Raw genomic sequence first — 71,113 nt, 5'->3', positions numbered from 1 at the left:
CAGTTACTTAAATTCGAAAAGCATTTATATATTTAATGGAAAAGAAAAGCTTTGGCATAAATTAAAATGGATGAAAAACAGTGCTAAGAAGATTAAAAGCCTAGAAGATAAATTGCATAAAAGAAAATTTAATGTATTGCATCAAAGAAGAATTAAAAGATTGCATAAAAAAAAAGAAATTAACTTGAACCCAGAACAAGGATTGCATGAAAAAGAAATGATAGATTTGATAAGAATAAATTGATTACAAAGGTAGAAATGAAGATTGGTAGCTTGATGCTGCTTTCTTCTGCAAATAAAATAAAGAAAAGAAATAACAAAAATCAAAAAGAAAACTTCTCCCTTTCTCTCCCACGGTGGAACAACAACATAAAATAATAATGTTTTTTTCTTCTTTCCAAGAACAGAGCATTGCTCTGTTTCTTCTTCTCCCCCCTTTGGGCCAGCCGACCACCTCCTTTTATAGCTCGCCCCCACCTTGAAGCTGGCGATTGATCCCAAAGCGGAAGGGCTGAGTCACGGGATGAGCTGGGAGCGTGAAGAGGGCAGACGCGCGTGGGATGCTGGGAGGAGGCGATCGCACGCGGATGAGGCGGAGGAGACGCAGACGGAGAAGGAATTGGATGGATCACGGCTTGCGGGGCGCTGATTCGGGAAGCTAGATCACGGTGCTGCTGATTTCCTCCTTCACGGGTGGCTGGATCATGGAACGCTTGCAGACACGGAGGAGACGGAATGGAGCTGGGGTCGTGGAAGAAGCGGACTCGGAGGCTTGAAGTGTGAGATGCTGAGAGGACCCGACGGACTCTTGGGCTGCTGGGAGGAGCCGATCACGGGATCACTTGGAGGCCGCCGCGGGATCGACGGGAGATTGCGGACGTGATGCTGCGATTTGGGGGAGAATCACGGCCGGCTGGAAATGGAAGAAGTTGCTGGGATGGATCGCAGAGGAGGGGCTGGCCGCTGGATCGATGCTTGGGCTCACTCGCGGAATCGCTGGGAGGAGGAAGAGGGTAGACGAGCGCGAGATCCGTGGATTTCCTTCACGGGATGCAGAGAGGAGTTGATCGTGGAAGAGATCCGATGCGGACTGGCTGGAACGGACGGACGTGGGAGGCTGGATCACGCTGGCAAATTTCTGTAATATCTGCACCACTAAATCCGTTAGTGTACTTGGCAAGAGCCCCCAAGTCAACATCTTTAGACACTGGGGACTTCCTCAGGCAAGCCTTGAATAATTGGTAGCGAGAGGCTTTATCAGGCAGAGGAATATAAATTAACTGGTCCAGACGACCTGGCCTAGTCAATGCTGGATCTATAATGTAGGCATGTTAGTTGCTCCAATAATAAATACAGTTTTCTTGGCACTCATGCCATCCATCTCTGTAAGGAGCTGATTAAGAATCCTGTCACTTGATGGTTTAGTGATGTTTTATTGAATGTAGGTTCGGATGAGACGTGGAAGGCCGGGATTTCATGCATGCATGGCAGCTGGGGAATTGTTGAGCTCAGGCTACCGGGCATTGGGCTCAAACCCAATATTATTGGGTTTTTTGGATTACTTGCACTCAAACACAAATACAACGTTAATTGGTTAATTTTATTATTAATGATTAGCTATAATACTAATTAAGATGTATGATGATTGCACTTTTGTGCTCTCATCAATATCCATGCACCCTAAAGTAAATGTCAGTCTTTCTTTCCATTCCGAGAAATTTGAATCATTAAGTATTGGGATGCATGATGTGGTTTGTGAAAAAACTGTCGGAAACAAAGCTGCAAAACATATGCTTACTATCAATATGCATACTATAATTACGCTAAAGCCTTATCTAAATCACTAACCCATATTAGCAATTTAGTGAGTAAATCAAAATTAACTTTATATGATTTACCCCTTTACGATAAAACTAATGCATTAAGTATGACATTTAATGAACTTTATATATCTAGTTGGAAAAATCCAAAGAATAACAGCCAGATCAGCTCCAGATCGGTGGTGGAGCACTAGGCTCACTTAAGTACTAGCCTTTCTTAGGCACGTATGCCTTTTTGACAAGCTTTTCTTAGACACCGTTATTCAATGGATAAAATTTTACTAGATATTGTTCAATATTAATGAAGAATTCAAGGCCTTTGGGCAACAAGATTTCATCATAAATATCATACTAATAACATTATTTCATCCCATCTTAACCTTGTATAATGACTTCCCTTTGGGGCTGGTTCCTTATATATGATGCAAGTATTCAATTTCATGAGATGGTGATAAAAGACTCTTTATTTTTAAATTAAATTAAAGCATTCTAAAATTTATGGGATGCTTTGGCTCGTCACCACAAATATGCAAAAATTTAATCATTTTTATGTCTTTTCCTACATAAGATGCTTTGGCTCGTCTCATGCATATATCACCCTTTTATCATGAAAATATGAATAATATAACAATCATGTATCATCATAAGAAAGCATATAAATTGATCATTTATGCAATCAATTTATTACTTGGAGTAATACATAATTGTTAAAGTACTGTTCTGTAATGAAACTTTAGCAAAGGGACCACATAAATATATTTTAGGACCCTTTTGATAATTCAACTTTCGGCTGGGGACCACATATGAATTTCTAAAGCCCCTTTTTCAGAATAACATATTGTCAAGGGTTTAACTGCAAAATGCATAGTTTAATCAAAAGGATTCGGGTTTCGGGTTGCGGGCCGATACCAATAACCCAAAACCTGTTAATCCCTTCACCCTTTTTTTATTATTATTTAAATGGATTCGGATTTCGGGTTGGATTCCATGCCCGAAACCCGAAACCCATCTCTTCATCTTTCCCAAATGAGGCTGATCGAAAGAGGAGGAGGAGGCGGCCAAAACCGGTGATCTCCTCCCATTCTTTTGGTGGCGCAACCGCTGCAGCCGGCCGTAGGCACGGCCGCAGGCCGCGGGGGCGGTCGTAGGGTGGGGCCGGAGGCTGGGGTCGGCCGCGGCGGCCACGGAGGCCGTGGGGTTCGGCCGCAGGGTGCGGCCGTAGCCCGCGGTCGCGGGCCGCAGGGGCGTCGGCCGCAGGCCTTGCTGCGGGCGCCGTGGGAGGCGCGGCCGGGGCCGCTTAGCGGCGGGCCGCAGGCCATGGCGGCCGAGTCCTCCTTTCCCCTTTCCACCTGCCTCGGCGATGGTGGCCACGGCAGTTTGCAGCCACGGCCGGCTCGCCGGGCCGGGTTGCAGCGGTAGCCGGGGAGGCGGCGGCCATGGCGGCTGTGGGCGGCGGTGGCCATGGTTGCCTCCTCTCCCTTCTTCTGTTCTTAAACAGGGGTGGAAAGAGGTGTGGCAAGGGTGAAGGGTTTTAGTCCCATATCGCCCAGACAAAGATATTTCATTGCTTTAAGTAATATGGGCAAAAACTTTCATCCCGAAAGAGACTTTTAGTCCCACATCGGGAAGCCAAAAATCTTTCCAATGTTTAAATAACATCGGGTTCTCCATCAGACTTAATCAACAGATCAAATAGGTATGATTTGTTTTAGACTCCATTTGCTCTGATACCATTGATGAAATGATTAACTTTAATGAATTATAAATCATACCTTGAGTCGCTAAATCCATCTTGAATTGAACTCTGAGATGCGTGCGCAGCCTCGATCAATCGAGATTGCTCTGATCTATATTGAAATTAGCGAGAGATCTTTTGGAGAGAGAGCTCTTAATGCGTGTTTTAGAGAAGGGGTCTAACAGGCTATTTATAGCCCTTTCCAGGGACCAAACGCTGCAGGTGGTTACACCCGTGAAGAGTCACCCCCCATCAAGGTAACCCTTCACTGCTGTGAAAATACTTCAATGCCCTTGTGATTATCAGAATTTACGAAATTCGAGGGGCACTTGTCAAATATGGGTTTTAATTAAATGGTATCAGGGTTTAGTTAAAACGGGATCCAACATGATCATCAATAATTAATAAAAAAATATTTTGTCTATCTTAATTTCTTATATCCTGTTTGCTGAATATTTGATTAAGACTATCATGCTTCGCATGTTCTCTAGACTCCAGGGTTATGCTCTCGGAAGGTATGCAGCTATATTACTTGGTCGATCCGAGTGTTATGTTTAACGCATGATAGCAAGTTGTCGCTATTGTCAACTTTTTTATTATTGTTCTTACTATTGTTGTTGGTGGTGGTGGTGGTGATGGTGTTATCGGCATTTTCAATAGAGCTAGCATGTGTGATAGTGTGAACTACCTTTGAGATTTTTCTTTTCATTGTCTTCCTTTCAGTTGTATGCAATAGATAGTTTTAATTTGCCATTTCATGTCTACTACTTTTATCCATTTGGTTATGACATTTCAGTGTATATATATGGTGCCCTTATAGTAAGTGCATTTGGAAAGACTGGCAAACTAACTATATGAAGGTGCAATTTTTCTAATTATATACTCGACCCTTAAATTTAAGATGGCAAGCTAACTAGGCACCTAGAATGCACATGTGAGAGAAGAGATAAGAGAAAGTAATGGAGTTCAATTTGTTAAAGAATTGAATCAAAGAGTTCAATCAGCATGGAAGTCAAATTAGAGAAACACAGTCTAATTTATTTGGAAGGGTTATAGAAGGATCTAATTTGAATAGAAAAAAGAAGAGAGAGAGTAGGTAATGTAGGTGGAGAAGCTAGTAGATAGAGCATTATGTTTGGTATTGTTTTTGCTTTTATCAAAAAAAAGAGAGCTAGAACCTACATTTTATAGATTTTCTAAGATCTTTTTTTTGAACTTTTCTTCTTGAAAAACATTTTTCATAAAATATTACTAAATATTTTTATATTTTTCAGAAAGTGCTTTTTTGCTTTAGAAGTTGTACGAGATCTTTTTTTTTTAAACCAATACCAAACGCACCCTAATTGACATACTTTTAGAAGGATAAGAAGATATATTCAATATAAAGAATGATAGAAAGAAAATTAAAAGCAACTATTTTTTGATTTGAAAATTGCATTTTATAAAACACAAATATAACATGCCAGCTGGTAATGTCCTTCATAGTTGGACTGAGTGGTCATCCTACAAAGAGATTATAAGATGATTCCTTAACCCTGAAGGCATAAACAAATGATTATTTGTATATTGCCCATTATGCGAGACTTCTATAAATATAATTTTGTCTGAATTTCATAGAACCTTCCAAATCCTAACCCTCCAAATCCTAAATCTTCTAGAGCAATTTAGACTATAGAAATTTTATCAACAACTTGTGTATTTTATTTAGGCTAGGAGTGCAAACGAACTGAGCCAAGTCAATCCAAGTGTTACCTTTAAGGCATGATAGAAAATTGTCGCTATTGTCATTTTTATCGATGGTAGCAGCAGTGGCATTGTTGTGATAGCGTTATCGGTATTTTCAATAGAGCTAGCATGCATGATAGTGTGAACCACCTTTGAAATTTTTCTTTCCCTTTTGTCTTTGTTGTCATGGCATCCTTGTCTTCCTTTTAGTTGTAAGCAATAGATAGTTTTAATTTGCCATTTCATGTCCGCTACTTTTATCCATTTGGTTATGACATTTCAGTGTATATATGGTGCCCTTATAGTAAGTGCATTTGGAAAGACAAGCAGACTAACTATATAAAGGTGCAAATTTTCTAATTATATACTCAACTCTTAAATTTAAGATGACAAGTAACTAGGCACCCGCAATGCACATGTGAGAGAAGCTAGTAATAGAGCATTATGATTTTGCTTTTATCAAAAAACAAAAATAGCTAGAACCTAGATTTTATAGATTTTCTAAGATCTGGTGCGGACACCGGTGCCAGGTCAGCCGGTCGCCACAGGTTCCAGCCAGCTCAGCGGGTCCTAGCCGATTCAGCCAGCTTGATTTTATTTTAGATTGATTTATTTTAGTTCGATTTATTTTATGTTGATTGGGTTTATTTGCATATTGTCATTTGGGTTTATTTGCATATTGTCATTTTAGGGCCTTTTCGGAATTATTTTATTTGTAGGGATCTATTTGTTATTTTGTGACCCTATTTATATAGGTCAACCCTCATGTTTAGTTTTTTGATGAATGATGAATCAAAATTAGCTTCCTTGTCTTCTTCTTTCCCCTCCTCTTCTCCCCCTTCTCTTCTTCCCCCTCCTCTTCTTCTCCCTTTCCTCTCCTTTCTGCAGTCGTTCTGCTTCAGCTTTGGTATCAGAGCATCTGGTTTTGCCTCTGTTGCCAAAACCCTTTCCTTCTCTTGGCTGCCTGTGAGTCAGGCTATGGACGGAAAAAAAAAAAAAGAATCCCTGTTCCCGTGGCCATCATCCTCCCTAGGGAAAAGTCCCTAAGATGATTCCCCCACCCCGCGCATGTCCAACGCCTCCAACGCCGTCGCGAGGTCTGCTACCGAGAGCACCGACCGCGCGCCCTGCGACCCGACGAAGAGGATCTCCCTGAGCCACCGGCCAGCCGTGGTCGTACCCGAGCACGTAAGAGAGGAGGACGCGCTCGGCTCCGCCCGCGTCCCCGTCGCCAACCGCCACGCTCCATTGCGTCCCGGTGTCGCCGTCCGTGGCCAGATCACTCATTGTCTCTCCGTCATATCCCGCTTCCACATGCTCTCGTGCGTCCCCGGTCGCCGATCTCATCCGAATCCGAGGAAAGGGGCACTGCCACTCTCGAGCGCCCATCGTCCCGATCGTCGCCGCTGCCTTCCCCTCTTTGCGATTCTCGACTCCTCGCAGCGGTCGCCCGCCTGTGCCCCCCATCTCCTTCAAGGCTTCAACCGCCACCGCACCCCATGCACCAGTCGCCGCGGAAGCAGGTAACCACCTACAACCTCCTCCCCTCAAAGCCCCACGATGGAGCCGAACCCGTAGTGGGTTCCTGGAGCGGGTGCGCCCGCTAACCCGAACCCAATCGGGTTAAAAAAAAAAGAAGGAAAAAAAAGAGAAGAGTACCTTTCATCTTCTTCCTCTGGTCGTCCGCAACTCCACCGCCGCCTCCGCCTCTCCTCCCCCGATCGCATGCCGCTTCCGCCTCCACCGCAGCACCGCCTCCGACGTCGCCGCTTCCCCTCCGCCCGCACGCAGCGCCGCCCTCTTCCTCTGCCGCCCACACGCAGCGCCACCCCCGTGCTGCGACCGCCTCCGCCTCCACCGCAGCGCCGCCCCCTTCCTCCGCCGCCCACACGCAGCACCGCCCCCGTGCCGCGACCGCCTCCACCTCCGAACTCCTTCCCCGAGCTCCACTCCTTCTCCCACCTCTCCTCTTCTCCACGATCCCCTTAACCCTTCCCTCCTCTTTCCTCCATTGATGGCACCCCCCTTCCCCTCTGTGGGATCAAGGGTAACCCCATCTCTCCTCCCCTTTCTTCTTCCTTCACGGCCGAACCCACCTCACTGTTGGAGACCTGCCCATGCCGCAGAAAAATTTCAAAAATTTCAGATGCAGTGGAAGAGGCATGCGCGGGATCAACCGTTCATCACATGAACGTTGTTTAAAACCATTCGTAGATAGATAAGGATTAAAAACTTTTTAAAAATATTAGAAGATCAGATCTTCACCTTGTGCGGATAGATGATCACCGCAAACTGATGATCGTGGTTTTGGATGAAGGTTCGCTTGAAGCCGTTCAAGTGCCTGGCCTCTATGGGTATCCACACGAAGCAGAAAATCGATCCAAGCTTTTTATCTCCCCAGGGTGCTAGCTCCCTTGCAGAGATAACTTTGATGGCTGATGTCCTCCCTTTCAATCAACCCTTGATTGTGCTTGGGAGGAGGAAGAAGAAGGATGAAGATCAGAGAAGGATCAAAGCCTCTGCAGCCTACTTTCTTTTCCCTGCGTTGGAAGGAGGAAAGGAGGAGGAGGAGGCCGCCAAGGCTTTCTTCTTTTCTTCTCCTTGCTGGCGGCTGAACTAAGGAAGAGGAAAGGGAGGCCACGACACAAGGAGGAAGAGGGCTTCAAAAATTCATTCCTAGGGTGCCGCCCCACCTCTCCTTTTAAAGGCATGAAGGGCTCCTACAAGTTAGGAGCCCTTGAGTTATTTCCAAGAGGGGGTGCCGGCCTCCTCTCTTCATGCCGCACCAATCAAGAGGAGAGGGGCTCATGCCCCTCTTACTTGGTTAACCTAATCCTCCTCCAAGGAGGATTAGTTGTCCTTCTCATGGTTTAGTCCTAATCTAATTAGGATTAACCAAATCATGAATCAATCGGGTTCAATTTATGCTAGTCCTAATCCAATTAGAACTTGAATGAACCATGACTCAATTGAATTCTTCAATCCTAACCCAATTAGGAGTCACGTTGATTCATTAGATTAATAATTAATTATGACTTAAGAAATCCTAATGCAATTAGGATTTGTTTAATTCTAGTCCTAATCCAATTAGGACTCTAATTTGAATTCGAAGTCCTAATCCGATTAGGACTCTAGAAATCCTAATCCAAGTAGGAATCCAAATTTAATTCAAAACTCCTAATCTAATTAGGATTATAGGAATCCTACTCCAAGTAGGAATCCTAGTCCTACTCCAAATAGGATTTTCAGTCCAAGTAGGAATCCCAGTCCAAGTAGGATTCCTAGTCCTAATCCAATTAGGACTCTAGGAATCCTACTCTAAGTAGGATTCTTGTTTTAAGTCCAATTAATTAATTCCCTTGGTTCCTTCTTATTATTAATCGAATTGATTACTTATGATTCCTAATCACGATTCAACCATCGGATCGGTCAATGCCTTTAGTGTGTGTGACCCCATAGGTTCTACTCTGACTGGTAGTGAGATATATTGTGATCTCTATCACAATATCATTGAAAACTCCTTTCAATGGGTCAGAACGATTCCAACTCTACTCATTAGGGTTTATCGATCATCAAGATAATCCCTATGAGTCCCACCATCCACCAGTGACACCTAGCAGCATGTAGTGGCTACCCAGCAGAATAGAATGATGAACCTCTAGGTGCAGTTATCATGTGATACAGTCCTACTATCGTGGATCCGTACAAGACGGAGGTCATGGATAACTCGTCAAACCCCTTCGTCTGTCATATGTCAAGATTTATTCGACTTAAGCTCGAGAGTGGAGAACTCTTTTTCCACTGTGCAATCTGCCCCGGCCGAGGTCTTACGAACTCAGTCTTATAAATCACATAGGATCTCTCCTTATCTATCAAGGTCGATAGATTCCTTGTAGATGCATACCCTACTCCTACAGTGAACCTACTGCAGCCAATCTACACTGCATGGACCCATATGGCTAGAGACCATGTATTTGTGCAGTCAAACTACAATAACCTTACTGTGAGTAGCCGAAGCATCGCAGGTCAAAGGACCAGTCACACTACTGCAACATCAAGCAAGTCACTGGACGAGTGGATAGACATCCAAGTGACTTCTTGTCTTGGTCACGCTCGGTACCCTTGTTCTCTAACAAACACCTGCACTATTACTTCAGTGTCTCCACACCGTGGATTCGAGTCTCGTCCATCCATAGAAAAAGTAATGTGTGCACTGATCTCATTGGATCGATGACCATCCTCGTAATGATCCATCGATCAGGAGCGTTTAGAAATTAATCACTAATGATACATGGCTCAAATTCTCAACTCTTGAGAATATGCATCATCATCTTATTAATTTCTTGGACGATTCATAGACACAATAACAATATGAATGAAAAAGATGCCTTTCATTTATTCAATAATAATAAAGTCAAGTACAAATTATGTCCTAGAATTAATAATGTGTCAGCCAGATTGACTTCTAGGGCATACATCTAACACTCACCTCCCACCCCACCTTCATTTTCTCTCTCGAGCCGGTTCTCTCATCGGGCCCGCGCCTGCACCCCCAAAGAACCCACCGGGTCCGACTCTCAGGCCCTAAACATCGGGGCCAATCCGATTTCCTCCTCACAGGCTCAAGCCCGTCGGCCTGCAACGCCATTGCAGAGCCCATTTCGACCTGCCGAGTTGCTGAGATCAGTGCCAATTGGAGCCGTTTGACGAGCCTACTTACTGTGCAGCGCTTCTGGTAGTGGCCCAACCCAGGTCAGATTTTTCTATTACTGAAAATTCTATTTGTTTATCTAAATTTAGAATCAATTAACTCTTAAATGCTCTATTGATATTGCTTCCTGAAAATTCAACACATCCACTCCAAACAACACCAAAATCCTAGTGGTGGCCTAAATTTGTTATTAATTGTAAGGCTACCTAATCTTTGGGAGTTCTTTGAGGCTTTGTGCAACCCTGCAACACACTGAAAACTAGTACTATTTGACTACAACTACTTACCTGAATTTATTACGTAATTCAAAGCTAATTTCAATTACTAGAGTTAGCTTCCGATTATTTTGAGCATATACCTTGCTATTTTAAATTATTTTCATGCATTAGGTCTACTTAGGAACCTCTATAGTTGGTAGGATCATACATTTTGTCATTCATTTTATGCATCTACGTAGTGGTCGTGTCGCATCTCATCCTGAGTCCTAATTAGGCATGGATTTCAAAATCGAAGCTCTATTAAAAGCTATTCAAGACACTAATGCTCAAGTCCAAAACAACAATGCCCAAATTCATAACCTAACCACAATGTCCACCCAACTTAATGCTCGATTTGATTCAATTGAGGCTTCACTTCAGAGGGTTATTAAACCCAAGAAAGCTGGTACCTTCCATATACCGGGTCTTAAAGGAGACGAAACCCTAGAACATATCCTAGAACAACAAGGCTCTGTTCGGCAGGGCAATTTTAGTAATAGGTCTGTTCCAGGTCATCATCATGCCTACCCTCGCCCTAGAGGACCTGGTCCCTTCCCTAATATTGATAGAGGTTACCGACATAACGTAGAGCCCAGAGAACCTCGTGACCATGTTGAAGATGTGATGAAAGGCATCCGGGTTGAAGTCCCTACCTTTGATGGTCGCAATGACCCAAAGATCTTTTCAGACTGGTTGCATGAAATGGACCACTTCTTTGAGTGGTATAGTTTGTCTGAAGAGAAGAAGGCTCGGTTCGCCATAATGAAGCTCATCGATCGAGCTAAACTTTTCTGGCAAAGTACCGAATATCTGTTAGCTAGGAGACATCAACATGAAGTAACTGATTGGGTAGAGATGAAAGAGAGACTTAAAGAAAAATACCTGCCCCTTAACTACCAAGACGATCTCCTTAACCGATGGAACACTAAGTCCACATTTGTAAGGCGCCCTGACACACGGAGCACTCCCATGGGCCTTAACTCCTTAGGGTCCAAACCTTCTCTAGGGTCCACTACTCATAAGCCCCCTCCTACTGCCTATGTCCCAAGCCGAGACACTAATGGCAAGGGAATGCTTGGTAAGCCTCCCAAACTACATTCCAAAATTCGGTGTTACAAATGCCAAGGTTTTGGTTACGTTACCTCCTAATGTGCTAACAAATTTTTCGTTATTGCTCAGCAAGAGCAGGGAGGTGACATAGATGACTTAGAGGAGCAAATCTATGAACCAAACCTCGATAACATTCAGGACATTGAGGAAGAGTGTGATGACAAACCTGAAACCCTAGGATGCACCCACATTCCACCTAGCTCACTTGCACAGTCAGATAACGAGTCTGACCAGTCTACCATGAGTGTAGTTGGATATGCCCTCGCACAACCCATTGAAACCGATGTTAGGATTTCTGAGCCTGCATATACATTTACACAACATATTCATAAGTTGTATCAGGAAATCCATAAGGGCATTCATGCATGTACTGCTCAGTATAAGATGCAAGCTGATTTCCGTGCTAAAGAATTTCAAACTTGGGGTTACGTAATAATCTGTCTTAAGGAATTGCAGTCTCTTAGTATTGGACCGTTCAGGGTGTTGCACAAGGATGGCATTGACGCCTATGCCATTGACTTTCCATTTGATTTTGGTCATAGCCTTACTATTAATATTAAAGATTTGGTTGCAATCCCTGATGACTCTTTTGCTGCACACTCTCCTGCGCCCATTGTTTATCCTATTATTGATTCCATGCCATCTTCGTTTCCTTTTACCCTTCATCGAGCACAAAAAGAGTATATTGATTCTATTTTAGCCGAGCAAATAGTTTTTACCAGTGATGGAGGCATCCAGCATTTCCTGGTTTGTTGGCGAGGACGACCAAGGTCCGGCTACACTTGGATCCAGCGCGAGAAGATACCACCGATTGACCCGAACTTGTTGGAGTACTACTGGGGCTTTACCGAGCCGCTTTTGTCGAGGTCGACTTCTTTCCACCCGAGGAGAGTTGGAGCGGACACCAGTGCCAGGTCAGCCGGTCGCCACAGGATCCAGCCAGCTCAGCGGGTCCCAGCCGATTCAGCCAGCCTGATTTTATTTTAGATTGATTTATTTTAGTTCGATTTATTTTATGTTGATTGGGTTTATTTGCATATTGTCATTTGGGTTTATTTGCATATTGTCATTTTAGGGCCTTTTCGGGATTGTTTTATTTGTAGGGATCTATTTGTTATTTTGTGACCCTATTTATATGGGTCAACCCTCATGTTTAGTTTTTTGATGAATGATGAATCAAAATTAGCTTCCTTGTCCTCTTCTTCCCCCTCCTCTTCTCCCCCTTCTCTTCTTCCCCCTCCTCTTCTTCTCCCTTTCCTCTCCTTTTTGCAGTCGTTCTGCATCAAGATCTTTTTTCTTAACTTTTCTTCTTGAAAAACATTTTTCATAAAATATTATTAATTTTTTTTATATTTTTTAGAAAGTGCTTTTTTGCTTTAGAAGTTGTATGAAATTTTTTTTTAACCAATACCAAACACACCCTAATTGACATACTTTTGAACGGATAAGAAGAGATATTCAATATAAAGAATGATAGAAAAAATTAAAAGCAATTTTTTTTTTGATTTGAAAATTGTCATTTTATATAACAAAAATATAACATGCCACTGGTAATGTCCTTTATAGTTGGACCGAGTGGACATCCTACAAAGAGATTATAAGATGATTCCTTAACCTCGAAGGCATAAACAAATGATGATTTGCATATTGCCTATTATGTGAGACTTCTATAAATATAATTTTGTCTGAATTTCATAGAACCTTCCAAATCCTAAATCTTCTAGAGTAATCTAAACCATAGAAATTTTACCAACAACTTGTGTATTTTATTTAGTTTAGGGGTGCAAAAGAACTGAACTAAATCGAGAAGTTAAAGGCTCGAGCTCGACTCGAAATTGATCACGCCCTAATACTAAGCTCAAACTTGACTCAATCAAAAAAAATAATACTCGAGATCTACTCGACTCGACTAGAATATCAACTAAGCCGTACTCAAGCATGAATTCGAGCTTTCATCATAATTAGAAATATGGTTAAAACAAATATAACATAATATTTTATTTTAAAATATTAAATTGATAATATATATTATGAATAAAAAAATATTATTAAAAATATTCATATTCAACAAGACTTGCGAGCCTTCAAGTCGAGTATTTTGCTACTGAAATTCGATAATAGTCGAGTCGAGCTCGAGCAGTTTGGCTCATTTACACCCCTAATTTAAGCCGCCCTCCTCATTGTTCATCCTCCATTCTCCAAAAACTAGAAAGACACAAAATCTTATAATGACATATAATGTATGAGATCTTGCAAAATTTCACCATGTCCCTTCTATCATTCCGTATGGCATACTTATATGGTTTACAGAAATACCACTTCCCCTCGTTCTAATTGAGGCTAATGATTCTTTTTATTTTATTTTTTTTCATTTTTTTTCTCTCTTCTTTTCTTTACTTCTCCCATATCCTTATTTTATTTTTACTCCTCAGTTTCTCCTATTTATTCTAATAATATTTAACAGCTTTTACCAAACTCAACATGAACCATTATGATGACCACCATTAGATCCAACATATGTGATTTGGAATTGCTTATTATTAAAATAGTAATTGCAATATTAATATCTTTTGGAGTGATATGTAATAAAACATAGTGGACAAAACAGGAAAATAACTGACATTATATTCCACATCTTCTTTCCTCTAAGATTTTAATCACAATTTATTTTATTATAAAGAATCTTATAGATAATTACCATTGTTTCCCTAGCCTATGTGATGTTAAATTATTTATTATTAAAATCATGACTGTGATAATGGCTGGTATAAAAGAAAAATAATGGTAATAATAAAATATTATAGTATTTTATCTTTCTCCTTCCCTCCTCTTGTAACATAAGTTACATAATAACAGTGTTACTTTGTTAATAATAGACCTTCCCAAAATTGTTATCGACAATTATAATGACTAGAAAAATACTAATTATACCCAAAGTTGGGACAGATTACATGATTGGCTGCCTTGGGACGGTCATGTAGACTGGAGCGCCAGCGAGAAGCCGAACTCCTGAGGCATTGCGATGGGGAGAGACACGGCATTGATTTCAGCCCATAATGAAAATATAATTTTTTTTATGTTCCATGTTTTTTAATAAAATTTGAAAAATTTATTTTTATAAGTACAATATTTTTTATTCTTTTTGAAATCTCCAACTTAATATAATTTTTTTTATTAATAGTATTTTTTTCTGCAAATTAAATAAGTATTTTTTTTTGGTAAATCGGCCACTCACACCGCTCTAGCATGGGCATAACCATCTAAATCACTAGCAAGAAGACTACACAATGTAGAAGGAGAAATCTGCTGGGCCAACTAAATAAGTATTTAATGTGCTTCTTCGCTCAAAAAAAAAAAAAAAAAGAGAATGAAGAGGGGCCCGGCTTCAAGCTGCCTTATAAAGAGAGGACGAGGTAGTGACAATGACCTCAAGGCCATGGGAGGAGAGGAAGAAAAGCAGACCAGTGAAAGGGAGGAAGGTGAAGATTTTTTTCTCACAATTTTAAAAATTTTCTAGCTTCCCTTTCTTATTCTTACGGTTATTTTTTTAATTTATATTATTTAAAATTATTTATTATTGAAATATGTCCTTTGATAAGAAATTGTACTAGAATCTAATCACATGGATTTTGTAAGCCGCAATAATCCTCTCTTATCATGTCGCATGCCAATAGGGTTGTCTTCTCAATTTTTTTTTCTTTCATTAAAAGAATTGATCATTGTGACCCTATATTAATTTTATTTGATTTAGAAAACATTATCAAATCACTATGACAAATTTCTATTTAAAATGGAATATAAAATATAATCAAAGTTATGGAATAGTGATGTAGTGGATTGGTAAATAAAAGTAGATAGCATTTCTCTTACATGGCAAAAGTGCTAGATTTATTAGTAAAGAGAAAAAATAAAAATTCTTTAAATAGATTGGATAATAAAAATAGATTGCATTCCTCATTTCCTTGTGCACCGCAAAGTGCTAAACTTACTAGTAAAAAAAATTAAAATAAGTTTGTAGTTGTATCTATTTTAAAATTTTGTTATGTAAAGGTTTTCTTGGGTTTAGAGAGACAAGGAGAGGAGGCGTGAAGGGTTAGAGGTGAGGGGACGCGAAGGAAGAAATAGAGAAGCCTCCCCTCTTTGCATTCTAACCCTGTATCTCTCTCCCTTGTATCTCTCGACATCCGCCTTCAGAGGCTTTTCCCACAATTCCCCTCCCGATCCTCCCTCTTTTTGGCTGTTTTTGCTACTCTCTCGCGTCTTTTCGTTTCGAATCGAGCTTGCCGGCATCTAGGGTTCCTGATATCGTCGTAGAGGTGAGGTTCTGTTGTTTCTGGATATCGATTTTTTACGGCTTTTATGCATCTCGGGATTCTTATTTCGTCTCTTTCTCGTTGGTTGATCGATCAAAGTCGGTTCTTTTTTATGTTTTCGGTGGATTCTGAGATTTTGGTGTTCGTTTTGTTTGTTCACGTTCAAGATTGGGGCTTTATTTATGCCTCATTGGATTTTTTCAGAAGTTTTATTGGGTTTTGGGGAAGGAATTCAGGCCTCTATTTGGAACGAGTTTCTCGAAATGCTGCATTTTCTGGTCTTGGTTTTGCCGGTTTCGTCTGTGTTTTGGTGAAAATCGTGGACTTTGATCAGGTTTTCTCTCAGGTTTTGGCAATTTTGTTTAATTTCTTCCGAGTTCTGATACGTAGTTGTCGGTATAATTGTTTGCTGGCCTAATGCTGGTAGATTCTTTGGCGTTCTTTAGAATCTTTGGACGGCCTTCATGTTTTCAGGGTTGATTTCATGCTTTCTCGTGGTTAATTCCTTGCTTGGCTTTGATTTTCGTACTTGCATTGCTTTTGGCCTCACAAGATGTTCCATGTTGGGACATTTTGTATACTTGGTCGCTTGTGGTACGTCTTCCTATTTGTCTGCAAGGCTTCCTATATTCTTGGAATAATGTTGAAATTTGTTCAAGTTTCCTTATATTCTCGAACTTTCTTTGGCATCGGTAATCTACGTTTATTCTTTGGTTTCGATCTGTACCTGTTGATATTGGTAAAGAGTAGCCTAATTATATTGATGTTTTAGGTGTTCACTTGAATCTGTCAATCTATTTAAAGGCTCATATGTTTGATTTTATAATGGATCAGTTGCTACTGTGAAAATTACTAGTAGTAATATTAGTGAGTTTTCAATCACAATAGATTTACGCTAAGGATCTGCTCTAAGTCCTCATCTTTTTTGGCTAGTTATAGATGAGCTTATTAGGCATATTCAAGATGATATTTTTTTATGCATTTTGTTTGTAGATGATGTAGTCTTAGTGGATGAAACTAAGATCGGGGTTAATTATAAACTGGAATTACAGAAAAGTGCGATAGAATCCAAGGATTTTAGATTAAGTAGAATCAAGATGGAATACATGAGATGCGGTTTTAATAAAATTAGAGATAAAAATAAAAATGGAGTGCAAATTGAAGATCATAAAATTCCTAATTGATTATTGACTAGGGAAGATTAAAGAGGATGTTATCCATGAGATTGAAGCGTAAATGAAGAGGTGTAACTAGGATAGTATGTGACCAAAATGAAAATGTTGAGATGGATATATCGTAATATAAGAAAGATAGAATGATAGATGAAGTTATTCTTAAAAAGATGGAGGTGGCACTAATTGAGGATAAATTGAGGGGAAGACTTAAATGGTTTGGATATGTATACATAGGCTGAGAGTTGTACCAGTATGAGGGAGTTATTTGATATGTTGAAAAGAAGAGGGCTAGAGGTAGACCGAAAATCATATGTATAGTTCTAAATCGAGTGGAATGGAGAAAAAAGGACTTATGTACTGATTCCAACTAATTTAGGATTAAGACTTAGTTGAGTTGAGTATGGTTGGTTGCATTATGTTTTTTTTCTAAAGTCAACATTCCTTTTCTATAATAGATAGTTTGATTGTTTGCATTGCTTTTGGCTTGTAAATGCTATCTATTTAAGTCTTTGTTAATGTTTATTTCTGGTTGATTGATGATGCTATTCCAGATTTTAGTTGGCAAATTTCTTTCTTTCTTTTTCTTCCCATTACTCAACTGGTCACTAATTTCTTGGGTTTTCCTTCTGATCATCAGATTTATAATAAACTATTGGTACTTCTATGTTTTAAGTAGAATTTATTGCTATGGAGGGCTTTGGAGGCTCTGGATTCAATTATGTGAGTGCTGTAATGAAGAAGCAGAGGAGTGCTACTTCAAGGCGGCCTCGGCCTGAGGTACAACTGATTATGGAGAATCACGATATGTCATATCCTTTAAACAATTCAAGAAAAAATTCTCCTGATGAGAATGGAGAAAGTGATGCTGGATTCCGGAGGAAAGAGGTTTATGTAAACAACCGTCTTCCAAGGAGGTCATCTGTTAACAAAACTAGAGATAAAACATCTTCAAAGAAGGTTAAGAGGGATGACAAGACATCTGGGGGTTTTGATGATGGTCGCTATGGAAGTGGTTGTTCGGAAGGTGAGAATGGACCTGATTTGAAGCATTGCAGTGAAAGTGCACTCACTCCAGGTAACTGGAAAAGCTCAGATAAAATTAAAGAGAGCTTTGAAATGCAGTTAAAATCTCCAGATGGCTGCCTGGGCAGGAGTGGTGATGGTCATGATATGTATCGGCCTGAGGGAGCTCAAAGTCTATCGGCTGAGAACAAGCTGAGAAAGGTGAAACTCAAAGTTGGTGGAGTCACACACACGATACATGCAAGATCCAATTTAGAGGCTGGTAATGGTGGCTCTTCTACAAAGCCTCCACGTTCTTCTGATGCTTTTCGGCATTATCAAAAGCTTAGCCCTCAGGTAGCTGGCTCTGTGTTGTTTTTAACTTTCTGAAAAAATAATAAAAATATGGAAACAATTTTTAATAACTTTGACCATGGCCAACAAAACTTATAAAATTTCAACAGTCAAGGGTTTTCTGTCTGAATGTAGTAATGTGAATAATTGAGAGTTGTTACGTCTCACGTTGAACAGAGAATCATAACATGAACACACACCTTGCTAAAGAATGTAAAACAACAAGAAGTTGTTGACTAGTAGAGTATTCTCATATCTAAACTCTGTTTATTACGTCACAATAATCTGAGCTGAATGCCCTTTTACCATTGCTTCTTCAAGAAGCCTGCATTTTGTGGAACATTTAAACCTAACTTTTTCTTTGCCGTAGGATATCTCTAATGGTCATTCACAAGAAAAGGGGAATGGCTTTCAAGGAGATGCGTGGAAGGATTCCAGTGGATTAAGATTTTCTCGTGGGGCAAAGGATGATTCTCTGAGAGAAGGCATACCAGGAAAGCAAACAGACAAGCTTCATGGTATATCTGCTTCTGAACCTCTTCGTAGAAGCAAGAGGCTGCCTAAGAGACATGTTAGGGATGGTGCATTTGATGATGGTGAGGAAGATGCTGAGATCTGCTACCTTGAGAAGCTTAAAAGTTCCAAGGCTTCTGCAGATCAAATTGCAGAGTTTGAAGATACCAGGGAGGATGGTGTCAAGAATCAGAAAATTGCCAAACTTTCAAAAAAGAGGAATACACCATGTGAGTTGGATGAGAACTATGCTATATCACGATCAAACAAGGAGAGCAGGAAAATGCCAAGATCAGGAAGGGAATCTAATGATGTAGATTATATTGAAGAGGAAGAACCTGGTTCTGCTGGTGGCCCTGAGGCCAAGAGAAAGAAAGAGTCACCACCTGATGTCAGAACTGAGCCTCTTACGACACGCCAACGTGCGCTTCAATCTTGGAAACGTGGCAATGACGAGAGTGTGATTGAGTTCCCAAATGGGTTGCCCCCTGCTCCTTCAAGAAGTAAGGGACTACTTTTTAGTTTATACTGAAGCATAATACTGATTACCAAAAGATATTTTCTTTTTTATATGGTGCTAATTTTATCTTACAACTGCAGAGCAAAAGGAGAAGCTTTCAGACGTAGAGATACAAGCAAAGAAAGCAGAAGCTGCTCAGAGACGTAGATTGCAAGTAGAGAAGGCAGCTCGAGAATCTGAGGTTCATTAAAAATACTATATTCCGAAATTTGTACTGCATATTCTCTATCAATAAATTCTTGAAAATTGGTTTCTGACTCATATTTGAGCTTCACAGGCTGATGCAATCAGGAAAATACTGGGCCTGGATTCTGACAAGAGGAAGGAGGAAAAGAAGCAGAAAGAGCGAGAAGAAAAGGCTGCTAAATCACAGGAATTAGCATTAAACAACATCAGATGGATCATGGGACCAACTGGCACAGTTGTTACATTCCCTGAAGATCTGGGCCTGCCGTGTATATTCAGCTCGAAGCCGTGCAGGTCAGACAACTGTGCTTCATTTTGAAAATATTGCTTCTGATGATGCCAGCATTAATATTTTCCTTGTATAATGCATGATATAGCTGTGTTTAGATGCATGCTGTAGTCATCTACAACTTTGCAACATTAGGTTGGCATTTACCCAGAGGCATATTTTATGTTGGCATTCACTGTTTGATGCCTTTGCTTGTTGGCTGATTACTTTTCTGTTTTCTCTGGACTCAGTTACCCACCTCCCCGAGAGAAGTGTGCTGGCCCGTCATGTACAAATGAATACAAATACCGGGATTCAAAGTCTAAACTTCCATTGTGCAGTCTGCAGTGTTATAGAGCAGTTCAAGGAAATGCTTAACCGTTAACAACATGTTGATGTTTCTTACCATGTAGGTGTTCTGCTGTTTTAGGAGCAGGTAATCTGACAATTATAGCCTAACCCCACCTCAAAGTAGATGATTTTTCCCATTTTTTCTTTTTGTTATTACATGTGTTAAGCTGATTGGAATTCAGCTCATATGTTTAGTGATGACAAAGATATCTGTCATATCCTTCTGTTTCTTTGTGAAAGTGTTTCCTTTTTCTCTCCCTTTTTTGCCCTGTAAGTTGCTTCAATTTTTAAATCATAAGGATATATCCTTTCCAGATTTTTGCTTGTCTCATGTGGGTTCATATGGGGGTATACAGTTGTGGACTTGCAGACCAAGAATTGATCTATATGCAGCATGTTGCAAGCATGTGCTGGACGGCAGACCAGAGAACTGTTTTTTGCATTTCAATTTATCTTCCCTTGTTTGAATCCATTGCCCTGAAAGAGAGCTTACTGTCCGATCTGTGTCTTGCAAGAGAGGTTGCTTTGTTACTTGTTTTATCTGTAAGCTCACGAAAAGGTCCCTTATAATTACTATTAGGTCTGTTTGGGTGCAAGCTTGATTTTGACATAATTGATTGAGAGGTGAGTTGGACTTCCCCTTTCTGTTTGATCTGTAAAATTCTAGATGATTTTTTTCTTTGACTAATTTTATGAGTGTAGACCTATAGTTTGTTTTAGAATTTGTGGTTGCCTGATATGCAAAAGACATTGATCTTGTTATCTTAAATATTGGTCAAACTCCGAGTGGACCTACTGTTCTTCATTTTTTCTTATCTGTTCTCTACCCATTTAGATATCCATGAGTTCCAGCTTCTAAATATTTTGAGTTTATATTCATCCATCACGTCTGTTTGTGCATTTGTTGTATCTCATTCATCTACTTGTTTGTTTGCTAATGTTGTTCTCTCCATATTTGTTTTGCTTCCGAAATTCAGTAATCGGATATATTTCTGGTAACTCTGAAGTAAACAGTTACCCAACTTTTTTAGTATTGTTACAGTGCATTTTTGATGCCATTGCAAAACTAAAATGATTGATCCCTGGATTGTGTTCTTTCTTTTAATGTTCTATAGTGTTTGGTAGTTCGCAACAAATCATCACCACAATCTTCATGACACAATGTTTGAAAGTTTTGAAGTTTACTTATCAGGTGCTTGTCCCAACTTGGGTTTCTTTGAAATGTGTTTTTTTTTTTCCATTTCAGTTCTTTCATAAGTAAATTTTCCTTCTGATTCACTTCAATTCATTTTCTAGTTTAGTGCATATCATCACCAAATAGTAGTGATTGAAAGAATGTTTGAGATGTAGTGTACATCTTGAAAACACTATTGACATTCCACAAAGGATGGGGCCTGGAACTCCCACCCTTCCTAAACTTTATCATTTTATCTAGGCATTTGCTCTACTGTGTAGATATTGGACGCCCCCCAATAAGTTATGTGTAGTTTACACATTTTCATTGCATCATTCTTTATAAACTACTGGTTTTTCAAGCACGTAATAGTAAAATTAATGTGAAAAATTGTAGGTAATTTCTGTGTGTCTCTACTGTTTTAAATTCTGGTATCTGGATTCATATTCAGTGGCTGTCATATCCTGTTATCTTAAAATTAATGAAAAATAATTAAATTTTTTTACACTTCACCTTTAGCGAGTTGAACCTAGAGGCTAGAATTTGGTTTGTCCCATTACCAGGTGGTGATCGTTATTGACCAGCTGCTGAGATTGCATCGAGTATAGGAGTTTGAAAAACCTTAATCTAAAGGCTAAATGACTATGACCTCTGTACTCTTGACAGCAATTTGAAGACGGACCATCCTTCTGTTGGTGTTAGGGAATCCAAAGTATAGATAATGCAATTAAGTCTTTGTCAGTAACATTACATCTTAGGTAAATTTTATCTTTAAAATTTGAAGTGGATCCAATCAACACTGTTTTAATGATATTCAGTGTGAGGGTGAGCTCAACAGTAAGGTTGCTTCACTGTAACTTGAAAGTCATGGATTTGAAATATAGAAATAGTCTCTCTATACATGGGGATAAGATTATACATCTGACTCTCCCGAACCCTGCAATAGCAAGAACCTCATGCACTAGGCCACCTTTTTTAAATAGTACAACTTTTCTGTAACTAGAGCTTTTCAGATCACGTTAATGATTATTGAACAGGGATGTCATGGGTTAAGATTGAATCAAACATATAGAAGATTTACAGCAGGCCGAAGCCTAATAACCCGGTTCAAAATAATATAAAATTGAGTCAGAAGGCTGGACTAGGCGAATATTATAAAATTGAGTCAGAAGGCTGGACTAGGCGAATAGAGGATGTTATTTCCATTTCTAATAGCAAGAAAATGGGTATTATTTCCATTATTGGAACCATGTTTACTCATAGGACTATCTTTGGATACTATTTCCCATGGTTATGCAAGTAGGTGCAGGTCCAACCATGCCAATATAAGTGCAAAATTGATCAAGTTATCCTGCATAATCTGATGAGCTTGATGAGCTTTGATTCATCTCAGGTTTCACATAGGAGGATATGACTATAAACTTAAATGAAGGGATCAACAGATAGCTATGAGACCTCCATACAAGTGCATGGAAAGCAACAAATGCAGGTTAATCTATAGTGATTGTAAACCTGTACTTTCGGTACATGATTGTGGATTCCTTAAAGACTTGGATATAAGTAAGATTTAACAATGCCATGTCATCTGTGCTTTAGATTTTTACTGCCATCCAGCCATTGTCAAATGGTTCTGAATGTGTCCACGTGCTTGTCCAAGCCTGTGATTCCATGTTTGTTTGATTATAAATGTCTTCATTAATGTAAAAAGATTACTTACTGAGTGTTTATGTATGAATAAATATCTTTTTCTATTGTTAGAATACGTCTGCATTGAATATTGTTAAAACACTGTTGATTGGATCAAATTCAAATTTTAAAATTAAAACTTACATTTTGATGTCCCCCACCCTTTATAATGTTAAAGTCCGCATCTACTTAACCATTGCACATGCCATTGTTTAATATAATTAATTGCCATGTTGTCGTCAAGTATAGGTTGATCATGCCATCAACACCTAATGATATCTTCTGTGTCAATTTCATGGTCTGTCATTTATGCTTCAGTCTTTGCCAATTAGGATGAATGGGACCTGACTTCGAAGATTCATCAGTTCTTACCTTCATGCATGGAGATTAGGTAAATGATTGGTTTATAGTTTTTAAGACTGACAATGCAAGTACATCTTGACTTGTTGCCAATTTGAAGAATTTGTCAAGCTGATCACAAATGGTTAAGGATAAACTGTAAAGGTAAAAGGAGGTGGGGGGTGGGGGATGGAATCATTTTTTTAGCCAGGGCAACGATGATTGCCATCCTTCCTGTTGATGGTCAGTTTACTAATGGGTGTAGGCTGTGCTGATGACTAAACTGAAAGCAGCCTAGAATTTTTTTAATCATTTTATTGTTTGAGTTTTTTCCCCTTCCCTCCCCTTAAATCTTTTACAATTTTGCTATCATTATTTCCTCTTAATGTTCTGTAAACTCTAACAAAAACTTATTCTGGTTGAGAATTTTAGCTACAAAAAATCAATCACATTAAGTAATCTATTGCATTAGTGGCTAATATAGCTTACCTTTTCTTTTAAGTAGAACTTTATTATAAATACTATCTATTCCATTATCTTTTTACAAATGCTAAGTAAAAAAATTGAGAGTGGGGAGTGAGGAGCAATGATACGAAGGTAAAGCACTATGCCTTGAGTTATTATTCGTGACATTGGTGGTTGTTGGTAGATGTTCTCTGACCAGAAGAGTGAGTGCACGAATGGTCCTGAAAGTCCAAAAGGAGGCGCACCAATGGTGGTTGTTCTTGAAAGAAGCCATGTTACAAAGCACTGTGCCTCGAGGAATTATTTGTGACTTGTTGCTGGTTGTTGGGTCAATTTCTCTGTCCAAAAGAGTGAGTGCAAGAGTGGGCCTTATGATCCAAAATAAAGAGGTGAATGATTTGATGTCCTGAAGCACAATTGAACTAAAAAGTTTCAAAAGTTTTCCTTTCATTAGTTCATTGCACTTGGTCCCCTGGAGATGGCAACATATAGCATCGTCTATAGTCTGAAGATAACGAAGCACATGGTCCATGGAGCCTCTTGATGACAATAAACTGGCACTGGACTTCAGACGCTCAATTAGTGGCATGTGTGGCTTCTAGGACAATGTCTCAGGCCAAAAAATATGGCCCCTTCAAGGAATCCTCACACTATGTGGAGGTACTGCCCTAAATCTTGTCTCAGATGCATCATGTTCCTTTATTTGGGGGGGGGGGGGAATCATGAGAAGTAAATCGATTGGAATCAGAGCCTTTTCTCTGTGGGACAAGAGCAGAGTTTAATAATCTAGGGAGCACAATTATTAGTCGAAGCCATTGTTGTTGCCACATCAGGAGTCAGGGAAGTGGTACAAAGAATAAGATGCTAGAATGAGCAGTAGAAAGATGCCATTGATGTAGAGGTAGCAAGGACATGTAGCAAACACATTGGGGTGGCCAGAAACTTGGTTGGCTTTCAGGAGATTCCTATCAGATTCTGCTTATTTAGGACGCTTTCCTTGTGTTTTCTAGTTTTAGGGAACTGAAGAAATAATTTTCAGGATGAGGCCCCATGAAACGATAGATATCATAGGAAACATAATTTTGATTACTGGTTTGCTCTTGTTTGTTAAATATTTGGTAAAAGGGCACTGAAGAATATGTAATCCAGATGAATGATTCATCTTTACTGTTATAATTAACAATCCAATTTGCTATCTAAAGCCTTCATCGAAATATATTTCCACTCGACTGTTTCACACCTGAATCCTTTTATCATGTCAAAATTCACATATTTTGAAAAAGAAATATGTAAAAATATTGCAAAAGTGAATTTAAAAAATGGTAAATCTGAGAATGGGCGCAACGTGTTACTGTATTAAAAAAATAATCAGAAAAGAGCAGACGGGAATAGATATTCGCATATGATGTAGATGTAGAGGATTAGTTACAGTGCAAACCATTCTTAAATTAAAAGGCAATGCATGTGTGGTTAGAAGCTTCTCTTTGTTAGTATTTTGTAACTGGAGCATTGGAGTTTGCACTTTGCATATAGTTGGTTTCCTATTGAAATAAAATTTCGGACCTGATAATTAGGATCAGAACTTTTGCGTATGTTTAACCCTGTCTATATTCGGTTGGATATTTGCAGTTACTATAGAAACCTTGTTCCCTCAAAAGAATACTATAGCTATAATGTTAATTTACAGATTTATTCCTTAAAAAATAAGTACATGATGGATTATTTGGTAGTGTCAAGAAAGATTAAACAAGTCGCTGATGATAAGAGATATATCTGTTGGCTTTCTTACAAGAATTTACAGGTTGTATATTACAGAACTGAAGATTGCTACACACAAATGTGCATGCCCACATATATAAGCCCTATGAGATGAGCATTCCTCATCAATGGTACCACATGATGATTTCTTTCTGAATAAGAGACAATTATGTACGCTTGGAGGAAAAAGAGCGAGGAAAACAAAAAAAAGAAACTACCATGGTTTGTACAGTATGAAGAAGTCCATCTAGAATATAGTTTGAGAAGGGAGGAAAAGGATCCTTTCATCGAGGAAGCTTTCTCGGACCAAGTTTGTGATAGATGGAGGGATGGGCAGCTCCTCTAGCTCATTGAAGAAGTCATTCTCCTCATTAGTCTTTGATGCTGTTGATGAGAAGGTCATCGAGTTGGGGTAAGGGAGGGGGTCCCCTTCATCAAAGAGGATATTTAGTTGATGACAATGGGCTCCTATTTCTGTTGGTGGATTTTGTAGGGTGATCTCTTGGGAGTATTTGGGTGGAGATGGGAGGGGGGATTTCTCCTTGTTGAGGCTTTCTTCGCTTGTGGGGTTAGGTTGGTTTGGGCTCTTAGTTGTGGGGCAGTCTTGGTTAATGGACAGACTCTGGAGGAATGTTTCATTTGGACTAATGGAGGGGAGATGAGGGCCTGGATGATTGTGATCTGAGGTGTAGGTGATGATGAGAACTGATGAATCTGTTCTGCTCCTCTCAACTTGCTTTTTGGCTGAACAACCTTTGGAGGTGCTGCACCTGTAATAACCCCTAGTATAGGAACAAGGAACAATATGATCAGCTACATGCTATCATTATTATATGATGGTTCACAAACAAACTCTATCAAAAATCTGGGTTCAGAGGTTTGATGTGTTAGGTTAAATAGTAAAGGCAAAAGTAATTGCTACCGATTTCACTTGAAAGAAGAATGGAATATATTATAGCTAGTTTAAATACCAAGAAAGAAAAGAACTTGAGATCACCTCTGTTTTGTTTACTGGGCATTGCCATAGTGGTTACAGCCCTCCTTCTAAGAAGGGTTGGAACATCCCCAAGTATGTGTGTGAAGCTAGGTTATTTATTTTGATACACATCACTATTAGCAGCTTAAGGCAGCAAAATAATTAACAGAGAACCAACAAAAATGCAGCTGTTTCACTTTCCAAATCATTATTTAGGAGAATAACAGAGAACGCCAGCATATCTTCCAATCACTAGTGGTATCCAGAATCATGTAATATTTAAAATATCGAGTTATATAAGGAGAAGAGAAATCATTTGAAGGAAAAAGAGAGCACCACCTAGGATGGGGAGACCCTTTGATGGGTTTCTGTCCATATTTTCTCCAAGACCAAAAATCTGAAGGTGGACAATCACCCTTCTGCTTCCCAGCATCTGATTCAATTCTGAATGTGATCACAGTCTTCTGAACCATCTTCCTATATGGCAAAACAAAGAGTTTCACAAAGATTACACATCAAAAGGCTTTTAGGAGCACCTTAAATCGAGAAAAAATATAGGAAAAAAAAAGTGAAAGAGAGAAAGGAACCTTCTCTTGGAGCCAGAATTGTCTATCTTGGACTCCTTGTGAAACTTCAGAACTTGTTCTGTAGGTGGGGGGCCATCCATTCTGCCCTATTAACTTGTGAGCTCTTCTTTCTCTTTCTCTTCAACTACATATTCTTCTTGTTTCTGGGAAAATAGGTTCTTTATAGTCGCATGGCTCATAGCAAAGCTAGAAAGAGAGAGAGAGAGAGAGAGAGAGAGAGAGATGTTCCTAATGATAGTGAAATGGATATGAATCAAGCTTTCTTTCATCAAGGGGAAGGGCGTGAGTGGACAGGCCATGTTGCTTTCTTTCTTTGACTTCCCTTGCCCACTAAAGAATACAAGGTTACAGAAATCATGTTGCTGCACTAGCTACAGAATACTGCTGATCCCAAAAAAAAAAAAAAAATGCAAACCACCCTACAGTCCTCCATACGATGGTTGGTCCCAATGTTAGTCTTACACAAGGGAAAGGTTAATATAAAATATATTCTGTTACTTGAGTACACACTGAGCTTTTGCATTAGCCTTAGTTGTCCCCACAAAATTGTTCATCCAACAGTAACAGGACTTGGATGATAATTGCCCCAAACACAGAAGCACACTAAAATGCTAGGAACTCTGAATTCATGGTCCATTTCCTTCAGAAAACCTATATAGTGATGCTAATGCAACAAAGTTCCACAACTGATATGGATCTTATAGAAGGTAAAGACTCTCACAAAGAGGTTATGGATAAACCATTTGGCATTCATATCATTCAAGTCATACAATGCATCTTAAATGATCTTATACCAAGTTTAAATACCATATGCATTTGTATTTGCATGTTGCTAATAATAAAATTCAATGACTAAAAACACTTCTCATAACTGGGCCAAGAACTCTTGATGAACTGATCTCTGTATTTCACCATGTACAGCTGAAGACCATGTTAACAAAATTTCTTTTAGGAGTTATCGACTAAAAGAGCATCAAGGATGGGTTGTGTCCTCACCTTTTCATAGTTCAAACATAACTCCTAGCATGATCAAAGAGGTTTCATTCCTTGCAGGGATGGTATAGAAAGTCTACAGCACGAATATAGGTTGGTACTACAAAGGAATTTACTGTTCAATTTTACCAACCTGTTTTACAAATTACATGACACTTACCAGATGCACTTACCAGATGCTAAGAGAAGTGGAAAGGCAAATCCTTTTGTGGATAGGTAAGCTACACCTGCGTTGTTAAAAAGCAGGTGACTTTATTTGCTATGTTCCTATAAAAAGATGTACGACATTAAGAACAGATAATCTAGGACCTGTTTATCTATGTCTATGCTTTTCCTGTTTCCCTTTTGGGGAATAAGAACAGATGGATGCTGTCAAAAGGCAAAGATTTAATAGTGATGCAACCATAAGCAACCATGACCATGATCATTGATGGATCATCTAACTATAGACCATTTCTTTGTTAGTTTTTGTTAAGCTTCTGTTGGACCTCTGGAAAAATTTGTACACAAATATTTGAAAGTCAGCTGGCACAACTTACAATTAACAACTTGCAGTACAATCTTCTGTTAAAAATAATAGAAATAATAAAAATTACAGCATAATCTTAAGGATGATGATGATGATGCACCCCTGTGCAAGTAGCTCGGTAAAATTGTATCGGTAATACATACAGCTATGAGCAGCACTTACATATCTTCTTGTCAGAAAATAATCAACAATAACAACTTTTGAATCATTTGCTTCAGAATGACTTTTTATTATAACCAAACTAGTTGCCTGCATTAATCTACGGTATATCCAGGTAACCAGCAGCAATCCCATGTAACTTCAGAAACTTCTTCACCAAGAGGATAACTATAGCAACTGTCAATCCAATGGCTGCCCAAGTAAACAAGCGGTCGTCTATTGGCGGCTTCCGAACCCTTGCTTCATTCCCCTGGGCCTGTTCATCTGTTGCTGCTGCTGGCACCCTTCTTGATAACCTGACTCCAGCACTGAAGCTGAATCTTATCCCACCGGCAGCGCCATTCACACGGACCTCTCGCACATCTTCCACAAGCCTCTGCTCCAGTTCCAGGTGTGGATGCTGCTCAGCTGGCACCACAGCATTGGAATCAGGAGTTTCCATCTGCTCTTCTTCACTTGCTGCATTATTTGGTTCTTCACCAGTAGTTGCTGTCGATGGGATCTGAGGAACAGGGGGGGCCTTGCTAAGCATGTATTGGTGAATCTGTGTTAAAATATTAGCTCATGAATCTGAGTGACAAAAGATACGAAGTAACATTTAGAGCAGGAATCTGCAGGAACTGATTTAAGCGAACCTCATCTATTAGATTCTGTCGCTCTGGGGTTCCAAATCTGGGAGGAGTTTCACGCGACTTGATAGCAAGAGCTCGTCTTTCTTCCTTCTTGTAATCTAGCGAACCTAGTGCTCCATCAGGGTTTGTCGGCATGAAAGCAATCAAGGCCACCAAGGCCGTACGTACTAGGAATAAAAGAAGAATAATGAATTAGAACATGTTGAAATAATTTGAATCGTCTAGGGGCTCGTTTGGTTCGCGGAAAAAAGAAGGGGGGAAAGTGTGGTCAAAGGAAAAGTAATGAGATGCCTTTTGTTTGGTTGGAGTTTTCAAAGGAGAGAGATGGAAAAATTGTATTCCCATGGAAATATGATTCCCACATTTCATGGGAAAGTCTTTTCCATGAGAAACATGGAAAAGTTACTTTCCCATGAGGCGGAAATCACTTTATTTTTATTTTTTCCCAAAAAGACCCTTCAGCATTAAAGAAGCATTAAAGAGGCATTAAAGACCTAATTTTTATTAAGGGTATAATAGGAATTATACATAACTTTCCCAGAAAAGTGGATGGTCAACCAAACATAAGCACTTTGGAAATCTGTCACTTTCCCATGGTCAACCAAACATGCCAAAAGTACTTTCCTAGGCATCCTCTTTCTAGGAATCTACTTTTCAGAAATCATATTCCTAAGAGGGAAAATGCTTCCCGCGAACCAAACGAGCCCTAAGAGTCTTCATATCTTCACCAAGCAGGTTGGAAGGGTAAAGGGAAAGAAAAAACAAGGAAAATAAACATAAGGGCTAATTTATTCTCCATATTATCAATACAACTAGTATAACAAATACCAGGTCTCCTCCATTTAATGTCAATGTTTAAAACCAATAGGCAGATGGGTCATGAGTTCACCATTCAACTGCAGGACAGAGATAAGATATAAAGAAACCCCATACCAGATCCAATCCAACTTCCACCTCGCCCTCCTCCCATCGTCATCCTCCCATACCCTCCGCCTGTGCTCCTTCCTGTGGCTCACCATCCTCCCCAATCCTTGTGCTGGCACCTAATCTCTCACCACCTGCCCTCCTACCCATGGCCTGTCCTCCTCCCCAATCCTTGGAATTGGCAGCCAGTACCCTACAGCCTGCACTCCTTTTATACTCTGCAGCCAGAGCCTTTCCTTCCTAGTTCTTAGCATTGTCAACTGCTGACTGAGGCAACAAGGAAGAGAAGAACTAAGAGGGTTTAGGGGCTAAGACATTTAGAGGACTTAGGGTATAAGCCATCAAGACCCAAAGGCTACTCTTCACAGATCATTTATTTCTTCCTTTAATAAAACTAATGTCTCTATCGAGGTCAGTTAAGCTGCTTAACCAGGCAATTAATATTGTCAAACCGATCAGAACAACAATTAAACAGGTTTTCAGGAACTCTAAGTCTGGATCCTATCCATACTAGGCAACAGGTGAAGGGTCAAAACCAAGATCCGCCGTACTAGTACCGGTCGGCGTACCGGTGGCGGCCCGAACCAGTACGGTACCGGTGCGTACCAGTTCCGTACCGATCTATACCGGTCCCATATCAATCGGTACCGGTCCCGTACCGGTTCTTCAATGATAAGCTACCGGTACCGGATTCCACGCTGATCCGGTACCGGTCCGAGGCTTACGGCGGACCATGGTCAAACATTTGACCTGCCTAGCTCTTAAATTACATTTAGTAACCCTTGACAGGAATCCTAGATCATAAGGGGCAAAACTTCTTAGCTCCATTTCATGAACACAGAAACTTAAAATCTACTACTGGCAAATCTGTATGACTACATACCAGTCCCCTTATAATAGAACCTAACATTACACAAAGGGGTACTTTAACTTTGATTAAAGAATGTATGAAGAGGAGAACACCTAAGATACATGGCTGGAAGTTGTGGGAAACAATATGGGGAAGCTCACCATAAAATCAGATGTAGGCCTGATTTGAAATGCTTGGCAAATAAGGATGCATTAAGCCGGTCCCAAGTAGTTGGTACAAGGCTTGAAGGTCATGGTATTTATAGAGGAAAAGGTATCTTTCATGATTTTCCTATATTTAGTAACTTTAATTAGCTCAAAAACTTCTCAGGAAATGATAATTTATTTAATTCAAATAAAGTACCTTATTCATTTCAAATTGGATTCTCAAAAGCAAACAAGATGAGAAAAAAGAAATCGCATAATATTCTGAAGATTCACATATCTCAAGCAAATACTTCCAAACAGATATCTAAACCAAAGCAAATCTATATGTTTTGATATTTCTTGCTTTCCAATAAAGTTATACTTTCGCAAAATGTGTTTGGATGGGCTTGAGGGTCATTAGAACAAAAATCTCAGGTATTGTTTGGTATCACCTTTTTTCTATTTTTAGAAATAGAAAGGGTAGAAATTTTATTTTTAATTTTTTCTTTTTTAGAAAAATATAAATATGTTTGGTATAATCAATTATCTTTAAAAATAAACATGGTGATGGTAGGAGAGGCAGTGGTAATAGCGGCAGAGGTGGTAGAGACGGCGATGGTGTTCGTGGTGGGCAGGTGGCCATATGGCTGAGGTGGCAATGGTAATGGTGGCGAAGGAACCAACAATATGGCAAAAGTGACGAGGATGGGGGAGGTGAAGTGATGGAGGCATTAACGACAATGTTAATGGCCGCAACGATGATGGAGGCGCCAGCAATGTGGCAAAGGTGTGGTCAACAGCAACAACAGTTAGGGTGGCAGCGATGGCAACAATGGTGGCGGCGAGGGTATTAGTGGTGGTAGTAAAGAACATGTGTTTCTTATTTTTGAAAATATTGATAAAATTTTTTACTTTCATTTTTTTAGGCATAACTAAAATGACTTTTGAAAAAAAAAGAAAACAAAAACAATAGCACTAAATATGTTTCTTCTCATGGTTTCTATAATTTTGTTTTTAAAATGAAAACAAGAAATAATATATATGCAAAATACTTCAGGAATATGAAATTATTTATTAGATTGTCATTGACATGCTTTAACATTGATAACTGAAATTATTATTGAGAAATGCTCGTTCCACTTCTGTTCGCTGAGACATTGGACAGCACGAATGCCAAATGACATTTCCAGCAACAAAATTGAACTGATATCAATGTTCATAGAGTCCACTAACCATAAAAATTAAGAGCAGACAATGAAACTTCGGTGCTACCTCAAATATACAATCAACAAGCAGGACAAAGTTAGCTAGTAAAAAAATTTTAAAGTATACCCTTCTATTCCCATTTTCTCCGCTGCCTCTTAGAAGCTTTGACAGACTAAGGATGTGTTCGGCATCACTTCCAATTTTTGGTTTTCATGAAAACTAAAACCAATTTCTATCTTTTCTTTTTGAAAATCAATATTCAAAATTCTTGATAGTCACTTGCAGTGTGTTTGGTGGCAATGGCAGTGCTGGTGGTAACCAGTGGCGACGGCAGTGGCGGCTGATGATTAGTGGTGGCAATTGCTGCTGGTGTCAGATGTTGGCCATGTTGATGGCACCGTCAGCTAGTGGTGGTGGTGCAAACAGCTAGCCATGGTGGCTGACAGAATGCTGCCCACCATGGAAGCGGCAGACAACAGGTAGCAGTGGGGGCCAAGGCACGGTGGCAGCGATAGGCAACAGGCAGTGGTGGTAACCACAAGGGATTTTGGTTTTCAGAAACTTTGAAAAACAGATATTTTAAAAAACTAAGAAAGGGTTTTCAAAAGACTGAAAATAGAAATTGGGTTACCAAATGCCATTGCTGCCTCGATTTCTCTACTTTTGAAACCAAAAACTGGAACTAGAAACTGGAATTGATGCCAATCAGGGCCTAAGATTTTCACAATAAGGCCATGGATGGTATAATTTATTAATAGATTGAAAAATCAATCATATGAACCATTTATTTGATTATTACATGCATAAAGAATGCATACAACATCAACTTACAAAAAATCAATTTAGCATGCTATTTATGAAATGATACCCATCGATAATAAACTTATAATATACATTCAACATTGCATTTATCATTAAGAGATAATTAATGTCACTTTTGTTGATCATCATTGGACAACATGATGTCAAATGACATATCTAACAACAAAGTGAAATAAATGTAGCACCATGCTCGTATAGCCTACAAACCACAGAAACAAGTGCAGACTATGAAATTTTTGGTGCTGAATCAACTACACTATTTCCAAAAGAACATAAATATTATGAAATCTGATATGTTTGCTAAATATTTACTACCAATGTATGCAGAGAACATGCAATAGATACGAATATGAAGAGCAACCACATTGGATGGCTATGGGTGAGTTGCCCAAAATACACAAAAAAAGAAGTCCAAAACAAGAATTTAAGATCCAATTTGGCATCGGAAAATCACATACCATGCCATGCCATGTCAGTGCTCGGCATGCACATGCATTGCCCTGGTTGCATGCCCAGTCCTGGAACACACTAATATCATGCCAATGCCATGTTCCAAAAAAGCACTAGCCCCTAGCACAATACATACATTGTGTGTCATATCATGGCAAACCGCACTAAAATCCATGGACCAAACTAATCGAACCACCAAGTTATCCTTTGTCCAACTGTAGTCTGTCAGCAACTCTAATCAGATTTGCCATGCGCACCAAATGCAGCTCCTCGAACCCAATTCAGTATATACATAGAGACTTCAATGGAACTGAACTAAGACAAGCTCTCAGCAACTCTAACTAAGCCCAAATCAATACCTGCATACATACATATATATCGATTGAGATGGTATGGATATGTACGATGATGATTGGAGAAGGCTCCAGTAAGGAGAGGTACTTTGGTTTTTGTTGAAGGTCATATGAGAAGGAGGGGAAGTTCTAAATAACACGGATGGTGAGGAAGGATTTGGAGAAACTTGGAGAACATCAAATGCGGCCCTAATTAAGAATACTTGGTAAATAAGGATCCCTAAAGTTGAATCCTTGCCTAAGATAGCTAGGAGTCCAGTGCATATTGGACTCCAAATCCTCGCCTTGGCCCTTAGGGGCTTTCCTCACAGCAAATCTCGCACCTAAAATGTACCATACTTCTGAAAAAAAACTTTTTTCTTTTTCATTGCACGTGCTAGCACCCACCAAATTCTAGTATATATGTGTGGGTGTGTGCGTACAAATACACGTACATATATGCACATATGTGTCTATGTACCTATGTATGTACATATGCACATAGACATACTTAGCAAAAAGATTCTCTCATGCGTCCTTGTGAAAAGAAAAATTATCAGAATTAGGGAGCAAAGTAAAAAAAATAAAGATATGATTGTTTGCCACTTACGAATAATTTCACAAGTATTAGTTGGTGATAGTTACAAATAGTCCATACATAATCAGAAAATATAACAGAATTCCTAGCATTAGGTTCTTGAGATGCATGACGAATAGGAATAAAGAGAGCATCTATGTAGTAAGGTACTAATAATCTCTCATCAAAAGTATCTAGGAGGAAATATGATGGACAAGATGACTATAAAATGACTATAATCTTCTTGTTTGATGGAAGAAGATAAAAATCAGTGCTTATACAAGAAATTTATAAGAAAGAAAGAAATGAAGAGTTCATAAACCACAACAAATCAAGGTTTAGACTTCCTGGAGAACCTAGCAATATATGGGCTTGAACTTATTGAAAGCTAAGAATCTGGCTTAGCCATCTGTCCAAAGTTCTACTTCCACCTCTGTTTTCATGACCCATCCAAATTCTAGGATGATTCACAATGTAAAGGTAATATCCGCTAATGTAAAATTCCACAGATACATTACATCATATATTTAAATGAAGATGAAAGAGGATAATATGCAAAACTATGAAGCCATAATCAATTGACAATAAAGAAAGCTTAGGCATCTCCCAACTACTAAACATACCACTCCATGATGGTTGCCAGTGCTCGGGGTGATGATTTGATATGCTTAGGCATATCTTTGTCTGGGTTTCAAATCGACCATTTGGCTGAACAAATGAGAAAAAGGAACTTGTTAGCCAAAAGAAGCAAACAAGAAATAAACAGATATATATATATATATATATATATATATATATATATATATATATATATATATATATATATATATATATATATATATATATATAGGCAATTTGCTAGAGGAATTAGGTAGCAGAACAGGTACTTACAGTTAGCATCATAAAGGAAGGAGGATTAAACGGGTAGTCTGCAGGAAGCTGGATCCTCCCATGATAGATTCCACCCTCAAACTCAGAATCACGAGGACCAAGGATGGCAAATTGCCACTCAAATATATTCTCCTGAAGACAAGGATAAACATAAATTAAAATCCAATACCAACAAAGCCCAAAAGCACCTGTAACTTATCATTCTGCATTGCATTCCTATGTTCCATGATAGCTACCAGCCAGAAATGGAAACAATATATTTATCATTCTGCATCACATTCCTATAACTTATCAATCTGCGTCCCATTCATAAACTCCTTCCATCACTTTGTGCAGGTATAGAATGCCTTAAAGATAACCACCATAATCGTTCTATTATTTTCTTGCAGGGAAAAAAAAAAGGTGCATCAAGGAACAAGGCAAAACCAAAATTTATCTTTCTACAATAACAAGGCCCAAATAGCCTCTTCAATTTATGATTGTGAGGAGACTTGAAATCTTAACAAGCATAGGCCCTTCCAGAAAGCATAGGAACTAGAGGAAAACCTGGGGTAAAAAATCACTCAAAAGCCACTTCTTCAAAACATACCAGCATGGCGATCCAAAATTAAAACAACGGTGTTTCAGACAACGGCCACAAAAGAGCCATATGAAACAACTTCAACACAAATTTTCTTAAGATATTCTAAATCTAAAACAAACAAGACTTTCAAACGCTACAAAATCATTTTGTTAAAAAAAATAGAGATCTGAAAGAAAGAAAAAAAAAAAGATACTTTCCGAAATCCTAGAAGAACTGCCTGAAAAGAGCTAGAGGGAGAAGCTTAGTCACACCAATTTCATAACAGGATTCGAAAGAGAAAAGAGGGGATTTCTCGAAACCTGAGAAATTGGAGAATGTAATAGAAAAAAGCTGCAGGAAGTAGCTCGTTCAGACCATTCTTGAGGGGAACACTCAGATCTGAACTAAATAGACCTTTTCTGAAACCCTAAAAAACAATGAAAAACTGATGCAGAGACTCATAAGAATCAAAATAAAACATGACACTTTCAAAACTTTAAAAAAGGATCAAAGGCCCAAAAAGAGCTATAAGTAATAGTTTTTGGAGTCATTTTGGTAGAGATATCCAAGGTCTAAGTTAAATGAGATATCTAGACACCCTAAAAATCAGGAAAAACATTTTTAAAAAAAGTCTATAAGAAGCCCCACGTTCGGATCCGCCTGGTGAACAGACTCGAGTTTCAAAGCAAAACGAGACATTTCGAACTTTTCGTTAAAAAATAAAAATGTATTAAAAAAGGAAACTGCAAGAAATAGGCCCTTCGGATCATTCTCGTGGAAATATTCAAGACCTAAGTTAAATGCAACAATAATAAGACATTTCACCACCCAAGAAATCGACGCAAAGCCCACAAAAAGTAGCTTTTTGTGATTAAAATAGAAAGAAGGGATTCGAAAATTCAATGAAATGACGATTTCTAAGCCCCAGAATAGAAAACATATCCATGAAATGTCTGAAAAACCAGCTTCTTCCGATCAGACTGGAGATCTATTCGATCCTAAAGGGTTAGGGTCTGGAGGGGGTGGTTACCTCGAGGGGGAGGCTCATGAAATCTTCGGAGGGGTTGGATTGCATCTCCTTCACCTCCTGAAGGATCCGCTTCACCGCCGGGTTCTTCCGATTGTACTTGTCCTCCGCCGCCGACGCCATGCGCTCACGTTCTACGGCCGTCCCCGCCGGCGCACGGTAGATACCGCCGGATTATTCCGCGAGAAACGGAATAAATGACAAAAACTCGGCAACAAATGGAGACGACAAAAGGAGACGTGGGAACTTGGGGACGAAGACGGAACGGAGCGGAGACAACAGCTGGATTTCAGACATCCGACAGCAGATGAGAAGACGACACGTGTCCAACATAATGCTCGAGTTGTTAAACGTTCTATTCGAGGGAGAGGGTACGTGGCAGGATCTGGATGGAGAATTTTGAATCCATCGTGCTGTAAATTCGGGATGAACTAGCGAAAGAATGATCGATCTACTTTCGCTCGACCATTCAACCGCGATCCGCACATCTCTCAAAGCACTCGAACTTTGATCGTGTATCCAACGGTGGATTCATGCAAAAGAGGGCGAATCGTTCTTTCACGTGAAAGATACAACTTTTTAGGAAAAAAATTATGTAAACTACCGGAACTTCGATATTTTAGGGTATCTTTCGACGCAAGAACTCAAGAGAGTGCCATATATTCGATGAAATGCTCAGTCCATTGCACTGGACAGTCCTTGTGAAAATTAAAGGTATAATGGAATATCTACAATTAAATGCTTCTCAGGTATTTCCACATTAATGGGCATAATAGTAGAAACCTCGAAATAAGGGTCAGCGTCTGAATACCGGCCCCATCCAGTCATATTAGCACAATGTCAATACAATATGGTACGAATTTTTTTTTATGCACTAAGTGTCGGTACACCACCGGTACTGTACGTCTTGTACTGCTCGGTTCAAACTAGTACGGCATATTATGCCTCAGAATGACCAATGTATCAAACCAAATAAATATCAGAAAATGCCCAGAGAATCTTGGATGACTTTAAAGATGAGCAAGTTGAGCAAGTTATGCTCTCATCAGCGAGAAAGTTTCTGTTGTAGCATTCTTTGGATGAATGAATTGAGCGATGCGCTAACTAGCACCAACAAAACAGAGGTATAGGTCTTGATATATAATTTTATAAAATCAGACACAATAGATTTGTAGAATGTAATACTCCAGCAATGTGAAGCCCTGTATACAATTAATACATCATGAAATGCCAATCTCAGAGAGTTGCTCAGTGGTAGCCAATGGAAAGCTAAAGAGAAACTATTTTATCTTTCAGTCTCCATTAGCAGATTCATGAAAGATCTAGATTTCTGTTGCACAGCTGGTAGTCATAGTGAACGATAGCTATGGTTATCTTGTTACAGTAATCCTCTGATATTTCGTACGCTATTTTTTCATTGATTTTTGATGACCATCCAACTTTTTTAAGTGATGCATAAGAACAACCTCCATCCATTCACATGTATCTAGGACAGTTCATCTGTGTGAAAACAAATCAAACCTCACTTCTATCTAAGACATGGAGGGTTGCACCTCTTCTAGTTTTTGGAAGGAGTTGGTGGTGCCTGCAGCCGCAGCAGCCGCAGCAGCAGCAGCAGCAGCAGAAGCTCGTCTAAGTGGTCTGAGGTGGTACTTCAACATCCAGCAGGACCTTTCTCTTTACGAGTTCCAGAGTTCGATCCATTTGCCCATTCTGGGCATCACCCAGGCGAGGCCTTTGTTCTTCTTCAGGGGCAACCCAAGCTAGGGAAATGAATAATATAAGAGCCAAGAGATGACACCTAGGTTATGTATGAAAAGCCTCCTGCTTCTTCCTCTGTGCTTAAATTGTCATCTTCCTTCTCATTCCTTTTCTGCTTGCTTCCTAACAAAACCTATTGTGATTGCAAGCAGTTTGTGAAAATGGTTATTCGACTAGAGAGGAAGAGATGCAGCGAAGACTGTCAGGAAGCATAACAACAGCAAGCAAAATGATCATTTAGTCAAGATAGATGGGATCAGTAAGCAAGCAAGGCAGAAGTCTGAGAGGAAAAACTGTGTAATTAAACTCTCTTTTCATTTTTCATCTTGCTTGAAATAAGTATCCAAAATTTGTAATAGATTCTCTTTTATTTTATTTGGAACATCATATGTATACTCAAAAATTCTTTAATGTATTAATCTTTGTAATATGATCGCTTTGGTGTATGTACTCCCATATCATAACATGTTGTTTCAGTCATTTTTCTATAATTTTTTTCCATGTTGGTGAATTTGTAAGCACAAATGTCTACATACAATTCCTCTAATTAAAATTCAGTGAGTGGTAAATCTATTTTAAGTAGAACAGCATATATATGTTGATTAGATCATACTCCAAGCCATATGCAATAATTTAATCATGTTGTAATGTGTTAATCATGCCTTTTCCTGGAGCCACTAGATTTCTGATTAACTCAGTGAGTATTCCTCAGATAGTTCAGTCCAGATCATCACATGAGTTGATTTGCAGGATGAGCTCAAGTTAAATAATAACAATCATAGGTTACATGTGCTTCGTTTACAATCTGTGTCATGTTTCCACTACCATCCACACTCCCATGATAATTTCCTAACAAAAAGCATACGGTTTTCTCCCATTCTTATCATGCACTTGAACCTAAATATAACCAAAGTTTGGAAACAGCAGCCATATGAACAATCATTATAAATTCCTTTTATTACAATTAATCTCATTTTTAGGGGATGTCTGGTCCTCGGATAAACTTTGGCAGGAGCTCTCTAATTTATCTTGGTAACAGAGAGAGCAAAGGACTAGACTGATTGATGCTAATAATTAAGATGCTTTCTTCTGGGAGAGTATTGAGTCCACTCCTTCCCACATTCTATCATCTTCTTCTCTCTCTTCTCTCTAGGTGTACTCATGTGCGTCTAGTGTAAGTCACCGTTGTACCAAAAAAAGATAACATACATGATTCTCACTATCGATGTTGATAACATGGTAGCTCATTCTAAATTAATGAACCTACTCAAAATAGTCTTCTCTGAAAGAAAGTATTAGAGATAATATTGAATCTCTGCCACAATCATCTCCAGCTGATTCTCTAGATCCTCCAACTAATTCTGCAGCCAATACTTCCCTAATTGAAACTAAATCTCTATCACAATCATCTCCAACTGATTCTCCGGATCCTCTAGCTAATTCAGCCAATACTTTCCTAATTGAAGCTGAATCTCTGCCACAATCATCTCCAGCTAATTCTTCGGATCCTCCAGCTAATTTAGCCAATACTTTCCTAATTTAAACAGAATCTCTGCCACAATCATCTCCAACTGATTCTCCGAATCCTCCAGCTTATTCAGCCAATACTTTTCTAATTGAAGCTGAATCTCTGCCACAATCATCTCTAGCTGATTCTGTTGGGAGTATTCTATCCCAGAAAAATTAAAATCTAAAATATTCTACTTCAACAAATAATAGGCAGAAATAGGTTTAAAGAAAATAAATAAAGAAAGTAGAAAAATGGAACCCGAGATGCTGAGGCGCGGTATATTGGTTACTTTCCTTGAAGTAGATTTCGCCACGTTACAGTGCACTAGGCTTGGATGACATTCTACTCCTGAGATACAATAGCCTCTCGCAATGTTCCTTCTGCCTTAATGATTTGCACGGATCAAAGAAGCCTTCGAACCTAGAATCAATATGCAGCAAGCCCGTTGATTGAAAGAAAAGTACTTTCGATCATAGCTTCGGACGAGCACAGGCGAGATACGACCTCGGCTCTTCGCACTTCGGACGAGTACTCGCGTGAGATGGGACCCACCCGCCTCGGACGAGCATAGGCGCAAAGGGCCTTGGCACCTCGCGTCTTGGAGGCTCGAGTCGCAAGGCAAGACCCACCTACCTCGAACGAGCTCAAGCGCAAGGGGCCTTGGAATAAATCCTCCACGTGAGAATAAAATCGAGGAAAAGAAGAGTTGAACCCATGATGTCCTCCAAATCAAAACAACATACTAACTAACTGAGTCAAACTCCCACCCTAACATACATATAAATATATATGTTTTAAAGTATGAAAACTTTTAATTATTATTTAACCTAAAAAAAAGTCTAACAGATTCTTCGAATCCTCTAGCTAATTCAGCTAATACGTTCCTAATTTAAGCTGAATCTCTACTACAATCATCTCCAGCTAATTCTTCAGATCCTCCAGCTAATTCAGTCAATACTTTTCTAATTAAGCTGATCTCACACGATTACAGATGACAGTTTGTACAACCTAGGACACTTATTATTATTTTGATTTTACATGTGCAGATGCTTGTGCTCGTAGACCGGTGTCTGTATATACATAAAAATCAGACTCGACACATGTATTAGTTTTGTAGGTATAGATGAATTGTGTGCTCTTAAAGTAATATAGTTGCATGCAACATTGAGGACCATGAAGTATGCACCAACATAGAGCAGTCTAGATTATTCACACCAAACTCATGCCTATAAGATTTTGGCTCAGTCCATCAAAATCTGCCTCACATTCTCATTTTTCTTTAGCTTCTATTGTAAAAAAATACATCATCCAATGATAAAACAAAATGTAGGTACGAGGAATGAAGCAGATTTAACCAAAAGATAAAATGGACTAGTTGTCGCATAAGTCCAAATGGAGAAGGCTCCACAGTTCAACCTTAAAACATATATCCCTAGGACCAAATATGAATAAATCTTATTATTATTTCTTTAAAATTTGATGATAAGAGTGGTTATGCTTAACCATTTAACTTATTTAATTTATTTCAATCTGTTGTTAATCGAACTATTTCATCTGTATAATAAAATTGTCAAATTTGGATATGGATTTTTGACCCGTTTAATAGGAAGGTTGGATTTGAGTCGATAAATTTTCGATCTTTTATGTATCTTATCCATATCTTATTCGATCTGATTTTATTATATTTTTATTAAAAAAATATGACACTCTCACTATCATTTATAAATATTAAAAAAAAATGGCTATAGTAGTTGAGTGGATCCGAAAACGGGGACACACAGCCGAGGACCATCTATTGATCCATGAGATTTGCAGATTGATGGAGGAGTGCGACTTCCACCAGGCTTCACACATGTACGGGGAGGCCAACGGGACTGCCGACTAGGTGGCTTCCTATACGGCGCACCATTCTGGTGGTTTTGTATGGGCAGACAGTGGATTTGTGCTAAGGCCTCTACGTAGTAATCTACTTTCTGATTTTATTGGCCGCATTTACACCATAATGTGTGAGCGGCCATTGTACCAAAAGAAATAAAAATAACAAATAATTAAAAAAATGCAAATGGATGACCCTTTCACGCGCACACGCCCATTTGTTACGGTGCAATCCCACCGCTCGGCAAAACTCGCCGGATTTTCCCATCGTCATCACACAGGGACGCACGGATCAACGGCCATGATCCATTCTCGTTCAAGTTCGCAGAACCCCATTTCATTATTTCAGAAATCGTCGGGGGCTTCATGGTAAAAATGATATAGAATAAAAGGACCGAAGGAAGCATCTTATTGGGCTTGGCCGCAAACGAGTCGCAGGTGAAAGAGAGGGGCTCTCGAGTTCTCCTTGCTTCCGGATCCAAGGTCTTTTTTTTCTCTCATTTTTTACCAATTTCTTTCAATTTTTTGTTTAATTTCTTATAATCTGGGTGGCTGCTTGGATCTGTGATGGTTTTCCAATTTATTCGGTGGAGTTTGGACGGGTTTGATTCATCTTTGCTCGTTTTGTGATCCCCGCACTTTATCTTTGTTGTTATATAAGTGCAAGATTTTTCCTTTTGGATGATTTCGTCTCGCCTTTTTGATCTATTTCTTTTTTTTTTAATATAAATTCCATTTCATTTTCCAAGAAAGATGCTGTTGATCTTATTTTTGTTGCTCTTTGTTTGAATTCTTTGGTTTCTGGTAAATGAAGCTAGGGCTGACAAGTTTGCTGGATATCTTAGGGAATTTTTTTTGCGTCTTCTAGATTATTATCTGTTGGTTGATCTGATTGATGGGTATGGTCTGGATGCGCTGAAAAGAGAGGAAAGCTTTATTTGGATTAAAGATTTGTTACCTGTTATCAGACAACATAGCACTTGGGCAGATATTGAGGTGATATTTCGAAAAAGAGACGGTCACATCTGCTTAGATCAAATGTTAAAATCGTTATAAGGACTTGTTCCATCGTGTATATCCCACAAATCCATCTCCTATTTGATGAAATTGAGCTCAGGTTTTGCTATTTATTATCTTAAGGTCATGGAAACACCGATTGCTTATTTTTGAAACTTCCATCTTTACCTGGGCATTGGTACAATATAAATGAATAGTCTTAGGTTCATTCTTTCTCTTCCAATATATGCCAAAGATCTGTCCCACTGAAATCCATAACTCTAATCAGCCAAGATTTCTTTGTCTTGAAGTTCTGGTTAAGCTGCAGGCTCCTTCTTCAGCAACACCTCCTCAATCACCCTCTTCTTTATCACAAGACAGTTTTACATTTGCAAGCATTATTATCATACCTCTACATTGATGGTTTTGAGCTGTGTTTATATTGATGGTTTTGAGACAGTTTTACGTTTGCAAGCATTGGTATCACTCTCTAGGCAATCCATTTTAATGGTTCAATTAATTTCAGGAAATTTAAAGAGTTGTTCTTGTATGAAGCAGGTTTAGAAGTCTTAGGAAGTTGATTAAGCCGTATTATTGTTGAATGGCCCACTGCCACATACATCTTGACTGCATGCTATTTCTTGGTTTTTAGGAGAATTATGTCATTTGGATAGATATGCCATGTATATGAATTTACTATTGTGGTGTGCTACCAAGATACGGATGAAGACATTGCTTGACCATGAGATCGCCTGAGCATTTCCAAATTTGTAACCTTGCATACCTGGAAGAAAATTTGATCATCATTTCTCCTCTTTGGTTTCATGACATCGCCTAATTTCATACAATTTGTTGAGGTTGGCAACTCATCAACTGTTCTAGGGCATTAAGGGGTAATTTCGTTTACATTTCCTATTGTGCTTAATTACATAATGCGAAAGATGATGTAATGGAAAATTTTTGTCAAAGTATCTGATGCGGAACAGGAACAATGCATGCGATCTATTTTTTTTTTTTAGATTTCAGCAATCCAATTCATAAACTATTAGCAAACTCAAATCTAACAGCTATCAGATGATTATATTAAAATCGAATTGACTGAAAGAAACTACCGACGATTGATCAGTTCCTTTAATAATTTTAAAAAGAAGGATCGGGGTTGATTAGGAAATCAACACGTGATTAGGGCACGTTGATCTACTTTTAATTTTCTGTGTTAAGCATAAAAATTTGGGAACTTAAACTTTACCCAATAACGACTTACTCAGAATTTTGGTGGAAGGATCACACGGACATGATGCTTGAGAAAGGTCCTGGAAGAGGGAGGCAAGTCCAGGGTCCTGGTTCGCTGACGGGTCGTCCTTCGTCGAGACGGATGGAGGAAACCGACAGGATCTGAAACAGAAGACCTTGGTTAATTGAGATGGTAGGATGTAAGGAAAAAAAAGGATAATCTATTTAAAGGATAAATAATCCGGACGACGAATCGTCGGATCGGGAAGGAGTTCGGAAGAGGGAACGGGGAGCCGGATGATGAGCGCCGCCTGCGCTGGAGGAAATCGCGGAAGTCAGGGGAGGCCGCGTTCACTTAGAAGAGAAAGATTTTAGAGAAGGAAGGCAGGTAGGTTCTTGGGTTTGGAAACCAAACTCTCCCAGGTAATTTGTCAAAACAGCTTCTGTGCTTCATTCATAATATCAAGCCCTTTTTATAGGCATTACAAGGACTCATTCTTGCTTTTTACAGCATTCATTCGGGATTCAATTCCTAGATTACTCTTTAGTTTTCAAAGCACAGTTGGCAGCGTTGCATGGGAGAACTCGATGGGGATGGGTGACTTGCCGGAAGTGCCTCGGAAAGGGGAAGAGTAGTCGAGTGGAAACCGGCCATGGAGCTTGGCTTTTTTCTTGTACCAGGAACCGGTTTGCTGGGGAAGCAACGCCTTGGGGAAGAGCACCCTTGGAATCATCTTGCTTGGGAGTTCTTTGGTGTTGGAACCTTGGAAATCTTTGGGAAGAGGTGGACCTGTGGGCAGTTTCCAAGAGATCGCAGGATGGCATCGGAAAGAAAGAAGATCAGGAAACTTCCTTCAGCTGGTTTGTTGCTTCGGGAGGAGGTGAGCCACGATGGAGACTTTGAGGAAGTGGAGAACTTGCTGATGGAGAACCGGTGGACGCCTTGAAAAGGAGGAAACGGCTGCTGGCTTCTTCGATTGGGATTTCAAAGAAGAAGTGGCTGGGAAGAGCCAGCTATGGGGAGGAATCAATGCTTTGAAGTGTTGGGAAGAACCACCTGTGGGAAGAATACCTTGGGAAGAAGCCGATTGCACATCTTGTGATGGGATTTTAATGAAGACGTGGCTGACTTTGGAATGTTGGGAAGAGCCACCTGGGGAGAAGACTTGGAGCTTGAAATGCTTTGGAACAGGGCTGTGTATGGGAAGATGAGTACGGTGCTTTGGAAAAAAATAGGGGAGCTGATGGTTGTTTTGAGAAGGAACCGGTTGGGAAGATGACTGGTTCCTCTTTTTTTTTGGTTTTTTTTTTTCGGGAATCAACTTCATATGTAGACTTGGACTTTTGGACTTGACATAAATTTTGGACTGGACTCAAATTGGGTGATTGGACTGACATGCACTGATGGAACTGACTTAAATAAATAACTAGAAAAAAAAACTGGACGACTCAAGAAATGTGGACTAGCAGTCAAGCCAAAGTGATGCTGGCTCATTGGTGTCCCCACCAATTCTTCCGGACTGGGGAAAATTCAAATCCGTTGAAGGAAGTTGTGTCTGGCTCTGATAGTGCTCAAGAATGTCTGGATCAATCTGCTGCAGTTCCTCTCGGGTTATCCATGTGTCATCAGACTCTGGCCGACCGTGCCAACGAACTAGGTATCTCTGGTAGCCTTTCCTCCTAGTAGAAATAATCTGCTCGTCCAGGATCCTCTCAATGCGATCGTGTTTCTTGGAAAATTTTGGCCGTGGACACTCAGGTAAGGGTTCACTCTCAAAGGAAGGATTAGGCTCAAATGGCTCACTGGGTATCGTTATTGGCTTTTTATACTTAACCAAATCAGAGATATTAAAGGTAGAGCTAATGCCAAAATCCGGTGGTAAATCTACCACAAATGCATTTGATCCGATCTTCTTTAAAATTTTAAAAGAACCTGCTCCTCGTGCATGCAATTTCTTAACAGTTCCAGAAGGAAATCGTTTTCGTATCATAACATAATCACCTTCAGCTAAATCAGATGTCCGACGATGTGAATCTGCTAATTGTTTATAAATTTGATTGCTGATATTTAGTTTTTTTATAATATCTTTATGCAGATCCCTAATATGTTGTGCTAATGACTCAGCTGACTCGGATGTCCTGGAATGCATGGGTAATGGAATGAGATCAACAGGTTTTCTAGGATGCTGACCGTAAACAATCTCAAATGGACTCATGCCAATGGTTCTATTGACGGAACTATTATATGCGAATTCGGCTCGAGGTAGTAAAAGATCCCAAGTTTTCATATTTTCACCCACTAAACACCGAAGTAAATTACCCAGACTTCTATTTACGACTTCGGTTTGACCGTCAGTCTGAGGATGATATGCAGATGAAAATTTTAATTTTGTCCCCATTAGATGCCATAAAGTTTTCCAAAAATAACTGACAAACTTGACATCTCGGTCTGATACAATGGATTCGGGTAACCCATGTAGACGAACGATTTCGTTAAAATATATCCGGGCAACTTGAGAGGCATCGAAGGTTTTAGAACAGGGCAGAAAATGAGCCATTTTTGAAAATCTATCTACAACCACGAAGATGGAATCATGTCCCTTGGCAGTCCGTGGTAATCCTAGAACAAAATCCATACTGACATCTTTCCATGGATATTCGGGTATTGGTAGTGGAGTATATAATCCCGTATTCTGTCTTTGCTGTTTGGCAACAGCGCAGATTCGGCACTGAGCCACAATTTTGGCAACGTCGCGCTTCAGACTGGGCCAGTAGAATTGATGTTCTACGGCTTCAATGGTTTTGGTCTTCCCAAAATGACCAGACAATCCTTCCGCGTGTAATTCCCAAATTAAAAAGTTTCGAACAGACGTATGCGGGACACATAATTTATTATTCAGGAAAAGGTACCCCTCTTGAAGGGAATACTTATCTATCTCTTTCGAAGTTCCTTGTTTGAGTGCAGACATGATTTTTCCAAAATCAAGACAGTTATCATATTCTTCTTTTAATTTCTCAAATCCAGTGACTTGAATACTGACTACTGACAACAGATTTGTCTTTCGAGATAACGCATCAGCAGGTCGATTGTCTACACCGGAACGATGTTTTAATACAAAAGTGTATGATTGTAAAAATTCAACCCACTTGCCATGTCTAGGATTTAATTTCTTTTGTGAACTAAGGAATCTAAGGGCTTCATGGTCTGAATATAAGATGAATTCTTGTGGTAGTAAGTAGTGCCTCCAGAATTTAAGAGTTTGGATTATGGCATAAAATTCCTTATCGTAGCTGGAGTATTTGCGCCTGGTTTCATTTAGTTTTTCACTAAAATAGGCCACAGGGTGTTTGTCTTGACTTAGGACTCCACCAATTCCTACACCTGATGCGTCACATGCGACTTCAAAGACTTTAGAGAAATCAGGAAGTCGTAACATAGGTGCACTGGTCATTAAAGTCTTTATCTCCTCAAAAGCGCGATTACTAGCCTTAGTCCACTCAAAGGCTCCCTTACGAATACAGTCTGTAATTGGTGCCATGATTGTGCTGAAACCCTTAATAAATCTACGATAAAAGGTGGCTAACCCATGAAAACTTCTTACTTCATGCACATTCTGGGGTGCGGACCAATTCTTGATTGCGCTCACCTTTTCAGGATCTACAGATAGTCCGTCTGGAGTCACAACTAATCCTAAGAATGTAACACGTGTAGTCAAACTCACATTTCTTAAGGTTGATAAATAGGCTTTCGGATCTAAGCGTCTGGAAAACTTGCCGGAGGTGGTCTAGATGTTCCTCCTTTGTTTTGCTGTAAATGAGGATGTCGTCAAAGTAGACAACAACAAATGTTCCCATGAAAGGTCGTAGTACTTGAGTCATTAGTCTCATGAAAGTGCTGGGAGCATTTGACAGACCGAATGGCATTACTAACCACTCATATAGACCATCCTTTGTTTTAAATGCGGTCTTCCACTCGTCTCCTGGTCTGATTCTAACCTGAGGGTAGCCACTCTTAAGATCAATTTTAGAGAATATATTTGATCCAGAGATCATATCTAGCATGTCGTCTAGTCGGGGAATCGGAAATCGATATCGTATTGTGATCTTGTTTATTGCCCGACTATCAATGCACATTCTCCAAGTTCCATCCTTTTTAGGAGTTAAAAGGGCAGATACGACACATGGGCTTAAACTTTCTGTAATGAATCCTTTTCTTAGGAGTTCTTCAACTTGACGTTTCAACTCGGCATGTTCGGTAGGGTTGAGCCGATAGTGAGGGGAATTTGGTAGGGTTGCTCCTGGGACTAGGTCTATTGCGTGTTGTATGTTCCTCATAGGTGGTAGTTGATCAGGAAGATCCTCTGGGGTGATATCCTCAAATTCTTTAAGAAGACTAGTCATTTCTTCTGGAATTGGGCTTGTTTCTTTCAGACTAACTTCTTTAACAGCTAAAACCCACACAGAAGGGCTTTCTTTGATGTCTTTTTCTAGCTCTTTTGCGTGGATCAAGTGTAATCCCTTGGGTTGCTTTTCCTCTTTTGGTTTTATTGGGTTACCATCCTTTGGCTTTTTTGGTGGTGAAGGGTATAGTGTGATTTTCTTGCCTTTGTGCATGAATGAACAAGTATTTGTCCGACCAAAAAGCGTGGCATCTTGATCGAATAACCAAGGTCGTCCTAAAATAATGCTTCCGACGTCCATGGGAAGAACGTCGCACCAAATTTCTTCCTGGTAAGATTGAAACTTAATGGGTACCTTGCAGCGGTATCTAATAGGTATGGATGAAGTGTCTAACCAGGCGACCTTGTAGGGACTGGGGTGGTCGATGGGTGTTAGTCCAAGCTTGGAAATCATATCAGTGGAAACTGCGTTGATGCAACTTCCACTATCAATGATAATTTTACAGACCTTGTTCCCATTGCTTATGTAGGTGTGAAAAATTGTAGTTTTTCGCCAATTTTCACATTCCTTTGGTTGTGTCAGGGTACATCTTAGTACGTTTATCCTGACTTCAGGTTCAGTTTCTTCAGTGAAATTTGGTTCATCGAATCCCTCGGCTAATTCAGGATCAGCTATGTGAATTTCTTCGTCTTCTACAGTTTCCTCAGGGTGTTCCTCTTCGATCTCTCCAATATGTAGGGAACGGGAGGGGCACTGATTTGCAAAATGTCCAATTCCATGACAGTTGAAGCATCTACCCCTTGAGCTACCCTCCTTACGTCCTTCATTCAGGGTGCCTTTGCCTCGGTCTTCTTTCCTGGGTGGAGGAGTAACTAATAGAGGTCTAGTGGTTGGGGTAGGATTTGGATTAGTTCTGGGGACTTGGTGTTGCTCGGGTCTAGGACCTAGTATACTCGAGTTTCTAGGTTCACTTGGTCGAGTGATTGGCATTCTTTGGAATCTTTCATAATCCTGAGCTAATTGATATGCCTGCTCTAGACTATAGACCTCTCGCATGAAAAGCTCTCGTTGGATGTCACTTCTTAACCTGGCACGAAATCGGGAAAGGGTGACAGAGGGATCTTCATCGACATGACACCGCATGAGGAATTCATCAAATTTAGCGATGTAATCAATGACTGACTTGTTTCCCTGGGTCAGGGTTTGCCATTGGTCAAGGAGTCGTTGTTGATAAGAGGTGGGAAGGTATTTTTCCCTGAGTTTATCTTTCATTTCATCCCATGTTCGGATGGGTTTTTGTCTTCTATTTAGGATCAGACGTTCGACATTCTGCCAATAATATTTGGCTTGACCGAGAAGCCTCATTTTTGCAAATCGAATTTTTCGCTCTTCAGACATGTCGTACCATTCGAAATAATGATTCATATCTGACTCCCAGTCAAGATACTCATGAGGATCCATGCGGCCTACGAAGCTGGGTGCCTCAACCCGGACACTTCGAAGTATACGGTCATCGATGTCACGGTGATCATTAAGAGGTTGATTTATAGGATCGCGACCTCTTTCATTGTGATGTGGTCTTTCTCTGAGATAGTCATCTAGTGGACGATTGTGATTTCTGTCAAAGTTTTGCCTATTCCTGGGATAGGCATTGACATGTTGGTGGTTCCGATCAAAGGGTGGGTGGTCATTTCTTTCTCTTAGGTTATTGGCTAGGGAAGGGCTACCCCTATCTTGGTATTCTTCTAAGGCATCGACTCGGGTACATAACCTTCCTAGCTTCTCATTAATTTCTCTGAGGACTGAGCTGATGTCAGGGTCCATCACACGACTGGACTCAGGCTCGTATGGATGATAACTAGCTTCGGATCTAGTAGTCATGGGGTTTGAGTAGCTTTTCTTTGAAATTTTTTTTTTTTGACACTACTAGGTACGGGAATTAATGAAACTAGGAGGATGACGCAGAGCTAAATTTAGCAGGCTGAATGCTTGATGAATTGCCGAAATGTGAACTAAGATGCAGGCCTATTCTTAATGTAATGCGGAATGCAAAATGCTAAGGTATGACGATGCCCAAATAAACTATACTTAGAAAGGATCCGGAAAGATTAAAACTGGTGCCCTAGTAATTCTAGGTTCTGCAATGATGCATGAAAATGGTGCCCTAATCAACTTGCTCTGATACCAAATTTGATGCGGAACAGGATCAATGCATAGGATCTATTTTTTTTTTTTTAATTTAGATTTCAGCAATCCAATTCATAAACTATTAGCAAACTCAAATCTAACAGCTATCAGATGATTATATTAAAATCGAATTGACTGAAAGAAACTACCGACGATTGATCAGTTCCTTTAATAATTTTAAAAAGAAGGATCGGTGTTGATTAGGAAATCAACACGTGATTAGGGCACGTTGATCTACTTTTAATTTCCTGTGTTAAGCATAAAAATTTGGGAACTTAAACTGAACCCAATAATGACTTACTCAGAATTTTGGTGGAAGGATCACACGGACACGATGCTTGAGAAAGGTCCTGGAAGAGGGAGGCAAGTCCAGGGTCCTGGTTCGCTGACGGGTCATCCTTCGTCGAGACGGATGGAGGAAACCGACAGGATCTGAAACAGAAGACCTTGGTTAATTGAGATGGTAGGATGTAAGGAAAAAAAAAGGATAATCTATTTAAAGGATAAATAATCCGGACGACAAATCGTCGGATCGGGAAGGAGTCCGGAAGAGGGAACGGGGAGCCGGATGATGAGCGCCGCCTGCGCTGGAGGAAATCGCGGAAGTCAGGGGAGGCCGCGTTCACTTAGAAGAGAAAGATTTTAGAGAAGGAAGGCAGGTAGGTTCTTGGGTTTGGAAACCAAACTCTCCCAGGTAATTTGTCAAAACAGCTTCTGTGCTTCATTCATAATATCAAGCCCTTTTTATAGGCATTACAAAGACTCATTCTTGCTTTTTACAGCATTCATTCGGGATTCAATTCCTAGATTACTCTTTGGTTTTCAAAGCACAGTTGGCAGCGTTGCATGGGAGAACTCGATGGGGATGGGTGACTTGCCGGAAGTGCCTCGGAAAGGGGAAGAGTAGTCGAGTGGAAACCGGCCATGGAGCTTGGCTTTTTTCTTGTACCAGGAACCGATTTGCTGGGGAAGCAACGCCTTGGGGAAGAGCACCCTTGGAATCATCTTGCTTGGGAGTTCTTTGGTGTTGGAACCTTGGAAATCTTTGGGAAGAGGTGGACCTGTGGGCAGTTTCCAAGAGATCGCAGGATGGCATTGGAAAGGAAGAAGATCAGGAAACTTCCTTCAGCTGGTTTGTTGCTTCGGGAGGAGGTGAGCCACGATGGAGACTTTGAGGAAGTGGAGAACTTGCTGATGGAGAACCGGTGGACGCCTTGAAAAGGAGGAAACGGCTGCTGGCTTCTTCGATTGGGATTTCAAAGAAAAAGTGGCTGGGAAGAGCCGGCTGTGGGGAGGAATCAATGCTTTGAAGTGTTGGGAAGAACCACCTGTGGGAAGAATACCTTGGGAAGAAGCCGGTTGCACATCTTGTGATGGGATTTTAATGAAGACGTGGCTGACTTTGGAATGTTGGGAAGAGCCACTTGGGGAGAAGACTTGGAGCTTGAAATGCCTTGGAACAGGGCTGTGTATGGGAAGATGAGTACGGTGCTTTGGAAAAAAACAGGGGAGCTAATGGTTGTTTTGAGAAGGAACCGGTTGGGAAGATGACCGGTTCCTCTTTTTTTTTGTTTTTTTTTTTTCGGGAATCAACTTCATATGTAGACTTGGACTTTTGGACTTGACATAAATTTTGGACTAGACTCAAATTGGGTGATTGGACTGACATGCACTGATGGAACTGACTTAAATAAATAACTAGAAAAAAAAGCTAGACGACTCAAGAAATGTGGACTAGCAGTCAAGCCAAAGTGATACTGGCTCATTGGTGTCCCCACCAGTATCAAACTTTGGGGATGTGATGGTTAATACCATTGGATTTATGATTTGAATGTGTTATTGGTTAATAAATTTTGATTTCATTGTGTAACAATAGGTAATGCTTTTGAATGTCACATAAATAGTGGAAAATGTGAACATTGATAAAGGTTGCAATCCTGGAGCATTTTGGTGGTTTCCTGGCAGTTTTCTGAATTATTATGGAAATATCTTGACATGATTCTTTTGTTTCATGTTTGGCATAGAGTCAGATCAAAGAAATAAAAACTGCCCATCAATAGGGAGTTCTTCTGAGTATATTTATAAGCAAATATGACATGGTAACCCTTTCATGCATAATTTATTCCTGAAATTATACTCCTAGGAAGGGAATGATTGGGGGTTGTCTAGTAGTGATAGTTTACTAGAATTGTTACCGAGTTTCTCTATAATTTTTTTCGAAGAGATAGTTATCTAGTATGAAGGCTTAGCGATCAACCTTTGTTTTTGCACCTGCTGTGCATTTTTAAGATTAATTTCCTGAATATAGGATGGGTTTCGTTGTAGTACTTTGCAAAAGGATGATTAAAGCCTCAAGTTCTCATTCTTGTAGTTATAAATGCGAGGCTGTGAATTTCCTTCAAGCCTTTAGAGTGCAGAATGCATGCATTCTTAAACAGTCAAGGATTTGTTGTAATGTGGAGCCATGGGAACTCCAATGACTAGAGGGAGAAGCTTGGATGGTGTAAAAGTTTTATTGAAATGGGAATGCATTAAGTTTCCTTCCTGTTTTTCTCTGTAACGGGTTTGTTAGTTTACTTCCTCAATATATGTTATATAATCATCTGCTTGGCTATATCCAACTATTTCCAATTTTAAGGCTTATATATGTCCAGAATTCATCTTCTGGTACATCCTCTGATGGCATACTTGGATTGAGAGTATAAAGAGTGCATTATCATTTATAGGACAAGCTGAAGATTGCGGTATGTGAATTTGTAAGAAAGCATTGTCATTTGTGGTTTAGAATTACTTGGAAGTGATTCAAGATAACTGCCAGAGATGATACATGACATCTTCCATTTAAGATGGGAGCATCACTTATCTGAAGACTTTTTCCTGTCAATCTGCAATACAGCTAGTTTCGGTATGTTTATAGATAGAGCCTCGAAGGTGTCATCGCCTTATCATTTATGATGTTTTCTAAGAAGTTAGAATATGTTTCTAATTGAATATGTTGGATGCTCACTGGTTTGAATGTGTTACTTATTAATTGAAGCCATCAATGTTTAACCAATTTTGAGTTAGCCACTATTGTTCTAGATACAAGAATGAACCTTCCATTCTCCTCGTCCCATCATTAACTCTATGCTGCAGCATTGGTTGATAAAACATTTGTCTGAAATTTAGTTTGCAGTAGTCTGGATCTGGTATATTATCCCTTAATGGCAATTCATATTTTAGTTTAACCGACCATGTTAAAGGTGCCATTATTTTCTCATAAGAGGTAGAACCTTCACATGGCATTCTTCTAATGAGGAAGGTGTCGTTAGATGTTGTTGCTTGAATTGCTTTTTAGAAGCTTAAAACGGTCTTTCTTCATGTTCTACCACAGGATCTAATAAATGAATCCATAGTGGAATATAGTATTTGTCAGATGATGGAATATGGTAAACAAATTATCGTTCCAGAGGAACAAGGATGCTTCTTGTGAGAATGATCCTTGTTGTCATTTTCTCTTTTTTGTGAAAGGTATAAATGTGATATAAAGGTTAGAATGCTATTGATAGATATGTTTTTGAAGGAGGAGAAGGAGAGGAGACATTCCATTTAAGTGTTTGGGTGCCGGGGATCTTATTGGTCCGATAAGGTCTTCCCAGCTGGTTTGTCTCTTGAAAAATACGATGGGAAAGCTTTGGCCGACCATGGTCAATGCTAAGTTTGTGGGTTTGCAGGTCAGCAATCTCCTCCACCCTGACGGGGCAGAGTGGGACTCTAGCCGAATCGGCCATCTATTTAGAGAGCACCTTGCAGAGAGAGTGCAGTCGCTGACAGTTTCTGAGTGTGCTGTCTCAAACATAAGGGCTTGGAGTACGTCCTGTAGTCCCAGAGTCAGATTAAGGGACATCTACGACCTTCTTCAGAGTGAGCAGCAACAGAGGCAAGACTGCGCCTGGATTTAGAGGATTGGTCTTTACCCAAGAATTGCCTTATTCTTTTGGAAGGTGATCTGGGGTCGGCTACCGACGAGGTCTGTCCTGAGTGGGCGTGGGATGAGCATCCTACCATTCTACTCGGGGTGTTCTGTTTCAATGCGATCGAGCTTTGAGGGTGTGGAGGCTTGTTGAGATCTCGCCGGATGCCCTATGCCAATCCGGCTCTTTCACCCATGCGCTTAGGAGGTGGGATGACACACCTCAGACCTGGTATATGGCCATCACGACAACTTATATTGTTTACCATATTTGGCTGGCCAGGAATGTTTGGATTTTTGGAGAGAGCAGCCTACACCAAGGCTTGTGATAGAAAGGGCCCGAGTGCAAGCTACAAAGATCCCCCATGTGGGTCTATTGGATAGGTCGTTGATAGCTCAGGACACCTGGAACTCTATCTTTGCTCTTATAGCATCTCGGACGGTGTACATCATCTGGGAGCCCCCAACCTCGAGCTTCCTCAAGGTTAACTTCAATGGATATGTTTTAAATGGTGGCAGGAGAGGTAGTGCGGGTTTCGTGATCAGAACCCCGGACTCTAGAGTGGTGACAGCCGGAGGGTGTCTGATCTTCGATATTTCATTTTCTGGGGCGGAGCTGAGGACAGCTTGGGCTGGTTTGTGTCATGCTTGGCGGGTGTTGCTGGCTAATGCAATCCTGCTTGAAAGTGACTCGGCTCAATGATCAGATGGAGCCAAAGGAGTACTGGTGACATAGGTGGCTGCCACCTCTTGCTCCGGGACATCTGGGGCACAACAAGCGGTGACATTACCTTCTAGGCCAAGCACGTCTATAGGAAGGCTAATGGAGTTGCAGACTGGGTGGCTTCTTTTGTGGCTAATCACTTCGGAAGGTTCTCTGAACTGGCGAGAGGGAGCTGCCTAGAGCGCTTCGTGACTTGTTATATTTTAACTTTTTTGGATGTATTCATACTAGGTTGGTATGAGTCGTCCGGTGTAGCAAAAAAATACGATGGAAAAGCAGTGGCTTGGAGATATAGACTGCCGGCGACACAACTTCTCCTTAGTTTTCAAGAATAAAGAGTCAGTTTTGAAAGGCGATTTATTTTATTTCTAAAAATTAGGAATTGGTTATGTCAACATGAAGCTAATCTTCTTAAACCGCTTCCCTTCTGTCCCCTTTCCATCGCAACTTTTAGAAGAGAGCCCTTCCAGGAAGATCTTATTCAAAATCGATCTTACCCCCTTGCCTTCTTACTTTCTTTTAGAAGATTTGTGCTTCTGTAGGAAAAGAAAAAGGGTGTTTTCAGGACATGGGAAAATGGATGGGTTTTCTTGGTAACGTCCATCCATGCTTTCTGATGGATGCAATGAAAGATGACTTTTGGGAAATTATTTGGATGTTGAACTGTTGGACCGCTAGTAGCCGGGGTGGTGCCAGGTGTGACGTATTCATACTTGGGACTCGAGCTAGAGCCCAGAGGGGTAGCTGAGCCGGGCCCATGGGTGGGGAAGGCATGAGTAAAACCAGTCGGGGTGCCCAACACACGGCCATTTCTGCCCGCATCGAACATTCTCCTGGCGGGGCGGGGGCCCAGTGGGGGCTGCTACGTGGGGGTGGGCTTGTCCCTTCCTCCCCCCTACCCCTTTTTTTCAGAAAAAAAAAAAAAACTGTTTCATTGAGGATACAATGGTCTGCTTGGTTTGGCTTCATCAATAACAGTGTTTTTTTTATGTATTTGTGTAGAATTATTTTGGCAATAAATAGGTTGAGATCCTTTCGCTGTTGAAGAAAATCAAGCTAGGAAGGAAGGAAAAGTAGGAAGCAAAGTGGTAGTTTTGCATTTACATATGTAGTTTTAGCCATTTCATTCCTCATTATAAATCTCTAGAAGGTCCACTTCTTGTTCCTAGAGTAGGAGTTATTCTAATCTTTTTTATTTTTTTCCCCTTGCTGAATTAAACTGACTTATAGACCCCTTAGTGATTTAAAGTGGGTGAATAGATAATTTGGCTTCTTTCCTCAAATCATTCTCAATTTGAGGTATAATATCATGCTTTTCTTTTAATAGGAGGGACACATAGCTACTCTTGCTTTCATCCATGAAGCCCCAAGCATTAAAATATTAAAATAGGATGGATCATAAGGTTTGGTTCCACTATCATCCAAATTGTGGCAATAATAGCTTATAGTGGCCATTTTTAGCTTCTGGTCTTAATGACCTCCCATGTGTAATGCAAACTACAGGGTGCACCATCCAGTGACATCACTTTTAATAGCTCTTTTGCACTTGTACAATCTTTTGGGAGTTCAAGATGACCACCCTCTGATGGCTATTTTGTTTTAAGTACATTTTCATATATATATTCAGGTTTGTAAAATAGCCCAGATGGTGCACTTCGCCAGTGAACAAAACATTTTTGATGAATATCAATTGTAACTCAAGGCGTCTTGAGTTTTATGACAGTCATTTTAAGTAGCATTCAAAGCTGACATTATAGTGTGTGTCAAATGTAACTTTGAATCATAGGATCTTTTTATTCCTATGCTTTCACTCACAATATCTGATGCATGTTTGATAGGTTTCATCTCATTTAGCTACAGAAGGAAACAAATGGCTGCCTACAAGATCGCACATGCCACTCTGAAAGGACCGAATGTGGTCAAGGAGATCTGCATCGGAATCACACTGGGCATTCTCGCTGGTAGTGTGTGGAAGATGCATCACTGGAACGAGCAGAAGAAGACCAGAGCCTTCTATGATATGCTCGAGAAGGGCGAGATCAGTGTTATCGCCGCCGAGGAATAGCTTACAGATGTCTTTCATGCTGTGCAGGATGTGTAGTTCGACAACATTTCTCTCCAGCATGGAGCAGAATCATATAAATTGTTTTGCTTTCTGGTTGGACCATCGAACAAATTCAGATCATGGATCTCGAGAAACTTTGCGTACTCTTTGCATTGAAATGGAATGATTATTGAATTTTTTTTATTAGCCAATCTCCCATCTTTAGTCATTGAACATGTTGCTATGAAATTTACAGGGGGGAGGGACTGGGTACTCAACAACTGATAGGGGGATTATAGGTTTAAAACCAGCACACATTCTATTTGTGCCTCTACCATGCAAACCTAAATGGGTCTTGCTATTTATGTATGACTGCTGTCATGCAGAGTGGAAGAATCTAACAGGTTTATGGAATTGGAGGCGTTCATGTTGCTGCCATAGATCTTGGTATCATTCCATGATTTGTGCTTTCTGAGCAGCTTTTCAAGTAGTGTGTCATCATCGTTTAGAGATATTCGGGCCATTGTCTGTGGCGAGATGTCTTTCAGGCTAAGCATATATATAAAGAGGCTAACGGAGCTGTAGATTGGATAGTATACCTCGAGTTCTATTATCTTTCTCCGTTTTTTTTTTTTTTTTTTAATGTATCCATACCCATATGAATTATTTAAAAAAAATCAAGATTATTCTCTCTTTGAAACAGTTCTCCCGGTCAAACCCGAGCATGCGGTTAAAATGCATTAATATCCGAGTTTAACTGATGACAGGACATAACTCATCATGGGGATTATATGGGACCCTTTTATCTTTTTTTTCCTCTTTTTGATTTGGGAGAAACCCTTTTATCAAATTGGTGGCTAATGGCTATATTATTTTTGCCTTGTGGAATTTTGTTGTCAATCTCCTCAAAAGGCTTACAGATCGTTAGAACTTGAATAAAATAGCATCATTCATTACTTTCGCGAATTTAAAAGATTGTCCTTCATGAGCCTAGATGATGCAATGATGACAAAAGGCTAATGTCATTAGCTTTTAGCTATTGTCCAGACACAACGTACGATTCTGTCTCCATCCATGTCAACTAAATCACTGAATATCCTTTGAATTGGGTCCTACCAATCTATTAACAAAAAAAGGTTTCACAGGTTGATCTATCTGTACCTGATCTCATACGGTCTAGGAAAGAACTAATCAATAGACGAGTTACATCTCAATTGTACGAATTTTTATTTTTTAAATAAAATATTTAGATTTCAATTGTACAAATTTTTTATTTTCAAAATAAGATATTTAGGTTTTAATTGTATAAATTTTTATTTTTAAAATAAAATATTTAGGTCTCAATGGTACAAACTTGTATTTTAAAAATGAGACATTTAGGGCTCAATTATACAACTTTTTATTTTCAAAATGGGACATTTAGGTCCCAATTGTACAAACTTTTATTCTCAAAATAAGATATTTAAGTCTCAATTGTACAAACTTTTTATTCTCAAAATAAGATATTTAGGTCTCAATTATACAAATTTTTATTTTCAAAATGAAACATTTAGGTCTCAATTGTATAAACTTTTTATTATCAAAATGAGCCATTTAGATCTCAATTATATAAACTTTTATTCTCAAAATGAGACATTTAGGTCCTGAGTGCACAAACTTTTATTTTCAAAATGAGACATTTAAGTCTCAATTGTACAAACTATTATTTTTAAAATAAGACATTTAGGTCTCAATCGTACATGCTTGTATTTTCAAAATGGGACATTTAGGTCTCAATTGTACAAACTTTTATTTTTAGTACGGAACATTTAGGTCCCAATTGTACAAACTTATATTTTCAAAATAAGACATTTAGGTCTCAAGCGTACAAACTTTTATTTTCAAAATATGATATTTAAGTTTTCAATTGTACAAACTTTTATTTTTAAAATAAAATATTTAGGTCTCAAGCATACAAATTTTTATTTCAAAATGAGATATTTAGGCCATGCTAGCATTGCATTTTGCGCCACTCATCACTCAGGTGTATATCTCATCCTAGTATTATCTAGTAATATCTCATCCTAGTAATATGCCACGTCTACCAGGCTTCACATGTCTACAGGAAGGCAAGTGGAGCTGCTGATTGGGTTGACTCCTTTGCAGCTCATCACTCTGGTAGGTTTGTCCGGTGGATAGTGGGTTCGTGCCAGAGCTTCTATGTAGCATTTTGTTTTTTAACTTTGTTGGCCGCATCCACATCGATTATGTGGGAGCCACCATTATACCAATAAAAAAAAAAACCATCTAAATGCATGGGATATAGGGGAAGGATTACATTATAACATCCAATCAACTACATCTCTCACATTTAGGCTATGTTTGAAAACTTGGAATTGAGAAGAAAGGAATGAAATGGAAGGGAAAGTTAAAAATTTTGATATTTGAGAGTTTTTTAGTGAAAGGAAAGGAAAAGAAAAGGAAGGAATAGGAAGGAAATAGAAGGAAAAATTTTGGCCTCCAATTCTCTCCTTTCTTTCTTCCCATAAGTGGGAGGATTTGGAGAGAAAGAAATTGGAACTTAATAATTTTTTTATAATACCTATTTTATCCTTAAATTAAATAAGTACCAAATTAAAAGGACAAATATATCCTAGAGCATCTTTTGTTTTAACTTTTTATATGTCATTTCTATCTCTATATACCCATCTATTGCACCTCTACGGAGCTCCGTCTCCACAGCTGCACTTTTTTGGAGGAGCAACGGTTGTTAAGCTTCAAAGATAAGCTTATTCTCTCAATAGAAAAAATTAAAATAATTATTTTTTTTGTTAACTTGTTTTTGGATGTGATCTATTGTCTGATTTATGGCTTTTTGATTTGTGATGATTATATGGTTGTGGATGTGATAAAGGCGTCTTTTTTACTTATTTTGGATGTGATCTGTTGTTTTCTGATTTATGGGGTTTGGATCTATGATGATTGTATGGCGGTGGATTTGATGGACATCACTTTTACTTGTTTTTGGATGGAATTTGTTGTTTTCTGATTTTTTGTTTGTTTGTTTCTTTCTTCTTCCGTTATTCATTTTCTTTACTTTTTATTTCCTTCTCGTTTTTTTTTGCGGTGGTAGGTGTTGATCTCTTCAAGCTGTTTTGGATCCATTAAAAAGAAAAGTATGTTATCTACATCATTTATTTTGAAAAAAATGAAGGATTAGATCTATTTTTTGAATCAGATTTTGGTTGTTATCCTTGAATCTTTGTGGATCTACTCGATGTCATCTAGATCACGATCATGGTTTCTAGTTTCTATTTCAAGATCAGAGGTCCTGGTTTTTTGAGTGGATCCACATATTTCTTTATCCCATTTTTAATGAATTATAATTGTTCTTGCTGCTAAGCTCTGTTTTATTTGATTTTTTTTGCAATCGTACTGTAATAATGGACTTGCTCGTAGATGAGGAGGTTGGATCTTAATAAACTTTGCCTTGATTAGATTCAGTGATCCTAGCAATTATTCGCCTTAAGGTTGTGAATTTATATGTCCTGTATTAATTATCCTCCAAATTGCATGTGGGCATATATTTAGCCTTTCCTATTTCGAATATCTTGGAAGTAATAAAGAGGGTTTTCTGTTCTCTGTTACTCCAATTTTTTGTTTATTTTTTTTTAAGCTCTATGTTCTCTTTGATCTATGCAATTCAGTTGCCGACTTGTTTTTGGGTCTCTTTGTGCGGCCGAATTTGACACTAATAGAATTTCAACTTTGTATATTCTACTTGTTTTGTTGCCCTTTTCAGTTTGGATGATTTGATGCAATTAGCACACCATCTGATCATGACAAATAGTAGTTATTTTTCCTAGAGAGTATCATTTGTGTGGCTATCATGCAAGACTTCCTATAAGTTGCATCAGCATTAGTGCATCGGATTAGATGCATCTTTTGCCCATGATTTTGTTTAGTTCCTCATTCTAGACCATGTTTCCACTATGCTCAGTTTTGGTTAGATTGTTCCTTGATCTTCATATCCAATTGTACAAGCAGGGCCATGTTAATCTGGAGATAACTAGAAGTTGTATGTTATCTATTTATATATAAGAGGATAACTGAATTCAAATTTAAACTAGGAGGTGCTTTTGAAGTTTTTTTTTTTTTTTTTGAGCTGTCTGGAATAGGATGACAAAGGGTAGCAAAATCTAAACCATTTGATTGATTTTGATTATTTATTGGTTAACATATATAATTCATTTATGAATTTTTTTTGCTTCTATTAGTTTGATATTGTTTGTCTAACTGATTTTATGTCTAGTTCAAAGTTCTTATATTTTTTTTATCAATTTCAGATTTCCCTCTTATTGTTTCAATCACTTTGTTTTGTTTATTTTAGCATCCATAGGTAGTAGTATCTTCCTTGGTCTCAGATCCCTGTAGGACATCTCGCGGGACACCAGGATAGGGTACTGTTCTGAGTGTTGGGATAGGACCTTTTCACCATTGTCGCGGCATCCTCAATCAGCATGTCTTGGGACATTCTGTCCCAAGTTTTGGGTCCGGGTGGGGTGGCGGTGTGTCATGTTCCATTGGCAGATCGGGACATTGAACAAAGTGATGACAAATGATGTATTATTACATTATGCTCAATTACTTAGGTTTGTAAGTGATGCATAATTGAAATAATTTAATAAATTTGGACATGATTATGTATGAAACCTCTTGAAATTTTAATTTAGATTGCTACATATAGTTTGGCTAACCATTCAATAGAACTTCAATAATATATATATATATATATATATTTATTTTTATATATTCAGATTCATTTGTTTTTATAACTTATTTGAATTAAAAATTAGGTCCTAGATAGATAGGCGACAACATGACATTCGCATTTGGCAAAGAAAACGGCAACAAGATTTTATTCAAGTTATTCTTCGTGTGATTTGTTTCATTGTGCACCAACGATTTCAACGTACAAATTTTGTGGATCATAGGCAATTAGGCTTTGAAAGATAACTAGTACGAGATGAAATAATGTGCCAAATAAACACAACTAAAAGATGTCGTGATATTATTTGTATGGGAATGGAAGCTTTTAAAAATTTATGTGAGATTCTAAAAAAAGATGGGGGTTTGCAATCCACTCAACGAGCGATGATTGAGGAGCAAGTTTTTGTATTTCTTCACATAGTATCACACAATGTGAGGAATCATATAGTGTCATTTTTTCTCCGTCGCTCTGGATATACCATAGGTCATTATTTTCATCGAGTATTAAGAGCATTAATATCATTAGAGCAATTTCTTTGTCAACCCACTGGAACATTAGTGCCTTCAGAAATACTTAACAATAGTAGGTTCTATCCATACTTCGAGGTAAAATATTTTTTATTTTAAATATTTTATCTAAATTTGGAAGGAAACATGCATATATTCATCTAACGTGTATATGTCAGAATTGTGTGGGGGCAATTGATGGGACACATGTACGTGTGAAAGTGTCCAATAAGGATGCTCCGAGGTATCGTGGTAGGAAGGGTTACCCGACGCAAAATATATTGGCTGCTTGTTCGTTTGACTTAAAATTTACATATATCTTGCCTGGTTGGGAAGGAACTGCATCCGACTCAAGGATAATAAAAAAATGCGCTTACAAGAGAAGATAAGCTGCATATTTCTACCGGTAAGTTTTTGCTAAATATAACAACATAAATACAAGCATGATACTTATAGTATCATATAGTACTGAATTTCATTCTTAATAGGTAAATACTATCTGGTTGATGCGGGTTGCATGCTAAGAAGTACACTTATCGCACCTTATAGAGGCGTGCGTTATCACTTGAAAGAGTATTTTACTCGAGCTCTAGAGAATCCTAGAGAATTGTTTAATCTTCGGCATGCATCATTACGTAATGCAATTGAGAGAGCATTTGGTGTACTAAAGAAATGGTTTTCCATCATACGAAGCACAACTGAGCCCACTTACTCATGTAAGACACAAACAAATATTATTTTGGCATGTGGCATCTTGCATAATTATTTAATGGAGGTAGATCCTGATCAAAGACTTATTGATAAAGTAGATCAAGAGATTCCAAATCAGTCTCCAACTGAAGAAGAGTTTCACGCTCCAAGAAGCATGAATGAAGATGCTGCACGAGGAGAATTCATTAAGGACTCTATAGCAGTTGACATGTGGCTTGATTATGTACATAATAGGATTCTATAGGAGCTCTATGATGTACTAATTAATTCTATATTTTTTTCAAACATATTTACTTTATTGTTGTATGTGTGAACAATTTTCATATATGTCAAACTCATTAGAATTAGTTGTATATCTCATTTTGATTTTATATATGTTGGCTTTATTAATGCAATTGATTGTAGTTCTTTTTTATATTACATTAAAGCACGTATTATTTCACTCTCTTTTATGTTCATTATCACATAGATATAACCAATAGACAATAAATCAAATCAAGATGAAGGTAGTAAGAAGGAACACTTGAAATGGACTGCTTGTATGGATGACTTCTTAATCGAAGCATTACTTCAGCAACAACGAATGGGAAATAGGGTTGATAGAACTTTCACAACAACTGCATATGATAAAGTGCTTAAAGAATTGAAGGAAAATCTTGAGTTGGACTTGAACAAGAACTATGTGAAGAATCGTATGAAAACTTTGAAAAATCATTTCAATGAGTAGTATGATGTGTTCAAGACGACAAAATTTAGTGGTTTTTCTTGGAACCCAGTGACAAAGTTGTTGAGTACTGATGTTGAAGTTTGGAAGCCATTGATAGATATTTTCAAAACTAGTTGCTTGGAATTCATTACTTTGTCTTGATTCTTAATTTAAAATATTTTTTCTTGTCCAAATTATGCTTATTTACTTTTTTTCTTCTATTTGTATTAGGCAAACCCTAAAGCAGAAAAATGGATGAATACACCTATTGAGAATTATGAGAACCTGTTAGAGTTATTTACAAAAGATAGGGCAATAGGAGAAGGTGTTATCACAACTAAGGAAACGGGGGTTGGTCGGGAAGGATGCTTGTTGTCATATGTTAGTTGGAAAGCAAGCTTGTTGTTGGTCGCTTGTCGGGAAGGGACGCTCGTGGTGGGCTAGCGAAGTGGGAAAGAACCTCTAGCCGTTTAATGTCGAAGAGAAGAAGACTCTTAAAGATGTAATTTTGACTTTTTTCTATAGAGGAGCCTTATTTTTCTATAGATGTAATTTTGATTTTTTGCAATTGATAAACAGTTTCACTACCGCTGTCAATTTTAAATGGCTGTGAATAATTTAGAGTCTATTCAAGATATTGATGAATTTGTTTCACAAAATGAAGTTACAATAGAGGAATTTGATAATTTTGATAATGAAGTTGATATGATGTCCATGGACCCGCCATTTCAAGCACCTTCTCAAAGTGAAGCATCCTCAAAATGAAAAAAAAGAAAGTCTATAAAAGAGAGTGATGAACCATTTGAAGGTATAAAATATGCAATTACAGAAGTTGCTAATGCCCTCAAAGTAGGAAATGCTATTCTTGAGAAAAGAAATTTGTTTGGGAGAAAGGTCGAGCACATGTATATTCAGAGGAAGAAATGTTTAATAAATTGTTGGGCATTGGAATGGAGGGTGATTTACTTGATGAAGCATACCTTTTTCTTTCTAAACATCCAGATTGTGCAAAAACCATGTTTGGCTGTCCATCTAGTAGAAGGAAGCACATTTGGAGAAGATGATGAAAGACTCCCATGATGATTGATGCTTTGGAGAAAAAAAGGTATAACCTCTTAACCCATTATAAAAAGTCTATATTAGTAGTAGTAAAAAGCAATGACTAATTCCTTTAGATAGCACTGAATGAACCTCTTATTTTATTTTGTACTTATTTCGGGTGTGGCTGGGTAGTGGTTACTTCCTCTATAGTGAAAGTGAACATTTTGCAGGCTGCTTTGATGTATTTTTTGTGGGCAAGTTTTATTAGTTAAGCATTCTTATTTTAGACGAGTCATTTTGGAAAAGTTATAAAAACTAAAAAACTGATATGCTTGTTTGCTTATTTGATTGTATGGATCTCGTATGCTTATTTAATTGTATGGATATTCAGTCTTTCTCGTTGGGTTACTTTAACCAAATTTATCAAACAGACATTAGTATAGCTAGAATAAACAGAGGAAATGAAATTTCGACTCTTTGGGTCAAAAATTGTAGCCGTAGATCCAACTCGACCTGACCTGATTTTCTAGTGGGTTGGGTCTAGGTCTAAAATTAGGACCCGAACAAGGATCCAGGTTGGGTCGGAGTCACTCATGACCCGGTCCGACCCAATCCATTTGCACCTCTACTCATAAGCATGCCCCTTTTATAATAAGGGTATTTTAGTAAAAGTATTAAAAAGGTATGCTTTTTTTTTTTCTCTCCAAACTTCCAAATAAGAGGAAGAAAAGTATTTTCTCTTTCCTTCTAAAAAACTAAAACTAGGAGAGAAAAATCTATCCTATTTTTTTCTTTTTTTTCTCCTCCCCATTAAAATTTTTCTTTCTTTTCTTTCTCCACAAAACTCCCAAACAGGGTTAGCTTTGGCATCCATGCTAACCTCTCGCTCAAGCTCATTCGTTTTTCCAAATTTCTTCACCTCTTCACCTCTCTGCCCAAAAACCAAGAGGCGATGACGCCCCTCTCTCCATCTCTCCATGTCTCTGCTCCAAAACACTCACCACTCGCCCCACGGTCTCGCCCCATCAAACCCCACCCAGCCATCGCCCTCCTCCAAATTTCCCGAACCCACGGCGAGCTCTCCCAGATCCACTCCCTCCTCATCAAAACCGCTCTCATCCGGGAGAAGCATGCCTTCGGCCGCCTCCTTCTCTCCCTCGCCTCCCTCTCCCATTCAGACGCCCTCGAACATGCCCGGAAACTCTTCGATGGCCCCGATTGCCCGAAGAACACCTTTGTCTGCAACTCCATGATCAAGTCTTATTCTCACTTCGGCGACCCAAAGTCGGCCCTTTTAGTCTTCTCCCAAATGGTGCATGAGGACTTGGTTCTGCCCGACGAGTTCACCTATACTTTTGTTCTCAATGCTTGCTCCAAGTCGCCGCTCATCTCCGAAGGCAAGCAAGTCCATGCTCGGATGGTCAAAACCTCGGCTTGGGTCAGCACTCATTCGTGGAACTCACTGATGGATTTCTATATGAAGACAGGGGAGGACATATGGAGAGTCCGTCGGATTCTTTGCTCGATGCATGAGCCTGATATTGTCTCGTGGAACTGTTTCCTTGATGGGTACGTAAAGTTGGGAGCTTTGGATGATGCGCGGAAGTTTTTCGATGAGATGCCACAGAGAGATACAGTTTCTTGGACTACATTGCTCGCGGGCTATGTAAATGCTGGGTTGCTTGAAGAAGCATGCAATTTGTTTGATGAGATGCCGGAACGTAACATGGTCTCTTGGAGTACAATGATTAATGGGTATGCGAGGTCTGGTCGGTATAGGGAGGCTTTAGCTCTGTTCAAAGAGATGCAGGTCTCGGATGTTAGAGTAGATAAGATCACACTGACGACACTGCTCTCTGCTTGCGCTGGATTGGGTGCTTTCGATCAAGGTCGGTGGATTCATGCTTATATTGACAAGCATGGAGTTGAAGTGGATACCCATTTGTGCACCGCTTTGGTTGACATGTATGGAAAATGTGGGAGGATTGATTTAGCTAATGAAGTCTTCAGGGGGTTTCTTGATAAGAAGGTGTTCTTGTGGAATGCTATGTTAGGAGGGCTTGCGATGCATTCCCGAGGAAAGGAAGCACTTGAGCTATTCACCGAGATGTTGGATAGTGGAATAAAGCCCAATGAGATCACCTTCATTGGTGTATTGTCAGCATGCAGCCATTCAGGCCTTGTCAATGATGGATTGCAGATTTTTAACAGTATTGATAAAGATCATGACATTGTGCCCACTATTGAGCATTACAGGTGTTTGGTGGATCTTCTTGGCCGTGCAGGGTTGTTAGATGATGCAAAAAGGGTCGTTGAGACAATGCCCATGGCGGCCAATGGCAGTGCTTGGAAAGCTCTTCTAGGAGCATGCAGGCTCTACGGTGATGTTGAATTGGGAGAGCAGGTGGGAAAAATTCTACTAGAGTTGGAGCCAATGGATGATGGCAATTATGTGCTTCTATCGAATATTTATGCCATTCAGAATAGGTGGGAGGATGTTGGTAGGTTGCGGAGGATGATGAGGGGAAAGGGAGTGAGCAAAACTCCAGGGTGCAGTTCGATAGAAGTAAATGGTGTGCTTCACATGTTCATAGCTGGGGATTGGTCTCACCCACAAAGTCAGGAGATATATATCCTACTGGATGAACTAGCCAAGCAGTTCTCTACAAATTGGAAGCAGTCACAACTTAGATGATCGCTTCAGTTTTTATGATCAGTATTTTTGTTATAAAATTTGAGGATATGAAGCTTGCAGTAGCCGAGTATACTACCTGAATGGACTCGTCAAGCTTACTGGTTCATTTCGATGATCAGCGTCAAGCAATGATATTATGGATCCAATGGAATGAATTGCCTATATCTTGAGCGGTATTCATCTGTCAAAATTTGGATAAGTGGATTAGACTTTTGGATTTATAATTCATCATTCGGTTGATTTCAATGTTTGATGAACACTGTTACTTTGCCATGAGCAAGGTTATAAACATGGAATATCATTCCTGACGTGAAGAAGTTAAAGGGGACATACCATGTTGGGAGATAAACTAATTCAGGTAATAGAAGTGATCAATAGCATAGCTCGTCACAGGGATCGACAATCATGGAAGAATCATGAGAGAGTTATGAATAGGAGTTCCTGAGATCTTTCTAGTCTTCGTTTCTTTCCATATATGATAGGGTAAGGATAAGAAGATGTTTGGATTATTAGTACTATTTAATTGCATTCTGATAGATGTGTGGAACAATGTAGATAAAGGTATTCTCAATTGGATACATCAAGCACTATATCAAGTATCAACTCTCTGAAGGCAGAACTTGATGAAGGATTTGAATTCCTTTGTGTATGGAAGAGAACTCAATTGGCAGCATGATTACATTTATCAAGATAATAAACACTTGGCTCTTGATATGCATTGCAAGGAACTCAGTTCTACACCTACAGTGAGAAATTAGATTTCAAGCATCACAATATCCTTTTTTATAGATTCCCCACTAGGAAATGTGCCAAATGGAGTGTGCCGGTGGATATGGGCAGTGTTATGAAATGAGTCATGAATAGTGAGTATATGGACAGATTATTGGCCCCTCTAGCTGCAAAGACCATTGTACATCAAAGAGAACACAGAGGACAAACCGGCAAACAGAAAGATGACTTCTCTTCTTTCAGAAACCATCAGATATGTTATTGTCTATGTTAGTTAATCTCAAAGCCAACGCCTTGATAGCCTTTCAATCATCGAAGAAGAAACGACTAGCATCAAAAAAGAGTATAGACTGGTTAAACCAGCAAAGAAAAAGGTTACATTTTTGTGATGTTTATTATTATAAGACCAAGGCTTTGGTGGCTATTCAAACATCAATTCCTCTAATTTTATTCAATGTAAATTGCAAGAAATTTTCTGTGACTTGATCTTCAAAATTATTATACTAACTATGTGTTCCAATCAAAAAAAATTATAGATGTCGGCCGATAATCATTAGCTCAACTGGTTGGCACCCCTCTCAATGATATTTTTCAAAATTTCCGGATCCTATCGTATTTCACTAATAGTTGCTTTTGTTTTTTCAGTAAAATGCAAGGGACCTTGCTTGGCATCGGTTACTGTCGTTGCCTTCATTATCAATGCCCATTTCAGAGAATAAATGGAGTCACCTTCAAATCTGAAAAATTGGAAGAACGATAAAAAGGAGAGGGCATGCGTAATTCCATGATTGGGTGGAGATGAGGAGTCGTGTGGGAGTCTCCTGGAAATTAGTAGTACATGGGGTGACGCATTTCGTAGCTTCTGGTGTGAGACTTGCCACGGTTGCTAAGGTGGACGCAGGCAATGACAACCTACAATCAAAATTGGGACACGTCTGTTAATATGTTAATGGTCTTTGGATTGTAAGAAACCCAACCCATATTATTACAATTTAGGCTTTATCCATATTGTTATGTTCATACTCTGAACATGCGTAGATGTGCATAGGCTGGCCATTTGATCGAGCATGCAAAGGGCTATAGCCAGAGTTCTGATTGTATCTTTTACATGAAAGAATGATTGATCTCCTTTCACGACGGACCGTTGGGTCCCACTCTTTGTATAGATCTTAAAGCACTTCGAACTTCTTCATGCATCCATCTGCATGGATATCAAAGTGACCATTACATGATTCGATGGCAGATTCATGTAAAGGAAGGTGAATCCTTTTTTTGCACAGAGGTTACAATCTCTATCCCTAAAGTCATATTATCTCCTACTCTAGCTGCATGATGTTTGTTGGCATGTTCAATTTGAAATAAAACTAGAGTGTGGCATGCGTGACACATCTATTATTTACTTAAAAAATAAATAATAAATAAATGCTAGAATTAGGATTTTAATTTTTGATTTTATGGTTAAAATGAGGCAAGAGAGAGAATGTGCAGGATGGGAAAAAATGCGAGCAGTGCACAGACACATCATGAGAGTTTGCATTTTACGATAATATGGATAGCATAAAGTAATATATAACCATATAGATAATATAAAGGGGAAAGGAAATGAGGGGAGATGAGAAAAAGCATGATGGGGAAATGATAGCATAAAGTAATATAAAATGCTGACTTTGTTGGAACAAAGGCATGATCATGCATGTGAATTTTGCATGAGAAATATCAGTATTTAAAATTATTGTAATCTATCATTATTTCTAGAGAACATAACATAGCTCTTTTAATAGTACATTTGCAGTTAATTACAAGCTTGAGATCAGTCCACATGAACCAGCAGTGGACTGATATTGGAATTTTGGCATGGAAGAAAATAGACTCTGCTCAAGGAGTGCAGAAGATTGCATTTTGTTTGATTTCAGTGCTTCAAATTCACATTTCAAATAACATAATGAATAAAGTTCAGAAATCCAGGGTGGAGGTAGATAACTCCATAAAAAGAGTCAATATAGAAGGAACATATTTCAAGGGAATTGAAGGATTAAACATGTATAGGCAAAGGGCAACTAAAAGATTGGTCCACTAAAAATAAAACATTTCCAATATTTGCTAAAATCAGATAAATCAAAAGTTTCAAAAATAAAAACTTTAAGAAATGAATAGGTTAAAAAAATTG

General features: G+C 39.1%; 4 protein-coding genes, 1 long non-coding RNA gene and 1 pseudogene across 10 annotated transcripts; 4 read left to right on the top strand and 2 right to left on the bottom strand.

Moving 5' to 3' along the window:
* Nucleotides 1–15,278: 15,278 nt before the first annotated feature.
* LOC103723395 (uncharacterized) lies at nt 15,279–20,354 on the top strand. 2 transcript variants are annotated; one of them, XM_008814298.5, is made up of 6 exons: nt 15,279–15,674; nt 17,523–18,205; nt 18,573–19,218; nt 19,316–19,416; nt 19,513–19,715; nt 19,941–20,354. In XM_008814298.5, the coding sequence occupies exons 2-6, from the start codon at nt 17,534–17,536 to the stop codon at nt 20,065–20,067; spliced, it is 1,749 nt and encodes a 582-aa protein (XP_008812520.3). In that variant the 5' UTR covers nt 15,279–15,674; nt 17,523–17,533; the 3' UTR covers nt 20,068–20,354. The 2 variants fall into 2 exon arrangements, with proteins under 2 accessions (XP_008812520.3, XP_008812521.3); XM_008814299.5 differs by having other exon boundaries at nt 15,403–15,674; nt 17,484–18,205.
* A 5,105-nt stretch (nt 20,355–25,459) lies between these two features.
* LOC103723396 (uncharacterized) lies at nt 25,460–28,388 on the bottom strand. The gene is made up of 4 exons (XM_088717015.2): nt 28,192–28,388; nt 27,026–27,168; nt 26,775–26,915; nt 25,460–26,244 (listed from the first exon to the last, which is right to left on the bottom strand). Exons 2-4 carry the CDS (start codon nt 27,103–27,105, stop codon nt 25,710–25,712), a joined length of 756 nt encoding a protein of 251 aa, XP_088573141.1. The 5' UTR covers nt 27,106–27,168; nt 28,192–28,388; the 3' UTR covers nt 25,460–25,709.
* A 143-nt stretch (nt 28,389–28,531) lies between these two features.
* On the bottom strand, nt 28,532–37,386 carry UBC32 (ubiquitin-conjugating enzyme 32). 2 transcript variants are annotated; one of them, XM_008814302.5, is made up of 5 exons: nt 37,129–37,386; nt 35,537–35,668; nt 35,269–35,353; nt 29,342–29,505; nt 28,532–29,250 (listed from the first exon to the last, which is right to left on the bottom strand). In XM_008814302.5, the coding sequence occupies exons 1-5, from the start codon at nt 37,246–37,248 to the stop codon at nt 28,807–28,809; spliced, it is 945 nt and encodes a 314-aa protein (XP_008812524.3). In that variant the 5' UTR covers nt 37,249–37,386; the 3' UTR covers nt 28,532–28,806. The 2 variants fall into 2 exon arrangements, with proteins under 2 accessions (XP_008812524.3, XP_026655877.3); XM_026800076.4 differs by having other exon boundaries at nt 28,532–29,208.
* Nucleotides 37,387–37,498: 112 nt separating this feature from the next.
* LOC113461019 (uncharacterized) lies at nt 37,499–39,316 on the top strand. Its single transcript, XR_003382915.4, has 2 exons — nt 37,499–38,935; nt 39,039–39,316. It is a non-coding gene; the product is annotated as an uncharacterized LOC113461019 (long non-coding RNA).
* A 3,314-nt stretch (nt 39,317–42,630) lies between these two features.
* Nucleotides 42,631–58,012, top strand: LOC103723398 (cytochrome c oxidase subunit 5C-like). 2 transcript variants are annotated; one of them, XM_008814303.5, is made up of 2 exons: nt 42,631–42,754; nt 57,603–58,012. In XM_008814303.5, the coding sequence occupies exon 2, from the start codon at nt 57,635–57,637 to the stop codon at nt 57,827–57,829; it is 195 nt and encodes a 64-aa protein (XP_008812525.2). In that variant the 5' UTR covers nt 42,631–42,754; nt 57,603–57,634; the 3' UTR covers nt 57,830–58,012. The 2 variants fall into 2 exon arrangements, with proteins under 2 accessions (XP_008812525.2, XP_088573140.2); XM_088717014.2 differs by having other exon boundaries at nt 42,636–42,754; nt 57,619–58,012.
* An 8,362-nt stretch (nt 58,013–66,374) lies between these two features.
* On the top strand, nt 66,375–70,083 carry LOC103723399 (pentatricopeptide repeat-containing protein At4g18840 pseudogene; annotated as a pseudogene). 2 transcript variants are annotated; one of them, XR_015975849.2, is made up of 2 exons: nt 66,375–68,700; nt 69,592–70,083. The product of XR_015975849.2 is annotated as a pentatricopeptide repeat-containing protein At4g18840 pseudogene, transcript variant X2 (transcript). The 2 variants fall into 2 exon arrangements; XR_015975848.2 differs by having other exon boundaries at nt 66,375–69,320.
* Nucleotides 70,084–71,113: the final 1,030 nt, after the last annotated feature.

This window comes from Phoenix dactylifera, chromosome 2 (assembly GCF_051530095.1).
Source record: "Phoenix dactylifera cultivar Ajwa chromosome 2, Ajwa_hap1_PhDact_Kaust_v1.1, whole genome shotgun sequence".
NCBI classification, from domain to species: Eukaryota; Viridiplantae; Streptophyta; class Magnoliopsida; order Arecales; family Arecaceae; genus Phoenix; species Phoenix dactylifera.
Note: the sequence above shows the minus strand (reverse complement) of the source record. Positions and strands in the feature narration are given on the sequence as shown.

What these genes read in the sequence shown, in the direction of transcription:
- UBC32 (XM_008814302.5), bottom strand. Translation starts at nt 37,248, where the DNA reads ATGGCGTCGGCGGCGGAGGACAAGTACAATCGGAAGAACCCGGCGGTG. An exon ending in CTTCCTTTATGATGCTAACT is followed by an intron (nt 35,354 to 35,536) that starts GTAAGTACCTGT and finishes TCATTTGTTCAG; the next exon opens with CCAAATGGTCGATTTGAAAC. An exon ending in GACAGAATCTAATAGATGAG is followed by an intron (nt 29,251 to 29,341) that starts GTTCGCTTAAAT and finishes ATTTTAACACAG; the next exon opens with ATTCACCAATACATGCTTAG.
- LOC103723395 (XM_008814298.5), top strand. Translation starts at nt 17,534, where the DNA reads ATGGAGGGCTTTGGAGGCTCTGGATTCAATTATGTGAGTGCTGTAATG. An exon ending in ATCAAAAGCTTAGCCCTCAG is followed by an intron (nt 18,206 to 18,572) that starts GTAGCTGGCTCT and finishes TCTTTGCCGTAG; the next exon opens with GATATCTCTAATGGTCATTC. An exon ending in TTCAGCTCGAAGCCGTGCAG is followed by an intron (nt 19,716 to 19,940) that starts GTCAGACAACTG and finishes CTCTGGACTCAG; the next exon opens with TTACCCACCTCCCCGAGAGA.
- LOC103723396 (XM_088717015.2), bottom strand. Translation starts at nt 27,105, where the DNA reads ATGGATGGCCCCCCACCTACAGAACAAGTTCTGAAGTTTCACAAGGAG. An exon ending in AATTCTGGCTCCAAGAGAAG is followed by an intron (nt 26,916 to 27,025) that starts GTTCCTTTCTCT and finishes TTTGCCATATAG; the next exon opens with GAAGATGGTTCAGAAGACTG. An exon ending in GGGTCTCCCCATCCTAGGTG is followed by an intron (nt 26,245 to 26,774) that starts GTGCTCTCTTTT and finishes TTCCTATACTAG; the next exon opens with GGGTTATTACAGGTGCAGCA.
- LOC103723398 (XM_008814303.5), top strand. Translation starts at nt 57,635, where the DNA reads ATGGCTGCCTACAAGATCGCACATGCCACTCTGAAAGGACCGAATGTG.